The following is a 72,089-nucleotide window of genomic DNA, read 5'->3' on the forward strand; positions in this document are numbered from 1 at the left end:
TGGCATCACTGACTCGATGGACGTGAGTCTCAGTGAACTCTGGGAGTTGGTGATGGACAGGGAGGCCTGGCGTGCTGCAATTCATGGGGTTGCAAAGAGTCGGACACGACTGAGCGACTGATCTGATCTGATCTGACTGTGCTGGGTGATGCTCGTGTATGCTACACGCTCTATGAGTGGGCTCACATCAGGCAGTGAACCCCTGAGTGGGCTGGAATGCCATTCTTTTCTTCCTTGTCTGAAAAAAAAGATAAAAGAATACAAATGTGAGCCATCTTGCAGGAATACTATTGAATCTGCTCCATTTTACACATTTACAGGAGTCGAAGCTATTTAGTCTAATAGATAGAAATGGTACACAGATAACTAGGGTAGGAAGCAGAATATGGAAAGTAAGACACAACGCATGGTGAATTCTGGGGCTTTAAGAGATGGGAGCAGTGCAGCTGAGAGCAGGGGAGTGGGCACTGGGAAAGGGCCTCCCCCGAGATAAGCGTTGATGGATGAATGAACTATTTCAAGGGATATATTTTTTTTAGCTTTATTGATGTATAGCTGACAAATAAACTTGTAAGTTATTTAAAATGTTTATTGTGATGATTTGGTCTATGTATATGTTGGGAAAGGATTCTCACCATCTAGTTGATTAGCACATCTATCACCTCTCATATCTTTTTTATTTGTATTTTTAAATGAGAACATTTAAGTTCTCTTAGCAAATTTCAAACAACTGTTATTAACTATAGTTATCATGTTTTAGAACAGATCCTCAGACCTGTTTATCTTATGAAAGGTTGTACCCTTTGACCAACCTCTCTCTATTTAGACACCCCCAGCTCCTGGTAATCACCTTTTTACTCTTTGCTTTTATGAGTTCGACATTTTTGGATTCCACTTGTAAGAGAGATCAAATGGTATTTGTCTTTTGGTGTCTGGATTATTTTGCTTAGCATAATACCTCCAAGTCCATCCTTGCAAGTGGCAAGGTTTCCTTCTTTTTTGTGCCTGGATAATATTCCATTAGGTGTATGTGTGTGTGTGTGTGTGTGGTGTACGCACGCCTGCATTATCTTATTCTTTATCTACTCCTCTGTTGATGGACATCTGGGTCTTTTCCATGTGTTAACTGTTGTGAATAATGCTGCAGTGAGCACGTGAGTGCAGCTACTTCTTCAAGATAGTCAATTTATTTCCTTTGGATGTATACCCAGACGTGGAATTGCTGAGTTATATGGTGGTTCTACTTTTAATTTTTTGAGAATCTCTGTACTGTTTTCATAGTGGCTACACTCGTTTAAATTCCCACCAAGCATGCACAAGGCGTCCCTTTTTGCCACGTCCTCACCAACACTTTTCTCTTGTCTATTTTGATGAAACCATTTTAGCAGATGTGAGGTGATACCTCATTGTGGCTTTGGTTTGCATTTCCCTGATGACTAGTGATGTTCAGCTCTTTTTATGTAGCTGTTGGCCATTTGTATATCTTCTTTGGAAAATGTCTGTTCAGTTGCTCTGCTCATTTTAAAATTAGATTGTTTGGGTTTCTTTCTATTTTTATTACGTTAGCTGTACGCTTTCTTTATATATTTTGGATAGTAGTTCTTTATCAGGTATATGATTTGAAAACATTTTCTCTCATCCAGTAGGTTTTTGATGGTTTCCTTGGCTGTTCAGTAGTGTTTTATTTTTTGCAGTCTCACTTGCTTACTTTTGTCTTTGCTTTTGATGTCATACCTAAAATAACCATTGCCAAGGAACTTTCCTCTTATATATGTATTTTTTCCCAGAGTTTCATGGTTTTGGATCTTACATTCAAATCTTTAACCCATTTTTGAATTGGTTCTTCTGTATGATATGCGATAGGGTTACTCTTTTGCAGGTGGCTGTCCAGTTTTCCCAGCACCATTTATTGAAAAGACTATGCTTCACTATTGTATGTTCTTGGCTCCTTTGTCATATATTAATGGACCATATATGCATATGTGTATTTCTGGATTGTCCATTCTGTTTAGTTGTCTGTTTTTATTACTACAGCTTGGTTAATAGTTTTAAATAGGGAAGTGTGATGTCTTAAGCTTTGTTCTTTTTTCTCAAGATTACTTTGGTTGTTCAAGGTCTTTTGTGGTTCTATATGAATTTTAGGATTGTTAAAAATATTTCTGTGAAAAATGTCATTGAAATTTTGATAGATGTTGCATTGAATCTATAGATTGTTTGGGGCGCTGTGGATATTTTAACAATATCAGTTCTTCCAATCCATGGGTTTGGAATGTCTCCATTTATTTGTCTCTCCTTCAGTTTCTTTCCTCAGTGTCAAGTGGTTTTCAGTGTACAGATTATTCCTCTCTTTGGCTACAGTTACTCCTCGGTATTTTATTCTTTTTTGATGCAATTGTAAACGGGATTGTTTACTACAAGGTATTTTTTTTAATGTTTTTATTGAGATAGACTTCAAATGCTACAAAATTCATCTATTTAAGGTGTACAGTGCAATGAGTTTTAGTATGTTCATGGAGGTAAGCAATCATCACAGCGATCTAAACTTAGAACATTTTGTCACTTTGCAAAAAGAAACCCAGCATTAATAAGCAGTCGTTCCTGTTTCCCACCACTTCTCAACCCTAGACAACCGGTGATCTGCATTGTGTCTCTGTAGATTTCTGTATTCTACGTATTTGATGTTAATGGCATTATATAATACGTGGTCTTTTGTGACTGGCTTCTTTCACTTAGCATGATTTCAAGGTTCATCCATGTTGCAGCATGTATCAGTATTTTAATTTTTTATGGCTGGATAATACTCCATTGTATACCACATTTTGTTTTTCCATTCACCAGTTGTAGGACATTTGAGTTATTTCCAGATTTTGGCTACTGTGAGTAATGGTGCAATGAACATTCAGGTACAGGGTTTTGTATGAACATATTTATCTTGGATATGCACCTAGGAGAAGAATTCCTATGTCATATATTACCTCTTACATGGAACTTTTTGAGAAACTGCCAAACTGTTTTCCAAAGTGATTGCTACTTATTTCATCCCCTTCAGCAACAGTGAGGATTCCAACTTCTCTTTACACTTGTTATTGTCTGTCTTTATAATAATAGACATCCTGGTGGCTATGACATGGTATCTTTTTGGGGTTTTGATTTACATTTTCCTAAATACTGATGATGCCGAGCATCTGTTCATGTGCTTATTGTCCATTTATATGGGAGTTTAGGGGAAGAAATGTTTATTCAAATTCTTTGCCCATCTTAATTGGGTTCTGTGTCTTTTTATTATGGAGTGAATGAATGAGTTTTTGAGAGGCAGAGTTTAGTAGCAAAGCTTCTATATGGAAAAAGGTGAATACTAGTCAAGAGTGGGAAATAAAACTGATTGGCTGGAGGGTAGCATTTATGTAGGAGATGTGACTCTGGATTTAGCAGAGATGACTGCCAAACATCTCTATTTATCTATCAAATGGGGATAACAATGAGACAAGATGCAATAAAGAACCAGTGTTTACAGATAGGATAAGCTCATATAGAAACTGATGACATTGTTGTTACTGGCTGCCTAAAATGGGTTGATCATGACCTTAGGGATATTATGTATGATCTGATTTAATCCTCCCAACCACTCTATGAGTTCTCCGCTTTTCATATGGGGTAACTAAAGGTCAGAGAAGTTAAGTAACTTGCCCCAGGTTATCCAGCTAATAAACTGCAAAAATAAATGCCAAACCCAGGCCTGTCAGCTTCTGCATGCCTTGGGAACTGCAGTGCATCACTTGGGAGAACGAACTACAGAAGAAAGTTTGGGGCTTTTATTGTATAGAAGCTTGACTACTCAGAACACAAGTTTATGCTTAGTTAGAAGGCATGGGGAGCTGCCACCCATGAGTAGGGAAGACTAGAAAGACAGAGCTAGATAGTTTTGGAGTAAGGGTCCAGAAGCTGGGAGATGGGTTTGGAGGCCAGTTGAAGGATATAGAGGGCAAAACTGAAGAGGTCACAAGTCACCCTAGAAGCAGCACAGATATGCGGAACTGTGCTCAAGCCAGCTTGTGCCAATGCATGAGAGCCAGTTATTAAATTTTCAGTCATGTGTTAAACATTGCTTTTATTATAAATTAAATTACATAAACTCAAAAATTAAAAATTCATATTAAAAGCAAAGATAATATCATATGATCCAGGAATATCACTCCTGGGGTGTAAATCCAGAGAAAACATTAATTTGAAAACATACATGCACCTCAAATTTCATAGCAGCACAAATTACAATAGCCAAGACATGGAAGCAACCCTAATGCTCACTGACATATGAACGGATGAATGGATAAAGAAGATGTGGTACATACATACAGAGAAATATTACTCAGCCTTAAAAGAGAATGAAATGATGCCATTTGTAGCAACATGGATGGACCTAGAGACTATCATTCTAAGTGCAGTCAGACAAAGACAAACACCATATATTACTTACCGGATCAGATCAGTCGCTCAGTCGTGTCCCACTCTTTGTGACCCCATGAATCGCAGCACGCCAGGCCTCCCTGTCCATCACCAACTCCCGGAGTTCACTCAGACTCACGTCCATCGAGTCAGTGATGCCATCCAGCCATCTCATCTTCTGTCGTCCCCTTCTCCTCCTGCCCCCAATCCCTCCCAGCATCAGAGTCTTTTCCAATGAGTCAACTCTTCGCATGAGGTGGCCAAAGTACTGGAGTTTCAGCTTCAATATCAGCCCTTCCAATGAACACCCAGGACTGATCTCCTTTAGGATGGACTGGTTGGATCTCCTTGCAGTCCAAGGGACTCTCAAGAGTCTTCTCCAACACCACAGTTCAAAAGCATCAATTCTTCAGCACTCAGCTTTCTTCACAGTCCAACTCTCACATCCATACATGACCACAGGAAAAACCATAGCCTTGACTAGATGAATCTTTGTTGGCAAAGTAATGTCTCTGCTTTTGAATATGCTATCTAGGTTGGTCATGACTTTCCTTCCAAGGAGTAAGCGTCTTTTAATTTCATGGCTGCAGTCACCATCTGTAGTGATTTTGGAGCCCAGAAAAATAAAGTCTGACACTTTCCACTGTTTCCCCATCTATTTCCCATGAAGTGATGGGACCAGATGCCATGATCTTCGTTTTCTGAATGTTGAGCTTTAAGCCAACTTTTTCACTCTCCTCTTTCACCTTCATCAAGAGGCTTTTTAGTTCCTCTTCACTTTCTGCCATAAGGGTGGTGTCATCTGCATATCTGAGATTATTGATATTTCTCCCAGCAATCTTGATTCCAGTTTGTATTTCTTCCAGTCCAGCGTTTCTCATGATGTACTCTGCACATAAGTTAAATAAGCAGGGTGACAATATACAGCCTTGACGTACTCCTTTTCCTATTTGGAACCACTCGGTTGTTCCATGTCCAGTTCTGACTGTTGCTTCCTGACCTGCATACAAATTTCTCAAGAGGCAGGTCAGGTGGTCTGGTATTCCCATCTCTTTCAGAATTTTCCACAGTTTATTGTGATCCACACAGTCAAAGGCTTTGGCATAGTCAATAAAGCAGAAATAGATGTTTTTCTGGAACTCTCTTGCTTTTTCCATGATCCAGCGGATGTTGGCAATTTGATTTCTGGTTCCTCTGCCTTTTCTAAAACCAGCTTGAACATCAGGAAGTTCATGGTTCACATATTGCTGAAGCCTGGCTTGGAGAATTTTGAGCATTACTTTACTAGCGTGTGAGATGAGTGCAATTGTGCAATAGTTTGAGCATTCTTTGGCATTGCTTTTCTTTGGGATTGGAATGAAAACTGACCTTTTCCAGTCCTGTGACCACTGCTGAGTTTTCCAGATTTGCTGGCATATTGAGTGCAGCACTTTCACAGCATCATCTTTCAGGATTTGAAATAGCTCAACTGGAATTCCAACACCTCCACTAGCTTTGTTCATAGTGATGCTTTCTAAGGCCCACTTGACTTCACATTCCAGGATGTCTGGCTCTAGGTCAGTGATCACACCATCGTGATTATCTGGGTCGTGAAGCTCTTTTTTGTACAGTTCTTCTGTGTATTCTTGCCATCTCTTCTTAATATCTTCTGCTTCTGTTAGGTCCATACCATTTCTGTCCTTTATCGAGCCCATCTTTGCATGAAATGTTCCTTTGGTATCTCTGATTTTCTTGAAGAGATCCCTAGTCCCTCCCATTCTGTTGTTTTCCTCTATTTCTTTGCATTGATCACTGAAGAAGGCTTTCTTATCTCTTCTTGCTATTCTTTGGAACTCTGCATTCAGATGTTTATATCTTTCCTTTTCTCCTTTGCTTTTCACTTCTCTTCTTTTCACAGCTATTTGTAAGGCCTCCCAAGACAGCCATTTTGCTTTTTTGCATTTCTTTTCCATGGGGATGGTCTTGATCCCTGTCTCCTGTACAATGTCATGAACCTCATTCCATAGTTCATCGGGCACTCTATCTATCAGATCTAGGCCCTTAAATCTATTTCTCACTTCCACTGTATAATCCTAAGGGATTTGATTTAGGTCATACCTGAATGGTCTAGTGGTTTTCCCTACTTTCTTCAATAAGTCTGAATTTGGCAATAAGGAGTTCATGGTCTGAGCCACAGTCAGCTCCTGGTCTTGTTTGCTGACTGTATAGAGCTTCTCCATCTTTGGCTGCAAAGAATATTACTTATATGTGGAATCTAAAAAAAATGACACCAATAAACTTATTTACAAAACAGAAATAGATTTACAGACATAGAAAATAAATTTATGGCTACCAAGGGGGAAAGGCAGGAAGGAGTAAATTAGGGGTTTGGGATTAGCAGATATAAACTATTTGTAAAATAAATAACAAGGTCCTACCATATATCACGGGGAATTGTATTCAATATCTTGTGATAATTTATAATGGAAAAGAATCTGAAAACAGGTAGGTATGTATGTTCATGCTCATTTGCTTCAGTCATGTCTGGTTTTTTGCTACCCTATGGACCATAGTCCGCCAGGCTCTTCTGTCCGTGAGATTTTCCAGGCAAGAATACTGGAGTGGGTTGCCATGCCCTCCTCCAGGGATCTTCCTGATCTAGGGAGGGAATCCACGTCTCCTGTGTTCCAGGCCAATGTGTTACCACTGAGCCACAGGAAAGCCCCATATATGTGTATGTATATATGTGAAAAAGTGTATGTGTGTACACATATAACTGAAATTAACACAGCTTTGTAAATCAATAAAACTTCGATTAAAAATACCCATACAGATGGCACTAGTGGTAAAGAACCCACCTGCCAATGCAGGATTCATAACAGACACAGGTTTGATCCCTGGGTTGAGAAGATCCCCTAGCAGAGTCAGACACAACTGAAGCGACTTAGCGTGCGTGCACGCACACACACACAAAGTTAATCCAATACTCAAAATTCCTAGCTTCTGGGTTATTTGACTGCTTTTTGCTGATATCTATGCTCTTGAGGTTACTTCATCTGGTTTTCTATATGGTGGAAAGACCATGTGATGGGGCACTGATGTAGGTCTTATCCCAAGTTCACTGACATCATGTTGGCACCTTGAAAGTGTCCACAGTTGGGTATTTACAGCCAATTCCATGAATCCGGGGTTTTCCTTGGGGGGGTGCTGCTTGTTGTTTAAACATTTACCAGCCACCACTGGGCAGCAGAGATGTTGGGAAGAACCGGGCAGTTCCACAGATGGCGTGCAGAGGGAAAGGCCAAGGAATGGTGTGAGGGTTTCTGGTCTGAGACAGTCTCCTGCAAGTTCTGCCCGTGAGAGATGTGGGATGTGGAGCGATGGGGAGGACAGGCTGACCAGGACTGCTTTCTCCAGGAGGCGTGTCTGTTTCAGGCTTTGAGAGAGAAGGAGGGATCGGTCCAGGGATGGTGGAGCACGTGGTACACACAGGCTTAGTCTGTGGGTTCTTTGTTTAGTCACCTGACGTCTTCAGCCATGGGAGGAGGAGTGGGGCTTTCCAGGGTAGAGATTTTACCTCTGACAGAGTGCTCCGATGATCACGTTCTCTGGGAAGCTAAAAGCCTACGAATAAGTAGGTGTCTGACTTTGTAAAGCTTGCTTAACCACTCTAAGCCTCAGTTTCCTCCTCTCTTATATTAGGACGTTGAAGCATTTCCAGCTTGAGTTCTCTGAGCCTTTGCCCTTCATGCCATGTCTCCTTGCTGTCTGCTCAACTGCTGGGAAGACTTGACTGAGTTCTGGGGGTTCTGCTCCCAAGAGAGTAATTTATGAAGCAGTCACTCATCTGGGCATCATCCATCACGTGGGGGAGGAGGAACTGTGATGCCGTCAGCCTGCGTAAAGGTGCTACAGAAAGGCTTTATCAAACGAAATGGGACAGATGGATGGCGGGCTTCCCAGTGTCAGGGAAATATTGATTCAGGCAAATGTATGATCTATCGCATGAATATCTCAGAGGCTGTTGCAAATAGAGACACTGCGGTATGGAGAGTGTTTTTTACATGTTGAAGGATGGCTTTTTTGGTGCCGCTTCACTGCAATGAGAAGTGATGTGTGGAGCCCTAGCCTCACTCCCAAATGGTGCATTATGGAAACAATGATGCTCTTTCATCATGACAGGTAAGCGGAGAAATGTACAATTATGGTCCTAATAAAATCAGAGGAAGAGAGATGACAGCGGCTTCTCTAGGGACCCAGAGTTGCCTGGGACCAGGCAAGGTGCAAGGCTGCTAATCAGACTCTCCTGAAGGTGCCCTTCGGAGGGGGTGGCGAGGCAACTGCCGACTCCCTGTGCTGTTGTTTATCTTGCCTGAGAACCAGTGAGCCCACAGGCTTTATCAGGCCTTAGTCACACTAGTTATTGCAATCTGTTGGATTCATCTTAATCAAAAGTGTCCTAATTTTACATTTAAACCCACTTTCTATTTCTCTCTGTATTGGCATTTAAGCCTATAAGCAAACCTGCTTTGATGGTGCTGAAACTGAACTCAGAGAGGTCATTTGACTCATCGAGGCTATTTTCCTATTTGGCACAAAAGCCAGCACCAGAATTCAGGCTTTCCAAATAGTCCAGGACTGATTTCTGCCATTTATCAGTTTTGAAGAATACTACAGAGAAAATGCTCACCTCAGTAAACTCCCCCATAGCCCATTTGGGAATGTCAAAAACTGCATTCCATTCGAACTAGTGTTAAAGGACGAGACCCTTCTTATCAGCCTTCTTCTGTGGGCCTGGAGAAAGATACACTTGGATTCCCATTTCAACTCTGCTCTTTCCAACCCTATACGGTCCAAATACTCACTATTTCTAAGCCTCAGTTACTGTTACCATATCTTTAAATAGAGATGAACTCATCGTCAACCTGTATTAACTGAGCATCTATTATGTGCCAGGTACTAGGATAGATACTTATAATTATAGTGCTGACCTCATCAGTATTTTGGCAAAAGTTAAATGAAATGAAGGCAAGTAAAGTACTAGACATGGTGCCTGGCCATTGTTAAGCATTCAGCAGATGCTAGCAATTAAAATGAGGATAAAGTTCCCAAGTGTCCTTACTTCTTCCTTTCATGGATATTTATTGGAGGGCCTGATATAATCTAAGTGTTAAGGAGTGGAAAAAGCACCGTCTCTCTCACTGAGGAGTTCTATCTCATGGCACTGCTCATCCTGGGATTGAATCCTGTCTCTGCTATTGGTTCAATAGTGTCAAGCCTACGCGATGGCTAGTCCAGCACCTCAAACAAAATTATCACGCAATTAGTGATGCTGATTACCATTACTATATTATCATTACTGTTAGATTATTATTAAGAGTATTCAGTGCAATATGGGGCTTCCCTGGTGGCTCAGACAGTAAAGAATCCCCCTGCGATGCAGGAGAGCCGGGTTTGATCCCTAGGTCAGGTAGATCCCTTGGAGAAGGGCATGGCAACCCACTCCAGTATTCTTGTCTGGAGAAGTGCATGGATGGAGGAGCCTGGAGCTCTACAGTCCATGGGGCTGCAAAGAGTTGGACATGACTTAGTGACTACATGATCAAAAAATGTAATATGAATGTACTGGGTGCCTAGAACACCAGTAGCATTTAATTGATGATGCTGAGCGTCACTGCTGTTAGATAGATGCTTTCAGTGCAACGTGGATATCCTGTAGGGAACAAAAAGCAAAGGGGCCATACAGGTATGAGTTCTCAGAGCCAGCCTTTGACAGGTGTATAGAAATTTCTCTGAAAGGAAAGGAAGAGAGGGCCTGCCACAGCCGAGGGAACAGAACACGCAGAGCTCAAATGATCTGGAGAGGGGGCAAGTTCCGTGTGGCCAGAGGAAAGGGAGAGCTGGGGAGGGCGTGTCAAGGTGAGGCTAGAAAGATGGGGCAAAAAGACACTGTAAGACACCCAGGAGTGCGCTCTGTGGAAACTGGCAGTGGGGAGCCATTGCCGATTTATCAGGGCACGTTTTGGGATGGGAGATCAGGCAGGCTGCTTTTCCTGGCCCCTCCTGTCACCGCACCTCAGTCATCCAGCTAAATGCTCAGCCAGTAGCCCTGAAAGTGATGCCCCTCTGTCCCTGCTCTTAGGGGGCCGAGCCTGGGGTGGGATTTAAACTCATCTTGCCCCCTGCATGGCCCTGTTTCGGTGGAAGCTTGGCTGAGCATCTGAATTCACCTCCCAGAGCAAAAGGAAGACAGATTCTGAGCCAGACTGTTTGAGCTCCACTTAGCAGAACTGCATTTCCAGGTTCAGGGGCTTCAAGGCTGAGGCAATGTCCTTGTGATTGATACCTAGAGCTTGATGTGGCTGATCCTGCCCACTGATCTCCCTGGGACTCGTCGAATAAGGAAAAAGCAGATGTGAGCAAAATCTCTCCTGCAAGCCCACTGTATCAGGGAGGTCGAGCTCCCTCACTGTTCTTTCTCTGTTTCCCTTTCATTTTCGTTGTTTGTTGGTGCCTTTCCTGATAATCAGCATCAGTAATTGAATGGTAATTGTGTTCGGGCATCTAGTACATTCATATTGTCCTGAAAGTATCCATTTATCTGTTTAATAACAATCTAACAGCAATGTTAATAGGATAATGATAATCTGCATTATTAGTTGAATGCTAATTGTGTTTGAGGCACCGTGCTAGACGTGCACACAGATAAGCTTGACACCTCATATGAGCTTGCATGATTATGCCAGGAGCAGAGGAAGGTTTCAAACCCAGAATGCCCTGTGCCCTAAGACAGATCTGTTCTCTGTTCTACATGAACCATGAACTGTTTTCTACTCACCCCTTCGAGATTTTAGCAGTGCTATTCACTTGTCCACAGGTTGCCCCTGCATTTTAATTTCCTCTTGTTCAGCAGCAGGTGGTAGGACAGGGGTACAGCTGATTTCTGAACCGATTTTCCCTTCAGGGAGTGGCTTTGTTATCTCTCCCGGTGAGTTCTCTTCGTGGAAGTCACACTGTCCACCTGGCAGCAGTGCTGAGCCCAGTTCTCTCCCTTGGACTGCGGGAAGTCCACCGCCTCTGGCCGGGAGCGCCCTTGCTTGGCTGCTTCTGGGAGGATTTGAAGGGATGGCCATTTCCTGCCGCAAAGGGTCAGACTGCGTGGGTCAGAGAATCCAGGCCTTGCCCTTACTGGAGCTTCTCTTTTCTCTGTGCTTAGGAACTAACTCCCTCAGCACAATATAAACAGAGGCGATATCTACTGGTATCAGACCTTCAATTTCTTACAAAACTTCCGGAGCCTGAGGTGTTCCATGGAGACCCAGGACCTCACAAGCCCAGCTGGGTCCTTCATGGCAGAGGTCCCCAACCCCTGAGTCACAGACCAGTTTGGGTCCATGGCCCATTACAAACTAGGCCACACAGCAGGAGGTGAGGACAGGTAAATGAGCGAAGCCTTGGGAGAGTGTTCTCAAACTGCGGTGTTGGAATCCCTGGATGTCCCTAAGACTCTTTCAGGATATCTAGGAGATCAAACCACTTTTTTTTTTTTTTCTTACATGTATAAAACAAGAAATGAAACGTGATTTTATTTAAGGCAGTACTGGGCTACTTCACAAATCATTACCTCAAATATTTATACTGCTCCACACTACTAGTTTCTATCACATTCACAAAAGATTTTTTAAAAATACCAAATGCTTAAAATCTTTGATGTAGCAAAGTCTTTATTCACATTTCCATTATATTTCATGGAGTCAAAGTAACTATATCCAATTAGAAGTACTGAAAAAAAAAACAGTAGCCATAGGAAATTGCTAAGGAGTCTGCTCTAATTTCACATGAATATCACCCAAACAATCCTGGAGGATAAATTTACAAAAAGCAGAGAAAGGTGTTGATATAATGTGTCTACTTCATGAAAAGCAATTTTCTTGTGGATAAATGTTTTATGTAAAAATGAATGAACTATGGCAGAGTCTCTAGTCTTAGTTCAAAAAATTCTTAAAACAATAAAAGAGCAGTTTTAAAAACTAGATCACTGAGTTAAAAATTAAAATTCCAAATGTAAAAAAAGACACTGTTCATGCAAATACTAAAATATTATTTTCCTTTCCCACCGTGTTGACATTAGCACTGGTCATGACAAATCAGTTGGGGGTGAATCGGCTGGCAGCTTAGCAGGACTCAAGCCATGGCACCGAGCTGTGCTAGGAAGCACGTTTTTCACTACAACACATTTGCTAAAAGGAAAAGTAAAACTTTGGGTTTCCTTAAGGAACCTTCATTGGGTTCTTCAAAATATTTTGTATGGCAAAACAAGAAGTGACCATAAAGCACTCTGCCGTGTGCCAAAGTACCATGAACATTTGTGGAAGAGCAGTTGTGTGCTTTTCCAATGGAACGCCACGTTTACTGGAAAGAACGGCCGACAGGCAAAATGCCATTATTCATACCTGGGTGTTTAGCAGGTATTTTCTAAAAAAGGCATGACGTGGGCCAGTCAGTTCAAGGAGAACAACTGGCAATATTCTTGACAGAAAGAAAACTGAGCTTTCAAGTGAAAATCAGACTTTTGAAGAAATTCTAACTACCACTGTAAGTTTGATAGCTCCCCAGTTCTTAAGACTTTTCTGATGAGATTGATGGTGATATTAATCACTGTGACTTTTTTGGAATGGTATATAATGAACTGTGTCAACAATCGGAGGATCTGCATAAATCAATGAACGAAAATATTTTCCAAATGATCAACGCGTACTGCTAGAAAATCATGCATGGATGCACACCTTTATTGTTGGATTTCTCTACTACCAGCTTAAGTTTAAAGTTTTCAAGTTTGCTAAGTCACGAAGTTACTCTTTTTCATGTGTTTTCCAGCTTCTAAAATGTTGTTGCTTGTTTGTTTTTGAGCATTTAGGTTTTAAATCCCTTTGCGGTAATACAAGTGAGATTTTGGGAAAGGAGAAATGTAACTATGTGTCTAATCTGTCACAACAATTTAGAAGTATTTTTTTCCCTTTGAATGGATTAAAATCACCTGAGATGGTCTAAAATGACCAGATTTTCAGTTGTCCTTTCTACCAACCCCACTTTTAGAGCCTGCTCTGCAGATAGATGTGTGTGTGTGTATTCATATGTGCATTTGAAAGAGAGGGCAATCATGTGTGCAGACAGATTTCCAGTCCTATAATTTTTTACCATTGGTTTCACGGTCATTTCTTCAACTATAGTAAAGGTGAAAGTCGCTCAGTCGTGTCTGACTCTTTGTGACCCCGTGGGCTATACAGTCCATGGAATTCTCCAGGCCTGAATACTGGAGTGGGGAGCCTTTCTCATCTCCAGGGGATTTTCCCAGCCCAGGGACCGAACTGTCCTTTGAATGTCTGTTGTACATCATGCATGGTGACAGATGTGCAAAGAGATAACTCACTATAGTTCCTTTCCTCAGAGAGTTTCTACTCTGGAGAAAGAAAAATTTCAAACTCTTGGAATAGTACAGTGTGATACATAACTGATTTAAATTGCAAGGTGTTGGGACTGGGTGGTCTAGAACTGAACAAGGGGAGAGAGAGGAGGGCTGGGTAGGTAAGGGCTTAGAGAGGTGGTGAGGCTGCAGTGAGCCCCATGGGCAACCTTTGGAGGGGAGAAGTGGAGAGGACATTCTAGGAGGGGGAACCCTGCGTATCCCCTCCCCGGCCTGCTGACTTCTGGCTATGCTAGCCTTTCATATCGCTGGCCAGTATCTGTCCTCTTGCAGAAATGTGCTCATGTTCACCGCCTGCTGGCATCCTTCTTCTCCCATTCTTTCTTTAGTTCACTTTGAACTCAGTAAAATTTTACTTCCTTAAGAAAGCTCTCCTTGGTCCCCTCAATCCAGATTACCCACCCCTCCACCTGTGACCAAGTGTTCCATTCTCACATTATGCATCAAGCTTCTTGTTCTTGGTTCCTCCACCAATTGGTAATTGTACATGTATTTGTGTGATTATTTGTCTGACTTCCATTTTTCACACTCAACAGGAAGTTCCAGGATGGAACTTGTCAAAGTGAGATCTAAAGAAATAGTTACGTCAGAATCAACCAGGTGCTTAGGAATGTAATGCAGATTCCCGGGTCCACCCCAGTCTCACCGGATCCAAATCTCTGAGTGGAGCTTAGGAATCTGTGCTTCAGTCATTTCCTGAAGGATGCCCATTGTCCACCGCCTGCTCTGCTGCTGTCTGCAGCTATGAACTGAACTTAGGTACCGGTTATCAGGGGGAACTTCCCACAAGGACCTGAAGGATCTTGTGGGAAGATGAAATAGCATGAGGAATCTCATTCTCAGAAGGTCTGTAAATGCAGTGTGAATTTTCCATCAGATGGGTAGATTTAAGAACTTCTTCCTTAGCCCATGCCAGGAAGATCTGTGAAATGAATGTACTTCTTTATTATGCCCACAGGAGGTCAGTGAAACATTAGGCCTATCTTTTTTTTTTTTTTTTAAATAAAATTCAGAACAGAAGAATTTTGAACAGTGCTGTTTTAGAAGTAGACTGCTTCCACATCACAAAGGATAAGCCTTATTTACTAATAGGCTTCTTGGGTGAGTGTTTGAGTTTCTGTGCAGCCAAAAATCCAGCAGTGCCCTGCTCTTTATAGAGAAAGGTACATTAGCTTTCAGGTTCATAAACTTTAATCCATCAGTAGGCTTTCTAAAATAACTGTCCTTGGAGCTCTGGGAGTCATTTTAAGGCAGAGAAAATTCTCTGCTTTGAATTGCTCTAGGTCTCCTCTTGAGAAGAGTTCAAGATGTCTGGCATTTCTTGATTCAATGTCCCCCCAGTGGACCGGGGGCAGACAGATGATTAGCTGAGCGTAGAAATGGGATAATGGAGGCTCAGAGAGGCTAGACCATTGGACTGGAGGCGCACAGCAGTGCAACGGACAGCAGACTGTGGGCCCACTGCCCCGTCATCTGGGGCCGTCCTTCCGAGCCGTGATCCACATTCTAGGGTGTTCAAGCCAAGTGTTCTCTTAGCCCATTGATACCATCCTGTTTGTCTTTTATCGAGCTGCTGTCTGGAGCTCAGCAGTTGGGCTTTTCCCTAGCTCAGTTTCTTTCTCATGGTCATCAGGTGAGAGTGGACGAAGCAGGATTAGGGAAGAACCCATCGTAGTGGGCCTAGGGATCTACACCCACTTCCTGAGCACTTGTCACTGCCCCAGCATAAGACCCAGACTTGCCCTGGGGGTTGCCCACAGCGACTCCTCACTCAGGAGAGGCCTCTGAAGCTGTAGGGCTCCGATGGGTTTCCTCCCCACCCTCTTTTATTTTAGACACATACAAACAGCTTCAGGGCCAACACATCACAGATCCAGACAGGGCCAGGTCATAAGCACCTGACTCCAAGTGGAAGGTCGTGGTGATCCCCACTAACAAACTCATGAATTTATTAATTAGGTTACTTGTCAGATGATGTAAGAGGACCTCCTCCCTGCCAAGCATTTTCCCAGGTCCTCAGGGTCTCAGAGATGCATGAGGTATGGGCTCTGCTGTGAAGGAAATTGTTTCAAGGAGAGGAGGATGACTATAAAACCAGTCATGACTGAGTTACGTTCTGAAAAGTGCTACAATAGGTGTATATCTGGGAGAAAAGAGAAACATAAGCAAGAGGACTTCTCTCACCTGGAGGGGATAAACTGATAAATGACACTTTTTACACATCCTTGAGAACATCCCAGCGAAGATTTGTGGCTATTGTGGAGTGAAAGAAAAGGCGAGAAGCGAAATGGGCTCCCTCCCTTATGAGACTCCCTGTGGGACTGGGGAATATGGTGGACCAGTTCTGCTGAGTGGAATGTGTTGACAAGTTCAGTGTGAAGGGCTCCTACCCTTGGAGCCTTCCTGGACAGAGCAGAGTCTTCCAGATTGCAGAGGGGGATGATCCCGTTCCCCAGCACCCCCTTCCCAAGACTCATTGATCAGAGTAGAGGTCCTGCTTGAATCCTGAGTACCGGTTCCCCTGGACTGACAAAGAGGCCCATCTGGCCAAGCCACAGGAAGGCAAGGACTGCCCAGGACTGCTCTAGATCTGTTCTACATTCTGGGGGCTGACAACTTCTCCCATCACACAAACCTTTCTTCTTCCTCCCCTCTCTTGACTCCCTCTCATTAGATGACCAACTCATCCTTGTTGGCCTGGGATTGTCTCCTTTTTCACATGGAAAGTCCTGTGTCCCTGGAACCCCCTCAGTCCTGGGTAATCTGGGATGCTTGGTCATTCTTTTGTTTTGTCACCGATGAATGAGAAGGACCCAATTAGACAGACAGCGCCAGGCTGGCTCCGAGGCACCCTGGACTCTTGTGTCTACACCCATGCCCAATTGATCTGCTAAGTAGCAAGGATGATTTCTCTAGCAAAACCCACAGCTACTTCCAAAGCAAATGTGTTGTTCTCCTAGGGCCACCTGAATAAAGAACCGCCACCTGGAAGTGGCTTAAAGGAGCAAAATCTTATCGTCTCACGATAGTGGAGGCTGGAAGTCCAAGATCAAGGTGCCAATTGTCCTCTGAAACCAGAAGGGGAGAATCATTCCTTGCTCTTCCTAGTTTCTGGTGAAGTGAAGTGAAAGTCGTTCGGTCATGTCTGACTCTTAGTGACTTCATGGACTGTAGCCGGCCAGGCTCTTCTGTCCATGGAATTCTCCAGGCAAGAATACTGGAGTGGGTAGCTGTTCCCTTCTCCAGGGAATCTTCCCAATCCAGGGATCAAACCCAGGTCTCCTGCTTTGCAGGCGGATTCTTTACAGTCTGAGCCACCAGGGAAGCCCTAGCTTCTGGCTGTGGCCTATAATTCTTGGCTTGCAGCTGCAACATTTCAGTCTCTGCCTCTGTTGTCATGATCGCGTTCTTCCCATGTATCTCTGTCTCTCTTATCTCTGTAAGGATATCAGTCAAATTGGATAAGGGTCCACCCTGTCCAGTATGACCTCCTCTTAACTAATTATATCCACAGTGACCTTATTTCCCAACAAGGTTATGTTCCAAGGCGCTGGGGGTTAGAACTTCAGCATATCTTTTGGGGACACAAGTCAGCCCATAACAGCAAGTGGGAAAGGATGGATTGGGGCCCCTTTCTTTAAAAGGTGGCTGTGTACGCAGCAGGCATTAAGGCATTCATAGAGTTGCTTCAGATCACTAAATTGGCCTTTGGGGGAGCTCTCTTTCTATTCCTGTTTTTTGTTTTTGTTTCTGTATGTTTCTTCTTTTATCTGTTCCTCTGGTTTTTCCTTTCCCCATTCCCCAACTTCCATTAACAGAGAAGGCAATGGCACCCAACTCCAGTACTCTTGTCTGGAGAATCCCATGGACGGAGGAGCCTGGTAGGCTATAGTCCATGGGGTCGCTAAGAGTTGGATACGATTGACATGACTTAGCAGCAGCAGCAGCAGCAGCAGCAAGCTCCATTAAGCTGCTGCTCCCAGTACGCCCCCCCCGAACCGCCCCCCCAACCCTCGCCACACAGACTATACATTCTTGTAGGACAGCTCTCTGCTTTCATAGTTCCAGGACTTACCACAACCTTCATCTCAGCTTGAACCCTTTCCTTAGAGTCATTGCTTTGTACTTTCAGTCCTGGGGTCTACAGAAGGGCTGGAGGCGTGATGGTGATAAAGGCAAGGAGATTCCATACAAAAGAGTATCGCTGAACAATAAAGATGTAATCTGCCCAGAGCTTTCTTTATTCCTTTGATTTCTTCTTCATGTTGTGTTTTTCTTATACGATTTCATTTAGGAAAGGAGTTCTGCTTTAAAAAAGAGAGACAGAGAGAGAGGAAATTACATCTCTAAGACATATAGTGAGAGGAGTCTTCTGCTCGTAAGGTTGATAGTTCAAGCGGGTAGTGACTTGGAGAGGTGCTGGAGAGCTGAATAAGCATTCATTCAGTGTTAACACTCATTGGAGAAGGAAAAGGCAACCCACTCCAGTGTTCTTGCCTGGAGAATCCCAGGGATGGGGGAGCCTGGTGGGCTGCCATCTATGGGGTCGCACAGAGTTGGACACGACTGAAGTGACTTAGCAGCAGCAGCAGTGTTAACACTGGCCTGAGACACACATTAAATATGTGAAATCCCACTCTACCTTAACTTGTCCTTTTTTTTTTTTTTTTGCGTGGCTTGTGGGATCTTATTTTTCCCCACCAGGGATTGAACCTGGGGCCTCAGCAGTGAAAGTGCAGAGTCCCAGCCACTGGACCCCAGGGAGTTCCCAACATGTCCTTTTTTAAAAAGCTAAGTGGAAGTCCATCATGACAAACAAATGCAATAGTCCTCAGCGTTTGGAAGGCAGGGGGTGCATGGTGAAGCTTGGTTTCAGAATCACTATGTCCTCTCCTCACTCCTGCAGACACCAAAGTGTGTGGATGCTCTTGTCCTTTCTATAAAACAGGGTAGGACAGCCAGTCCTTTGCATTCTGATCGGATTCGGTTGGTTGAATCCGTGGATACAGAGGGCTGCCTGCATGACTGGCAGCTGCTCTGGTGGCTGGCCCCGAGTCCTGCCTCTTTTCCTTTCCCTTTGGCCACTGCTAAAGGTTGCAGGAGTGTTTTCCCTTTTGAGAACTGTCGAGTGGTAACCCAACCCCCAAGTTTTAGGTGAAGACGGGGCCCAGAGAGGAGTGGTAGTTTGCCCAAGGCCCTGCAGCGATTGTTGGCAGAGCACCAAGTGGAGGAGAGCTTTCCCAGGGTGAGAGCTGAGCTTGGGCCTCGGCCAAGAGCTGAACAGGACTCCTCTTGCTTTGACGTCCATAATCCCCATCTCTTGGCCAGGAATTTTATCCTCTTGTTGTTCCACCTGTCCAGCGACCAGCTCTTACTCATCCTTCAATATTGCATCTTCCTTTACGAAGTTGAGAATTTCTCAACCGTCCATGCCAACTTAGCTCTTCCCATGTGCCCACCCTGTGTGATCCATATCAGAGAGCTTCTTACATTCTGTCACATAGATTTGTCTGGTGTCAGTCACTGCCGCTTCTTATTAACCTATAATGTGCCTCATTCCTGAAAGATTTCAGATAACCATTTTCTCCACTATTTGGGGGTATTCAACAGGGTAAATCTAGCATCTAGCACAGTGCCAGTGCATTATAGGTGTAGAGCCATTATTTTTTAAAATAAAAGAATTATACAGCTGGGTGGAAATCAACTTATATTCTAAGCCAAGGTGCCCCAAACTTTAAGGCATGTTAAACCATTTGGAAATTGTGCTAAAATTTAGATTCTGATTCTGGAGGTGTAGGTTAGGGGCCATGATTCTACATTTAACAAGCACCCAGTGGATACTGATGTTGCTGGTACTCAGATCATACTTTTGGGTAACATAGAGAAAATTGTGGTATGCTCTGTTATCCATAATGGTAAGTGTCGGGAAGGTATGGATAGAGTAGGCATAGTCAAGGAGCTGAAGGCATATCCAGGAACGCACACAGCTGGGATTCAGAATGAGACTTGCAGTCATCCTCCAGCTAACAGTTCCTGTCTGCCTGGGGCTCAGCCAGAAATGGACACTGGCACTGTTGACTTGGGGAAAACTCAAGGCCATCAGGAAGTTCTCTCACCATTCACCATGATGGGGCCTTTGGAAGGGAAGACAGACTGGGAATCTCAGGAATACTTTCTCACCTTTGGGAAAGAACATGCATTTGTACAGAATGCTACACATACTCTGTCTCAAAGATTCTTAAGGGAGAGGTGTCATCATATGGAAGACAAAACTGAGACTCACACACATATAAAAGGCTTGCCAGGGTTATTCAGGCCACAGGGCATTGATGAAAGGGATACTGCAATTTGATTTTCATTACATCTATGCTTATATCATGCTCCCTATCCTAACTTCTTACTACTTTAGTATTGTAGCTGTTTGAATAATTATCTTCCAGGCAAACTGGGACTTAGTCTGAGTTGTTTGTCATCAAACTCTTGGCACCTAATGTGGGGGTCTTGGACCTAGGAAGCACTGCAAGAATATTGGTTAAAGAAAAGAATATTGAGTTTCACCATGGGAGGGTCTCCACTTATACACTCCATCAAGATTATGGATTGTGTTCAGCTGATGACAATAGAGCGCTAATGAGGTCAAGGCCGTGGGTTTGGTTCCCTTGTATAAGTGACACAGCTTTGCTTTGTTCCCCGCCCATGCTTCTTAACACACTCAGCAGTCTCAGTGAAAATGAGACCTATCACTAATTCAGGAACTTGGCCTCCTGAATCAGAGTCTTTGGGGCTGGCCCTAAGAATCTGCATTTTAAATAAAATCCAGTGTGATTCTTTAGGGCTCGAAGACCTTTGGTTTAGGCTGGTCAGACACGTCTCCCCAGAAAGGGTTAAAAAATCTCTGTCCCCGCCTACTCCCCTCCCCCACCTGCCCCCGTGACTCACTCCAACTTGGGCAGGATTCAGACGTGCCAGTCAGTCATGGATTTTCTTTGAAGCCCCTTCGAACTAATTCCTCTCCCTTCCCTGAAGGGCTTAGAGTGGAACAAGCACACTTGGCTCAGGAACAAACAGAAATTTCACCCCAAATCCCCATCTTCGCCCCCCTCGCCTCCTCCCCCGCCTCGAGAAACAGTTCCGGGCCCTCCCTTCCCTGTGCTGGTGGAGAAGGGGGCGGGTTTGAGCAGGAAAATGATTCATCTGCCAGGTGGGCATCAAGAGATACAAGTCCAGTCTTTCATCCCTTTAAAAGTCCTGCCTAAAAGTCCTGCCGCAGGGAGAAGGCAGTAAACCAGGACTCCCTGTACTCTGAGGCCCTTGGTCGCTCCTCATCCATCTCGAGATAAATCAGATCAATTAAGTTCTCCTAGGAACACAGCGTTTCTTTTTCTGTTCCGTGCCTTCCCAACAGCAGCTCTGCCACTGGGGGCTCGGCAGCCTCCTCCCAGCGCTACAAGGATGGGGTGTCTCTCCTCAGCTCTAGGACAGATGGTTTCTATCATCTGAAACAACAGAGTTTGAACTCAGAGGGCTGGATTCCAATCCAATTGCTACTCCTTACGTGCCCCATGATTTGGCCAAGTCACTAAACGTCTGTCTCTCTTTTCTCAGCTCTAAAAAAGAGGTGATTCTATTCCTCCTTGCCTTCACTAGGGCATTTGAGGGCAAATAAGATGACTCTTTGTTTTGAGAAGGGTAGAGCTGTGACCTGTTCTAAGCAGGAGATGACCTGAGTGATGTCCTGAAGTCCTCTCCATCAGCGTTCTATCTGTAGCCAACAGGAGGTGAGCCGCTGGGGCCTCCAGTAGTCCACAAACATCGTTGAGAGCAGAATGCTGCCATACTTGAAAAAGTCACATTTCCAGGCTCTGCCAGAGGATCAGTGGTGTGCCATGTCATCTAGTGTGGGTGGACTGGTGGTCCAGGTATCACCTCCAAGCAACCCTAGAAGCTCCATGTCATTCTAGTGCAGAAGGACCAGTGGTCCAGGTATCACCTCTGACATCCCTAGAAGGAGATGAAGAGGGCTGGCTCACTCCATGCATGAGGCTGATGGAGAACTCTACCTTCCATCACCCTTCGGAGACTTTGACTCCACAGCTGCCAATGTGTATCAAGAGATGTTGTTGTCCAATCACTAAGTCGTGTCTGACTTTTTGCGATCCCATGGACTGCAGCACACCAGGCTTCCCTGTCTTTCACTATCTCCCAGAGTTTGCTCAGACTCAGGTCCCTTGAGTCGGTGATGCCATCAGCATCAAGAGATGGGAAGTTGCCTATTCAACTTCCCCATAGTTTTTAAACATGTTAGTTTGAACGTGTTATCTTATTTGTCCCCAAAAGCCCTAGTGAAGGCAGAGAGGAATAGAATCATTTCTTCTTTAGAGCTGAGAAAATAGAGACAGACATTTAGTGACTTGGCCAAATCATGGGGCATGTAAGGAGTAGAGATTGGATGGGAAGCCAGCCCTCTGAGTTCATGTTAGTTTTCGGGGGAGCTAAACAGGCTGTTGGAGAAGGCAATGGCACCCCACTCCAGTACTCTTGCCTGGAAAATCCCATGGATGGAGGAGCCTAGTAGGCTGCAATCCATGGGGTCGCTAAGAGTCAGACGCGACTGAGCGACTTCACTTTCACTTTTCACTTTCATGCATTGGAGAAGGAAATGGCAACCCACTCCCGTGTTCTTGCCTGGAGAATCCCAGGGATGAGGGAGCCTGGTGGGCTGCCGTTTATGGGGTCGCACAGAGTCGGACACGACTGAAGTGACTGCAGCAAACAGGCTGTTCACACTATTAGGTTTTGAGGGACTCCTGGCCCAGCCCCTCATCTGAGTGTCTTCTCAGCCATGCCCGCTCTCATTGGCACATCCAGGGTCTGCTACCTCGGGTCCATGACCCAGGAATGAGCTGTCTGTTCAGTTGATTCTGAGGTTCCTGCACTGACCCCTTTGTGTTTTTATTTTCAAGAGGTTTGCTATCTTCTTTGCCAGAAAATAATTCTTTACGAACAAGAATTTTGGGAACCTTGACAGGGGCTGGCGCATCAGATAACAGCATAAAGGATCTGACCCACTGGGCCTTTTGAGAAATTCTTAACCAGGTAAACAATTACATCTCAGGCTGTAGGGTGCCAATTATACAAATGATGTCAGTCTCCCACTGAAAACCTTCCGATGGGTTCTCATTATATTTAAACTCTAAACACCTTACTCTGGTCCTCGCCTGCAGCCCTGAGCTCACCTTATATGCTCAGTGTCTCCCACACTGACCTTCTTCCTGTTCATCTGATGCAAACCAGCCCCGCTGTGGGCCCTTTGCAGTGACCATGTCTTCTACTCAGATTCTCCTTTCTTCTCACTTTGTAGGAGCTGGCTCTTTCTTGCTTTCAGATCCCTCCTTAAATGTAACCTCCTCGGAGAGGCCTTCCCTGACTACTCAATCTACTACTTGTCTTGTAACATGATCCTATTTTCATTTTCTGCAGAGCACTCAGCACTCTGATATTTTTCTCTCTATTTCTTGATTTTTGTTTCTCTTTATTAAGCTAGAAGACAAAATCTCTTGTTTGCTTTAAAATTTCCTGCTTTTAGTATAGTTCCGGGCCTGGAGCAGGCCCTTAGGAAATATATGACGACTCAGAAAGAATTGCTTTTAGAGCTGGGTGATCAGAGCCTCAGTTTCTTCATTTATTGAGTAGAGATTGTGTAACACTGACTTTGCAGAGCTGTAAGTATTTAATAGGAAAGAATACGTAAGAGGCAGACAAAGACAAATATCACCTGTACATGGGATCTTAAAAATGGTACAAACGAACTTATTTACAAACCAGAAAGACTCACAGACTAGAAAGCAGACATGGATACCGAAGGGGAAAGGAGATTGGGGAGCGATAAACTAGGAGTTTGGGATTAACAGATGCATATTAGTGTATATAAAATAGATAAACAGCAGGTCTTACTGTATAACACAGGGAACTCTATTCCATATCTGGTAATAAACCATAATGGGAAAGACCATGAAAAAGAATATATATATATATATATATATAATGTATAACTGAATCATTCTGCTGCACACCTGAAACTAACACAACATTTAAATCAACTGTACTTCAATTAAAAAAAAAAACTGCCTTGAACATAAGAGATGCTGACAAAAGCAATTATTAATTAATTAAAAGAACTCCCCTCCTCTCCTTCCTCTGGCTGTAGCTCTGCCACTTAGGAGCCCATGGCCTCGGAGGTCATTTTCGCTCTCTGGGCTTTGTGAGGGGAAAGGAATGTCACCAGGTCGTCGGCACAGACAGTCTGAATTTCCCGTTTACCAGGTGGAAGGAAGCTAGGTCTCTTTTTCCCCAGCCACAGGGCCTAAAGGGCTTCCCTAAGTTAGCATGGAGGTGCTCCTCTCCTGCCTAGATGGGCATGCCTAGCTTCGGAAGGGAAGCTAGTGAAAGGGACCATTCTTTGAATACTAAGCAGGATCTTAATTTCTCCTTGAATTGACAAGCTTTATATTATGGCTCTGCTGTTGGCAGATAGGGGAGAACCTTGATAGTGGCTGAGTTAAATATGGCTGGGATTTACGGTAGAATAAAAGGTCCCAGATTAATAGGGTTTCTTTTCTCCGAACCGTAAATTGGAAGCCCTCATGCCTGATAGGCTACTAAATCTCCAGTGCCAAGGGCTGCTGGATGGAGAGCTTTGGAAGCACCCATCTGGCAGCTGAAGCTTCAAGCAGATGATCTCAACAGAGGCTTTGCTCCGCAAGGCGTGCTGGGTTGAAGGGCAAAGAGACCTACCTTTTGCATGGTGATGATGACATCACACTGGCTTAAGAGGACTTCAGCCTTTCCCTAGTCATCTCAGTGGAGGGCCTGAGCAGAGAGCAGCAGGTGGAGGGCTGGAGGGAGCACAGGCGGGCAGCATCATGGTTCAGCGGTTCGGAGTTATTTGTGCAAATTTGATAAGCACATTCACACCCTCCCTCTCTGAAAGAATGCTGCAGAGACAGAAAATGGTCCAGGGTTTGTGACTGCTCAGGGCCATGCCTGCAAGCCCCCAAGGACATTTTCCCTGGGAAAATAGCCTGCAGCACTTTAAGAAGCAGACTCTGGGTACAGCAAATAGAGTTCTCTCACTTATTTGAAGTCTGGTGGGTGAGGGCCAGAGCACAAGGCTGAAAGGCAGGAAATCTGTTTCCTTGTCACAATAAACTTCAAGGCGGTTAGGACGTGTGATCGATGTCATCTTAGAAATGAAGAAACCAAGATCCAAGGAGATTAGGTGACTTGTCCACAGTATGCAGCTGGGAGACAAGTCACTGAACAAGAAACAGATTCCCCGGACACCTCAGCCCTTCATGCGTTCTCCTGTTCAAGCTGCCTTCAATGCCCCTGTCCATAAAGAGGAGTACAGGTGGTGATGGGAGGATGTGGACATGGTGATGATCCAGGGTTTTGTCCTGCTGCTTCCAGCTTTCTCCAGGCAGGGAAACAGACTGTGAACTATGATGGTTATGAAGACAGGCTAAGATATTCAGTGCTTTTATGGGGCTGAGAAAAGATGCCTATTCTGGGTAAATGTAGCCTTGTGCCAGGCCGAAACTTTTGTCTCAACTTATCCTTTAGGCCCCTCATAGCTCAGTTGGTAAAGAATCTGCTGGCAATGGAGGAGACCCCGGTTCGATTCCTGGGTTGGGAAGATCCACTGGAGAAGGGATAGGCTACCCACTCCAGTATTCTTGGGCTTCCCTGATGGCTCAGCCGGTAAAGAATCAGCCTGCAATGTGGGAGACCTGGGTTCGATCCCTGGGTTGGGAAGATGCCCTGGAGAAGGGAAATACTCCAGTATTCTGGCATGGAGAATTCCAAGGACTATCCATGGGGTTGCAAAGAGTCGGACATGACTGAGCGACTTTTGCTGAGAGTTGGACTATAAAGAAAGCTGAGCACTGAAGAACTGATGCTTTTGAACTGTGGTGTTGGAGAAGACTCTTGAAAGTCCCTTGGACTGTACCAGTCCATCCTAAAGGAAATCAGTCCTGAATATTCACTGGACTGATGCTGAAGCTGAAACTCCAATACTTTGGCCACCTGATGTGAAGAGCTGACTCATTGGAAAAGACCCTGATACTAGGAAAGATTGAAGGCGGGAGGAGAAGGGGATGACAGAGGATGAGCTGGTTGGATGGTATCACCGACTCGATGGACATGAGTTTGAGCAAACTCTAGGAGTAGGTGATGGACAGAGAAGCCTGGCGTGCTGTAGTCCACGGAGTAGCAAAGAGTCGGAGACGACTGAGCAACTGAACTGATACTTTAGGCTGTTGTTTTTTTCTCATTTTTGCAGAGAATAATGTACACACCCACACACAGCTGCTCTGCTGATGGGAATTCAAATCGCAGCTTCATAAGGAGGCTTTCTATCATAAAGACTTCCCATTTACCTCTCTCCTCCTCCTTCTGCTCTTTGAAGCAATTCCTTCAAGGAATTATCTGCTAAAAACACCTGGACAACTTACCCCACTGCCTTTCTGGGACTTTTGACAGAACTCCTGCCACAACTTCACCCTACCTGGACCATTCAATCTAGAAAGTACATAGAAACAAGCAGCGGAGGTTGGAAAAGCTCTGCTGAGGTTGACAGTCAGGTGGGATCCACTCCAGGCATCATTTCTTCTCGTGTCATCTACCATCTTCCTGGTGGCTTCCACTGTTTTCCTGGCCAGTCTTGGAGTGCTTCCAACCCATCTGAGCCAGTAGTCATTAAGCTGCTTTGGCTAGAGCTTCCATGGACACATATCAGAATATTAATGTACAATCCATTTTTTCTTTTTTCTTTTTTAATGTCAACAACTCAACTTACTTTCGGCTTTTACTTTGTTGAATTAAAAGTCAATTTCTCTTATGAACAGGAAGGTGACCTTCTCTTGGATAATATACAAACATTTTCCCACTAGTAACTGTGCTTCTGAAGACCAAACTCTCCCTGCCATAAAGTAAAAGGAACACCTATTGTGTGTGCATGCACATGTGTGTGTGTGTGCTTGTGTGCACAGGCATGCATGTTAATTATTTAGGATTCATTAAAATTGCACTAAGGGGTCTAATGAAAAAGAAAAATAAAATAAAGCTTTTGGGTTGAGGGCAATGCGAGTATGTTCTGCAGATGAGAAGAGGCTGAGATAAAAGGAAAAAGGAGGAGAATCTGGTTCTGGGATCTTGTTGGAGTAAAACAGCCAAGTTGGGGCTCCAGACAATTGGGCAGAGAGCACTACTATGGGGGCACTAATTGAGTTTCTAAGAGGTAGGATAAAGTAAGATCTTTGCCAGGTGAAAAGTGACAGTATTAGCTGCTCAGTCATGTCTGACTCTTTGCAACCCCATAGCCTGCCAGGCTCCTCTGTCCATGGAATTCTCCAGGCAAGAATACTGGAATAGATAGACATTTCCTTCTCAAGGGGATCTTTCCAACCCAGGGATCAAACCCAGGTCTCCTGAATTGCAGGCAGACTCTTTACTGTCTGAGCCACCAGGGAAGTCCTGGTGAAAAAGTACCTGATATTCAGTTCACATGAAGGGACCATCTTGTGTGCCCTAGAGTCCTCGTCAGCCAAAACTCCAAGGACTTGCCAGTCTTTTCTCCATCATCATATAGGTGCTCCGTGAAGCTGTCTCTCTGCAGAGGCCCCAGGTCAACTGTAATGGTGGAAGGGATTTTGAGCATACAGCATGGAGGGCAAGATGGGGAGGAGCTGGTATACTTGTCTGAGTAAACAAGGGCCCAGGGACTTAAAACACCTGAGGCTTGATTTCTCAAATAGGTAACCTCCTCAAAGTTGATAGGATTATTTTTTGGTGAGATTAAATCCAGTCCTAAAGACATGAGGAGCACTTGTAATTGTGAAGAACATAACTGCAGGCTGTTTTATGAAATAAAGAATCCCTTGGTCATGAGCCAAGTTTGCCCCATGATGGAACTTAGATAAAATCCTGTAAAAATCCAAACCATTTTGGAAAGTGGATTTTCCTAAGCCTAACTAGAAATGCAGCTACTCTTTAGGTTCTCCCTTAGAGGAGAAGCAATACCCCCTTGGACAGGAGACAGAAGGGTATCACAGGAAACCCTTCCATCTTCTCTACTCACATTCAAGTTGAAATGTATTTGTGACATTTGCTGGGACAAGACTTCTTAGAAGTAAAACTCATCGGATATTGTAGATAGAAAGCATCTCAGAAATCACACCTATTTTAGCAATATCCTCCCCTTGATGGATGGCCACTTGAGGACAAGGCCCACCAGGTCTCATTTGACTTCAGTTCCCTACACCAAGAACATCATTTGTCAAATAGCAGATGCTCAATAAATATTGATGGAATTACTGACTGATTGAGTAAATGAATGCATCTCTCTCAGTAACACAGATTCTCTTCTTGATCAAAATCCTAACTGGGCACCTCTGAACTGTCTTCTAAACTAAGCTGTGACTTTTGGGTTTCTGTGTTCAACTTTTCTTTGTCCAATTTTAGCAGGAATTCTGTTATATCAGTTTAACCAAAATCCTCTACCTTTAATATCTGATTAAGTTCTTCATTCACTACTATTTCCCAGGTGATGTCTGATCACCCTGGAATCACCTTGGCATGCCTTCAGCAAGAATCCCATTAGGTTAATTTAGCTAGAATCCTCTCTTAGCCCTGATGTTTCCTCTTCAGTTCAGTCGCTCAGTCGTGTCTGACTCTTTGTGACCCCATGAATCACAGCACGCCAGGCCTACCTGTCCATCACCAACTCTCGGAGTCCACCCAAACTCATGTGCATCGAGTCAGTGATGCCATCCAGCCATCTCATCCTCTGTCGTCCCCTTCTCCTCCTGCCCCCAATCCCTCCCAGCATCAGGGTCTTTCCCAATGAGTCAACTCTTCGCATCAGGTGGCCAAAGTACTGGAGTTTCAGAGTCAGCATCAGTCCTTCCAATGAACACCCAGGACTGATCTCCTTTAGGATGGACTATTTGGACCTCCTTGCAGTCCAAGGGACTCTCAAGAGTCTTCTCCAATACCACAGTTCAAAAGCATCAATTCTTCAGTGCTCAGCTTTCTTCACAGTCCAACTCTCACATTCATACATGACCACTGGAAAAACCATAGCCTTGACTAGACGGACCTTTGTTGGCAAAGTAATGTCTCTGCTTTTGAATATGCTATCTAGGTTGGTCATAACTTTCCTTCCAAGGAGTAAGCATCTTTTAATTTCATGGCTGCAATCACCATCTGCAATGATTTTGGAGCCTCCCCCCCCCCCCGCCAAATAAAGTCAGCCACTATTTCCACTGTTTTCCCCTCTATTTCCCATGAAGTGATGGGACCAGATGCCATGATCTTAGTTTTCTGAATGTTGAGCTTTAAGCCAACTTTTTCACTCTTCTCTTTCACTTTCATCAAGAGGCTTTTTAGTTCCTCTTTACTTTCTGCCATAAGGTGGTGTCATCTGCATATCTGAGGTTATTGATATTTCTCCCGGCAATCTTGATTCCAGCTTGTGCTTCTTCCAGCCCAATGTTTCTCATGATGTACTCTCCATAGAAGTTAAATAAGCAGGGTGACAATACATAGCCTTGACGTACTCCTTTTCCTATTTGGAACCAGTCTGTTGTTCCATGTCCAGTTCTAACTGTTGCTTCCTGATCTGCATACAGGTTTCTCAAGATGCAGGTCACGTGGTCTGGTTTTCCCATCTCTTTCAGAATTGTCCACAGTTTATTGTGATCCACACAGTCAAAGGCTTTGGCATAGTCAACAAAGCAGAAATAGATGTTTTTCTGGAACTCTCTTGCTTTTTCCATGCTCCAGCGATGTTGGCAATTTGATCTCTGGTTCCTCTGCCTTTTCTAAAACCAGCTTGAACATCAGGAATTTCACAGTTCACGTATTGCTGAAGGCTGGCTTGGAGAATTTTGAGCATTACTTTACTAACGTGTGAGTTGAGTGCAATTGTGTGATAGTTTGAGCATTCTTTGGCATTGCCTTTCATTGGGATTGGAATGAAAACTGCCCTTTTCCAGTCCTGTGGCCAGCCACTGCTGAGTTTTCCAAATTTGTTGGCATATTGAGTGCAACACTTTCACAGCATCATCTTTCAGGATTTGAAATAGCTCAACTGGAATTCCATCACCTCCACTAGCTTTGTTCGTAGTGATGCTTTCCAAGGCCCACTTGACTTCACATTCCAGGATATCTGGCTGTAAGTGAGTGATCACACCATCATGATAATTTGGGTCATGAAGATCTTTTTTGTACAGTTCTTCTGTGTATTCTTGCCACCTCTTCTTAATATCTTCTGCTTCTGTTAGGTCCATACCATTTCTGACCTTTATCGAGCCCTTCTTTGCATGAAATGTTCCTTTGGTATCTCTAATTTTCTTGAAGAGATCTCTAGTCTTTCCCATTCTGATGTTGATGTTTCCTCTTAGGAAGTTTTAATCCTCTGACTCCCTCTCTGCTCCTTGGCTGTAAATTTACACTTTTCCTTGTACTTGGAGTTGAATCTCATCTCTCTTCCCTACTGTAAAACCCCTTTGTAATAACGATCCATCCCTTGAATAACGTCTGCCTTATCATCTTTTGTTGAGTGCCATGAGTAACTTTTATTTAGCATCAGCAGCTATCTGGATATCTCCAGGGATAGGGACAGGCTGCTTACTAGCTCAGAAGGCAATTTAGTGTTTTTGTAGATCTTTCTGATTATTAGGAAGTTATTTAAATTGAGTCAAAGATGGATTTCCTGCAAATTTTCTACATGTGCCCTGGTTCTGCTCTCTGAAGGCAGCAAAAAAGCCTCTTCCTTTATTCTCTTGCTATAGATTTTTCTTGTCCTATTTCTCATGTGCTCTTTCTTCAGTAACCAGTGACCTCATGCTTTTCCCTGCTGGTCTGGAACATATCCAGTGAAGTGTTTAACTCAGGAATGCCTTGCCAGGGCATTGCTCTATGATTTAGGTCTCTCCTTCTCTCTTGGCCCTGTTCATGTTGAATGAACTTGTCACAGGTGTCATCCTTTTTCAGCTAGCTGCTATTGCAGAAAACTAGCTAAAGGATATTTCTGGTGGCTATATTATCAGTGATGTTTATTTTCTCCTTTACATTTTCTTGTAATAATGGGAAATGTTTACAATGAGAGTGCTTTCCTTTAATAATCAGGAAAAAAATTTTCTATTATGGAAGAAAGATACTATAAACTAGCTTATAATAGAGTGTTGAACAGCATTGGCCTAGAGCAACTTTATCAAATATCTACTGTTGGGGAAGAAAAAAATTCCGCTACTCGTCTAGGCTCATTTGCCTGGCCTAATAACTAAATTGAGATAAGACAGATTAACAGGAGAAAAACAAATTTAATTATGCATATACAGGAGCCCCAAAAGAATATATGAGACCCATAGAAAGTCAGGCAGTTGAGACTTACATGCGATCTTGAGCTAAGGAGAAGGGAGGAGGGGGTCTAGGGCTTCAAAGGGAAGGAAGACAGTTTACAGGAAGCTGGGAAAAGCAAGTAGTGGGCACACAAGTGTTTGTCCTGCCACATAGAGACAATGGGACACAGGAATTCAGTCTCTAGGCCCTGCCTACCTTCCCCCCACCACAATTTACCACACCTAGTCCATATTCTTTGGTGATAGCTCTTAAGGAGAAAGGTAAAAAGTTCTTCCTGAGTCTTTTGGGCCTTGATGGTCTTCAGCTCAAATTAATCCACATGCCAAAAGGACACATTTGGGGGAGAATCTTTCTCGAACCCTCCAGTCCTGCCTTTAAAATTTAGTCAAGAAATTTTATAGCCCAGAAAGTTGAGTTAGTAGATTGCTCTATCTTACGGAACCAGTCCCTTAGTCTGAAAATAGATGAGTTTGGTTAAACAATTGTGTCTCATTTTAAGAGGCTTCAGTCAGGTGGGTTCCAAAAGTGAGGCCTATGTTGCAAATATGTCCATGGAGACAAAATAAAACAGAAGTTAATGATTGGAGCTGCCTCAGTCATTGGAGATTTCTAGATGTCCAGCTCAAGACATCTTCAGATGGTATGAGGGCAGGCAATGTCAGTTTGATATATTTATTGGTTTGCAATTTGAATGTCTCTGGTGACCTTTCTGAGTAGCCACACAGCCACAGGCACAAAAATTGTCCACACATGAACTGTTCCAGTGACTTCTCTACAGTTGATATCAAGTTGTCCAGGCTTATTTGTGCAATGGGCTTTATTGGCTCCAGAAAGTCAACCTTAGTTCCTTAAACCTGTCTGGTCATATACTAGTCTATATACATTCCTCTCAAATGTAACATTTCATTCAAAGCCTTGGTAATATAACCAAGATTTCTAACTGTGTCCTGTTACAAGGAGAACGGGTTCTTAGTGAACTTGTGCAAATAATTGTTATGGAAATAAGAATACTCCCTGACAATTTCTGAATTCTGGAGGGATCAGGCAGGGAAAAATGTGTTTCATTTTTGTTCACAAAGATTAGATCAGATCAGTTGCTCAGTCGTGTCCGACTCTTTGTGACCCCATGAATCGCAGCACGCCAGGCCTCCCTGTCCATCACCAACTCCCAGAGTTCACTCAGACTCACATCCATCGAGTCAGTGATGCCATCCAGCCATCTCATCCTCTGTCATCCCCTTCTCCTCTTGCCCCCAATCCCTCCCAGCATCAGAGTTTTCTCCAATGAGTCAACTCTTCACATGAGGTGGCCAAAGTACTGGAGTTTCAGCTTTAGCATCATTCCCTCCAAAGAAGTCCCAGGGCTGATCTCCTTTAGAATGGACTGGTTGGATCTCTTTGCAGTCCAAGGGACTCTCAAGAGTCTTCTCCAACACCACAGTTCAAAAGCATCAATTCTTCGGTGCTCAGCTTTCTTCACAGTCCAACTCTCACATCCATACATGACCACAGGAAAAACCATAGCCTTGACTAGACGAACCTTTGTTAGCAAAGTAATGTCTCTGCTTTTGCATATGCTATCTAGGTTGGTCATAGCTTTCCTTCCAAGGAGTAAGCGTCTTTTAATTTCATGGTGCAGTCACCATCTGCAGTGATTTTGGAGCCCAGAAAAATAAAGTCTGACACTGTTTCCACTGTTTCCCCATCAATTTCCCATGAAGTGATGGGACCGGATGCCATGATCTTCGTTTTCTGAATGTTGAGACTTAAGCCAACCTTTTCACTCTCCACTGTCACGTTCACAAAGATACTTTTTACCAAATTGCTCTAAGTCATAGGTAGTATCCCCTGGAGGAGGATTGCAACCCATTCCAGTATTCTTGCCTGGGGAATCCCATAGACAGAAGAGCCTGGCAGGCTGCAGTCCATGGGGTCACAAAGAGTTGGACAGGACTGAGTGACTAAACAAGAACAACATAGGTAGCATAGAGAAAAGAGAAAAAAGTTTGCTCCACTCTGGGAAAAATAAAACATAAAAGAACCAGCAATGTTTCAAAAAAAAAAGTCATAAAAAATTATTATCATCCTCTATCAATTCATTCAGCCCAATGAACTTAATATTTGTTATACTAAAATCTAGTTTTCCCACTAGTCCTGAAAATTTTTACTCAGTTTAGTTAAGTGATATTAAAATTAAAATCATCAGAAAGTTGTATTCTAGAATACTTATAAAAGTCTTTTCCATGAATCCCTCTGAAGATGAAGTTTTGCAAGAACACTTTAGCAAAAGCATCAGAGTAAAACAATCACAGAGTAAATGATGAAATACTTTAAAATGTCCACTTTTAAAGATCTGACAAGCATTTATTATAATGCAATTGATGAGGAAACTTACTTATTTCTATGACATAAAACATTTTAGGATAATAACTCTAATTATAACTAACAGCATACCAGGACATATAAGAATTTTAAATATTTCATACAATTTTTGGAGCACTCACATTAATAACTCTGTGTGGGGTCGCACAGAGTCGGACACGACTGAAGCAACTTAGTAGTAGTAGTAGTATATAAATATAATCTAAGGTTTAGCATCACTTATTTGGTAATGCTTCATGAACTTATTAAACAAACCTAAGTATTTTAACATCTTTCTTTTTATAAGGAGAGAGAATAAAACTTTTAAGATGTTCCAGAGGCCCTCTGGAAAATCTCACAGTTACTTCTGGGTCAAAAAAATCTTCATTTAAAATTTGATTTGGGGAAGTTTGTTAAAAATATCAAAAGTTTTGAACACAACTAAATAGAATCACAGATCATTATGAAACAATACTTAATTATGCATTTAAGCAAAATGACAAGAAGATTTCAAAGGCAAACATAAAAATTTGGACAGTTCTGATGAAAACCACGCTCCTTTAATACTGAGAAGACTTCATTTAGTTAAGTAATCAAAAGACCAGGTGATAATTTGTCAAAATAGGCTCTAGTCTGGCGAGAGTCACGAGCTCACCAGTCTGAGAGGCTGACTAAAACTTCAGGCTCAGAGGGTCTGAACCTCTGTTCTACCCTATGGTTTTCCGTCTTAGGGGAAATGACAGAAGAGACAGAGACGAGGAAAACAGCGGTCATCTCTGGGAGGGAAAGGATGAGTAAAGGAGCAAGAGTACTCACCGCAGATCTTTACCAGAGCTGCTGTACCTAAGAAACTAGCTTCGCAGATGTTTTTTCCTGCTAATTTAAATGTGGAAAAGTAAAAGGAGACTCTCACCAATCTCGCTTCCCCTGGACCTTGCAGGCTAGAAGACTGACATGGTGAGAATTTCCCCCTTTTGCTGGCTTGTTGTCAGCGGTCCCAAATTTTCTCAGCTGCAGCAGCCTCAGACTGAGCAGTGTCCAGCAAGAAAAGTCAGTCCCATCTGGGTCACCAACTGTTGAGAAAGAAAAAAATTTCCTCTGCTGTTCTAGGTTCATTTGCCCGTTCTAATAATTAAATTGAGATAAGACAGAGTAACAGGAGAGAAACGAATTTAATTATGTCTGTACAGGAACCCCATAAGAATATGAGGCCCACAGGCAGTTAGGTAATTGTGTTAATATGCCATTCTGAACTAAGAAGGAGGTAGGGGACTGGGGCTACAAAAGCGAGGAAGAAAACTTACAGGAAGATGGGAAAAGCAAGTGTTTGGTAAACAAATATTTGCCCTGCCACACAGAGACAGTGGGACACAGAGAGGAATTTAGTCTCTAGACCCTGCCTACTTCCCCTCATCTCAATTTATCAGAACTTGTCCATATTCTTTGAAGCTAGTTTTGATGATATCTTTCTTTCTGGGCCAGATGCTCGATCTAACATCTTTTGGGGAGTAAAGGGAGAGGTAAAAATCTCTTCTTATATCTTTTGGACTTTGATTGATTTCACCTCAAATTAACCCACATGCCAAAGTGGCACATTTTAGGAAGACTCATTTTGAATCCTTTCATTACTAAGTAACAGGAACTGACAGGTAATACAAAGATAAAGAAAAATAACCTTTTCATAGTTAATTTGCTCAAACAATTATTCCCCCATTGGGAAAAAAAATGCTCAAGTTGCTATGGGAGCACCAAGGACGTGCACTGAAAGTGAACCGGGAGAGCAGCACGGAACTTATAAAAGGTGTCCAACAGGAAACAAGAAGCGGGGACCAGACTGAAAGACGAGTGTGTGTATGTGCTAAGTCACTGCAGTAGTGTCCAACTTTTTGAGCCGCTATGGACCATGATCTTTCAGGCTCCTTTGTTCATGGGATTCTCCAGGCAAGCATAAGGGTGTGGGTTGCCATGCCCTCCTCCAGGGGATCTTCCAGACCTAGGGATCGAACTGGCATCTCTTATGTCTCCTGCATTGGCAAGCATGTTCTTTACCACTAGCCAAGTGGGAAGCCTGGAAGTTGCACTGATAGGCAAGAGATCGTGGCCCCTTTAAGTAAGTTCCAAAGGTTTGGTGAGTTGGGAAGGCAGGGTGTGAGGAAGAGACGGGGAGGGGCAGAGGCAAGCGATCAAAGTCATGGAGGACATGCTGCTGGAGTTTTAGACTATTCTGTGTGCATGCATGCGTCTGTAAGGGGATGGGCAAGGAGGCAGGAGCCTTTAAGCAAGGAAAACTAATAACGTTGTCTAGAGAAATGACTGCTAATGGTAGAGTTCCTGGCAATGTGATGGTTAGGAGGAAAGATTTCAGGGTGAAGACAGGGGAAATAGGAGTGTATATGTGCTTTCATTTTTCAAGGAATATTATACTTGTAATTACTCAGGGTCCTTCTGCTCTGCCACAGGAAATGGGAAAAATCATTGCTCAAGGCATAAGAACATGTGTTCTAGGACCAGTCTTCCTAAATTCTAATCTCAGTTCTGTTAACTCTTAGCTGTGTGATCATGGCTTGTCTGTGTCTCATTTTCCTCATCTGTAAGTGAAAACAATAATAGTACCCGCCTTATTCAGTTGTTGGGAAGATTAAATAAATTAGTACATGTATAACTCTTAGTTCAGTTCAGTTCAGTTCAGTAGCTCAGTCATGTCCAACTCTTTGCGATCCCATGAACCGCAGCACGCCAGGCCTCCCTGTCCATCACAACTCATGGAGTTTACCCAAACTCATGTCCATTGAGTTGGTGAACAACTATCTCATCCTCTGTCATCCCCTTTTCCTCCTGCCCTCAATCTTTCCCAGCATCAAGGTCTTTCCAAATGAGTCAGCTCTTTGCATCAGACGGCCGAAAGAGTTTCAGCTTCAACACCAGTCCCTCCAATGAACACCCAGGACAGGTCTCCTTTAGGATGGACTGGTTGGATCTCCTTGCAGTCTAAGGGACTCTCAAGAGTCTTCTCCAACACCACAGTTCAGAAGCATCAATTTTTTGGTGCTCAGCTTTCTTTATAGTCCAACTCTCACATCCATACATGATTACTGGAAAAACCATAGCATTGACTAGACAGATAATGTCTCTGCTTTTTAATATGCTATCTGCTGCTGCTGCTGCTAAGTCGCTTCAGTCGTGTCCGACTCTGTGTGACCCCATAGACGGCAGCCTCCCAGGCTCCTCCGTCCATGGGATTTTCCAGGCAAGAGTACTAGGTTGGTCATAACTTCCCTTCCAAGGAGTAAGTGTTTTTTAATTTCATGGCTGCAATCACCATCTTCAGTAATTTTGGAGCCCCCCAAAATAAAGCCAGCCACTGTTTCCACTGTTTCCCCATCTGTTTGCCATGAAGTGATGGGACCAGATGCCATGGTCTTAGTTTTCTGAATGTTGAGCTTTAGGCCAAATTTTTCATTCTGCTCTTTCACTTTCATCAAGAGGCTCTTTAGTTCTTAAGAAGTATTATTATTAGGTGTGGCTTATTTCTAAAGGGTGCCAGAAGACGCTGCCCCCAAATATACCTCTTTGGCATATGGGTTATTTTGAGTTAAAGAGAAATTGAAAACCAGCAGGAAGAGCTCTAAAAGAAGGGTGCAAATTTTCTTTTCACAAAGGAAATTTTCATTTGCGGAGATGTCTATCTTGCCCATGGTCTTCCCAGGTGGCTCAGAGGTTAAAGAATATGCCTGCCAATGCAGGACACACAAGAGACACGGGTTCAATCCCTGGGTTGGGAAGATCCCCTGGAGGAGGAAATGGCAACCCACTCCAGTATTCTTGCCTGGAGAATCCCATGGACAGAGGAGCCTGGTGGGCTCCAGGTCATAGGGTCACGAAGAATCGGACACAACTCAGTGAGTATAAACACACAGGTGTGTGTTTTTGCCCATTCCAGGAAGAGGAGGACTCCTAACAATTCTTATTGCCAATGTAGATCTGCATAACAAAATTCACTAAACATCATTTTACTAAAACACAAGTTTATTGTCATTTTCCTAGCCACCTTTCCATGACCTGTCTTCTCATTCCCCTCTTCCCCCCAAGAGCCCCAAACCCTTTTTCCTTTGTTTGGCCTGAGATGATATATAAGCCCAAATACAAACCACTCCGAGTTACTCACTGCCCATATTAATGAACTTCTGCTTATTTCTGTCTTGTTAATCTGGCTTTGGCCAGTCTCCTTTACGGGATTCCTGCTGGAGAAACTAAGATGGGTAAAGAAAAACCAGATTTTCCTCCTCTACACTTTTCATCATTGTTTTATCTAAGAGGGAGGAGGAAGTGTCAAATGGGGTCTGAAGCAGCATGCCCCATCACTGACCTTGTGACCTGCACAGTTTAACCTACCAGTGCTAGTTTTCCTATTGGAAATGCAAATAATGATAATTCCCACCTCATGGGGTCTTGCGGGGATCAAATGAGATAATGGATGCAGAACCACTTTATAAATTGCACGTTGTTGAATAGCAGCCACTAGATTAATATTCTCTCACCATGAATATAAAGAGGGCAGCGATGGGTCTCCCTGTTTAACAGAGAAACTGAAGGCCAAAGGGGTTCAGTAATTCACCACAATTCTTCTGCAAGTCCGGGTTGGATCTGGCCTGGTACAGGCCTCTGCTCTCAGCAATTTTCCTACACTGTCTGGTCAAGTGTGCTCTGCTGGCCACCTCCAGACCCAGAGTCCACGTGATAAAAGCAAAATCTTGGGCCAGCTCTGACAAAGTCCTGACGTGGCCCCCTCCTGCCACTTCACTGGGTTCTAATTGTCTCTTTCTTCAGAAAGAGGAATAATTAAATAGAAGTTTTCTTTTAATAGGCCTCAGGTCAGGCTCAGCATTCTGCATCCTTGGTCAATTTCCCCATGTTTCTTAGCTCATCTGGGGGACAGGAAACTGTCCAGAAGCGGCTCATTTGCATCAAAAACACTGCAATTTGTAAGTAAATGGCATTGCTTTTAAATGCAAAGGAGCATCCTGAGTTGACAGAGAAGACTGTCTTTGATCCTTCAAATAACTGCAACCCCTAATGTTCTGGAAATAATCTTTCCTTCTCTCCAATTACACCCATCCCTGGAGAAGTCTCCCTTATCCCTCTTCAAAATACAGCCATTAAAGTTTCGCCAATCAAGGGCAACTCTCCTTTCCCATAGGGGGACTTATTTGAGGAACAATCCTCAATTGGGCAGACACACTGAGATGCTACTAAATACCAAGCATTGGGAAACAAGATGAATAGGACACTGTTGCAGCTGTTAGGAAGTTTACAATCTTGGATGGAAGATAAGGCTGATGAATGTGTAATAGAAGCTAGAATATGCTGCTTGAAGAGAGATGCAAAATGCTTCATGAGATAGTGTGAACCTGCTTGGGAGATAGGAAAGACAGGGAGAGGAGGTGGTTATTCGTCTGGAGCTCAAAAGCTGATATGATCTCTCCAGCAAATCAATTCTCCACCATCGCCACTCTCCTTACTCACCTCACAGCAGACTAGTTGCTTTGCTCAATGTTGGTTTCCCATATTTGACAGTCTTTCATGTTAAAAACAAGACAAGAGACCCCACGATGAAGTCACTTGTCACCAAACATCATCAAACCAAGACCTAATGCTTAATTTAATGACAGTTTCAGCCTCTCCTAGGCTTCCCTGACAGCTCAGTTGGTAAAGAATCTTCCTGCAATGCATGAGACCCTGGTTCGATTCCTGGGTTGGCATGATCTGCTGGAGAAGGGATAGGCTACCCACTCCAGGATTCTTGGACTTCCCTTGTGGCTCAGCTGGTAAAGAATCCACCTGCAGTGCAGGAGACCTGGGTTCAATCCCTGGGTTGGGAAGATCCCTGGAGAAGGGAAAGGCTACCCACTCCGGTATTCTAGCCTGGAGAATCCCATGGACTATCTATAGGGTCACAAAGAGTCGGACGTGATTTCACTTTACTTCAGCCTCTCCCAGGTATGAAATCTTAAACCAGTCAACCTGGAATTACCCGGTCAGACACTAACGAAGTCATCTAACTGCTAGATCCTTATTGTTGCCGATAGGAAGACGACCTTGTCACAAGCCACCCACTTTTAGCAGGGATAAATTCCTTGTCCTGATCCCTCCTACATATGAGTCTTCTACTTTGTGCAACTCCTCAGAGCTCCTTTTTAGTTGCTAGATGGCCAATTCCTGAATTGTTCAACAAAACCAATAAGATCTTTAACATTTTGCCAACTATTAATACAAACTGGCACTTGCCAGCTACTTCTACCAGGATTAAACCCTGAGCTGCTGCAGCTGCTGACCTTCAACACACCCTGAAGGGAGCACAAGGCGGCAATCAGGAATGAGGCTCTTTGTGCTGTGGGAAAACCGGCAGAACAGGTCTCCAGATAGTTAGATATTTCCAGGAGATTTTATGAACCCACTTCTTTGTATGTCCTCGTAACTAGGGAAGCACTAAAATCATGAACGGTGACATCTGCTCTTCTGACTAGCAGTAAGCCACTGCCAAGTATGTGCTTGACTGCATGCACCCCCTCCTCCCTTCTCTAAAGTCATACATAATGCTGACTTTCCCCGCATTGCTTTGGAGAAGTTTCTCTGAGCCATCTGAAATGCTACCTGCCTGGCTACAGTCCTCATTTAGCCCCAAATAAAACAACTTAGAACTTTCACATTGTGACTACTTTCTTTTTAGACAGTTAACTCAATTGATTTCTTTTTTTAAAACAGTCTTTAGTTAAAACATCTCTCCCTCCAGGAGTCCACCAGGAATAAACTTCACCATTGTTCAAAAACAAACTTCAACTGACTTCATCTGAAGATCTAATAGGCTTGCTTTATTCAATGACTCATGAATTGGGCAGCTTGCTCTCTGGCCAGTAGAAGGGCACTCTGAGGGGTTGTACAAAATGGAAGGTTTGTATAGAAAGAAGAGTGGGGTAAGAGAGCTATTAGAAAAAGAAGAGAAAGGATTACTCCTAGGCCAGGATATCTTCTTTTTTGGGAGAGGGAAAGGCAAGGGATGCATGCAGATTGCCTCTGGGGGATGGAGAGAGTCCACAAGACAGATTACCTTACTGCTGCTGACCGGAAAATTCCAGACTGGTTGATTAAAGTTACATTTCTGGCAAAAGTCTAAATTGTAAGTAGGTTATGTATTAAATCTAAATGCGATTTTATTTAGTAAAGTATCATGGGTTTTAGCACAAGTGGCACCATTTTGGGCCTGTGCTTGTTCTCTTTGATGCCACCTAAAGTGAATCGGTGTAGCCTATTAACTAGCTCCCCAGTTTCTTTTTAGCCTTTGTTCTGTATTCTCTGTGCCCGAATTCCTTCTTACTTGGGGCAGACTTCTGAATGCTGAAGATAGTTCAATGGGACATAGAGTTGGGAGTGGGTTAGAATCCAGCCTCTAACCATACACAGCTGGATAACCCTGGGGAGAGTTATATAACCCTGAACCTCACACTCCTCATCTATGAACTGACAGTAATAGTATCACTGTGCTGAGTTACTGTGGAGGGATAGTAAGTGAACATAAAGCGGTTAGAAACTACTCCCTAAAAAAGTTTGTTTTCCTTATGGCTAGGTCTTGCTTTTGTATCCATTCAGCCAGGTCTCTGTCTTTTGGTCGGAGCATTTGATCCATTTATATTTAAGGTAATTATTGATATGTATGTTTCTTTTATAACTTTCTTAATTGTTTTTGGTTTATTTTTGTAGGTGTTTTAAGTTCTTTTGCTGCTGATGCTGCTAAGTCGCTTCAGTTGTGTCCGACTCTGTGCGACCCCATAGACAGCGGCCCACCAGGCTCCCCCGTCCCTGAGATTCTCCAGGCAAGAACACTGGAGTGTCTGAAATGTCTCTCACTTCTGTTTACTCTTTTTAAAGCTCCTCACCTCTACTCTGGTCTTTCATTTGTCATCTGAATGCCTGTAAGATCTCTGCAGCTAGGCTCCCTGACTTTAGTCTCTTTCCTGATCAACTTGTCAATCCTAAATCATTAAAACTTTAAAAAAAATATTAAGCAGAGTACATTCTGGCTTTCTGTCTGAAGAAACAGATCTTCATAATAACCTGAAAGCCCAGATCAAGTTTCACATTTTTGTACTCCTGAGTTACTTGATGGGATAAAGTGGAACAGGAAGAAGTAGATCTTGGGCCCTAGCTCATCATCCACACCCTTTTGTCTTCCCATCCCTGACTCTGCTCATAACAGAAGAATTATGTGAGAGTATGTTGCACATACATGTGAGAATTCTGAGTTGGCACGTGTAAGATTTATCCACATCCCATGCAAGCAGCCAAGCTTTGGCCACTTTCCAGCCGTGGGTGAATAGGACAAAACCACAGTCTTACCTTAGGAGGAAGAATCAAAGACGGTAATTGTTTGTGCCACGGAAGTGGGCTTGCAGCCTGTGCTCAGGGATTCCCAGGGTTCCCAGAGAACACTCTAGAGGGAAGGACACGGGCGAGGATGCTCTGTCCTCCTGGTTCCAGGTACTATCACCCTCTGGGTAGGGCATGACTGGAGATATGGGTCAAAGTGCATCCTACTACAGTGGGAGGCCTAGGGCAGGGGTCCCTCTTCCTGAGACTGAGAGCGATTCTATAAACCATAATCATGATCAACGTTGACTGAGCAACACTGATGTGCCAGGCATCATTGCAAATTTTTTACTGATGAAGAAACTCAGCAAACCTATTAATCTGCCAAAATCATACTGTTTAGTTCAGTTCAGTTCAGTTGCTCAGTTGTGTCCGACTTTGCGACCTCATGAATCACAGCATGCCCGGCCTCCCTGTCCATCACCAACTCCCGGAGTTCACTCAAATTCATGTCCATCGAGCCAGTGATGCCATCCAACTATCTCATCCTCTGTCGTTCCCTTCTCCTCCTGCCCCCAATCCCTCCCAGGATCAGGTCTCTTTTCCAATGAGTCAACTCTTCACATGAGGTGGCCAAAGTAATGGAGTTTCAGCTTTAGCATCATTCCTTCCAAAGAAATCCCAGGACTGATCTCCTTTAGGATGGACTATTTGGACCTCCTTGCAGTCCAAGGGACTCTCAGGGGTCTTCTCCAACACCACAGTTCAAAAGCATCAATTCTTCAGCACTCAGCTTTCTTCACAGTCCAACTCTCACATCCATACATGACCACAGGAAAAACCATAGCCTTGACTAGATGAACCTTTGTTGGCAAAGTAATGTCTCTGCTTTTGAATATGCTATCTAGGTTGGTCATAACTTTCCTTCCAAGGAGTAAGCGTCTTTTAATTTCATGGCTGCAGTCACCATCTGCAGTGATTTTGGAGCCCCCCAAAATAAAGTCTGACACTGTTTCCACTGTTTCCCCATCTATTTCCCATGAAGTGATGGGACCAGATGCCATGATCTTAGTTTTTTGAATGCTGAGCTTTAAGCCAACTTTTTCACTCTTCTCTTTCACTTTCATCAAGAGGCTTTTTAGTTCCTCTTCACTTTCTGCCATAAGGGTGGTGTCATCTGCATATCTGAGGTTATTGATATTTCTCCTGGCAGTCTTGATTCCAGCTTGTGCTTCTTCCAGTCCAGCGTTTCTCATGATTTCTGCGTTTGGGCTTCCCTGGTGTCTCAGACGGTAAAGTGTCTGCCTGCAATGTGGGAGACCTAGGTTCGATCCCTGGGTTGGGAAGATCCTCTGGAGAAGGAAATGGCAACCCACTCCAGTATTCTGGCCTGGAAAATCTCATGGATGGAGCCTGGTAGGCTACAGTCCATGGGGTCACAAAGAGTCAGACACGAATGAGCGACCTCACTTCACTCTGCATTTAAGTTAATTGAAGAAAGTAGGGAAAACCACTAGACCATTCAGGTATGACCTAAATCAAATCCCTTATGATTATACAGTGGAAGTGAGAAATAGATTTAAGGCACTAGATCTGATAGACAGAGGGCCTGAAGAACTATGGATGGAGGTTCGTGACATTGTACAGGAGACAGGGATCAAGACCATTCCCATGGAAAAGAAATGCAAAAAAGCAAAATGGCTGTTGGAGGAGGCCTTACAAATAGCTGTGAAAAGAAGAGAAGTGAAAAGCAAAGGAGAAAAAGAAAGATATAAGCGTCTGAATGCAGAGTTCCAAAGAATAGCAAGAAGAGATAAGAAAGCCTTCTTCAGTGATCAATGCAAAGAAATAGAGGAAAACAACAGAATGGGAAAGACTAGAGATCTCTTCAAGAAAACTAGAGATACCAAGGGAACATTTCATGCAAAGATGAGCTCGATAAAGGACAGAAATGGTATGGACCTAACAGAAGCAGAAGATATTAAGAAGAGGTGGCAAGAATACACAGAAGAACTGTTCAAAAAAGAGCTTCACAACCCAGATAATCACGATGGTGTGATCACTGACCTAGAGCCAGACACCGTGGAGTGTGAAGTCAAGTGGGCCTTAGAAAGCATCACTATGAACAAAGCTAGTGGAGGTGATGGAATTCCAGTTGAGCTATTTCAAATCCTGAAAGATGATGCCGTGAAAGTGCTGCACTCAATATGCCAGCAAATTTGGAAAACTCAGCAGTGGCCACAGGACTGGAAAAGGTCAGTTTTCATTCCAATCCCAAAGAAAGGCAATGCCAAAGAATGCTCAAAGTACCGCACAGTTGCACTCATCTCACACGCTAGTAAAGTAATGCTCAAAATTCTCCAAGCCAGGCTTCAGCAATACTTGTACCGTGAGCTTCTAGCTGTTCAAGCTGGTTTTAGAAAAGGCAGAGGAATCAGAGATCAAATTGCCAATATCTGCTGGATCATGGAAAAAGCAAGAGAATTCCAGAAAAACATCTATTTGTGCTTTATTGACTATGCCAAAGCCTTTGACTGTGTGGATCACAATAAACTGTGGAAAATTCTGAAAGAGATGGGAATACCAGACCACCTGATCTGCCTCTTGAGAAATTTGTATGCAGGTCAGGAAGCAACAGTCAGAACTGGACATGGAACAACAGACTGGTTCCAAATAGGAAAAAGAGTACATCAAGGCTATGTATTGTCACCCTGCTTATTTAACTTATACTCAGAGTACATCTGGAGAAGGCAATGGCACCCCACTCCAGCACTCTTGCCTGGAAAATCCCATGGACAGAGGAGCCTGGTGGGCCACAGTCCATGGGGTTGCTAAGAGTCGGACAAGACTTAGCGACTTCACTTTCACTTTTCACTTTTCTGCATTGGAGAAGGAAATGGCAACCCACTCCAGTGTTCTTGCCTGGAGAATCCCAGGGACGGGGGAGACTCGTGGGCTGCCGTCTATGGGGTCCTACAGAGTCAGACACGACTGAAGTGACTTAGCAGCAGCAGCAACAGCAGAGCACATCATGAGAATCATACTGCTACTGAACACAAATTCATGTGCCTGATGCACAGAGACCAAACCAAGGTGACAGAGTTTGGAGCAGAGAAAGGTTTATTGCAGGGCTTAGCAAGAAGAATGGGAGACTTGTGGCCAAAGAGCCCTGAACTCCCCAAAGTTTTTGGCAAAGTGTTTTAAAAGGTGGGCATTTCAGCGAGGTGAGGGAGGAGCTTCCTAGGATCTGTGACCAGCTTGTGCACAATTCTCCGACTAGGGTAAGGTAACAAGGGGGTTAATATCATCAGTCCTTAGGTACCAGTAGGTCCGGGGTCTACACGCTCAAGATGATCAAGGAGTTATTTTCCATTTGGTGATAGCTTTTAGCATCTAAAAAACTCAGGAAATATGCATGGGATACTATCATCTGGGTACTTCAGGGAGGAGCTACAGCAGAAGATATGGGGGAGGGGTCTGTCCTGGGAAGACCCCAAAGAGTCCTGATCAATGACAATACAGCTCCTGGAAGGCAGAGTCAGGAATTGCATCCCAGCAAATCGATCCCAGCACGACTACACGTACCGTGCTACACTACCACTAGAATCAGCTGAAAACCCCAGGTCTGATTGAGGCTGTCTCCTGTTCACCAAATGCAGTGTGGGATCCAGTAAAGGCAGCATAGGGAAAGAACCCCAAGGTTTGCAGCCAGAAGATTTTGGTTTTAATGTTAGCTCCACCATCTGCTAGCTCTGTCTATTAATCAAGAAACTTTGCCTTTCCATAAAATTAAGAGAGTAATAATATGTTCCCCATTGGGGATTAAATGAGTAGTGAATATGAAAAGCTTTAAAGCTCTGTTATTATTAAGCCTGTTATTATTAAGATGATATTCTAGTTACTATGGATACATAATAAATTATCCTAAAACTTAGTAGTATAAAAGAACCATTTGTTATGCTCCTGGATTCTATGGGTCAGGGATTTCAATGGGGTATTTTCTATGCTCTGCAATGTCTGGGGTCTCAGCTGGAAGACGCTAGTCTGGGAGCTGGAATCACTGCAGCCTTGTCCCTCTTACAAACGTACTGGTTGACGCTGGCTGTTTGCTGAGATCTGCACCAGGGCTGCAGGCTGAAACCCACATGTGAGGCCTCTGAATGTACCTGGCTCCCCTCAGGCTGTGTGGCTAGATTCCGTGGGTGAGGAAATAGAGAGATAGAAAGATGATGATAGAGACAGAGATAGATACAGAGAGAGAAAGAGAGACAGAGAAAAGGGCAAACAATGATGAGCAAATCTCTGCCCCTTCAGGTTTATATCTTTCTGAAGTGACATTATCTCTCTACACTTTTCACATTAGCTGGGGAACCAATTGCAAGGTCTCCTTGCTATGCCAGTAAGCATCACAAATCAGGATGGATCCTTGTCTGCTTGCCTGAAACATCCCTCATCTTTCTGGCACATGCTGGATGAAAATTTTGTTAAAGAGCAGGTAATTGGCTGTGCAGCTTTTCTTTTGAATGGAGGAATTTATGGTGTATCGAGTAGCAACATGCCCTCCAACATCATATTATGCTAATTCTTCTCCATCATACAAAGGTGATTTGACACAGCTTAATATGATATGACTATGAAATATCAAAGAAAAAGATGGGATTGGATTTAACTGCCCAGCCTCCTGTTCCTGGAAGGGAAGACGTTCCCAAATGGATTGTCCTAAAAGCCCTGAGAGCCCAGGGCATCACTACTGCTGACTAAGAGCTTTTTATGCACAGCACCTCATTTACTCCTCACACCATAATCTTGAGGGATAAGCTTGAGTAGCACTCACATTTTACTAATGAGCCAGTGAGGACTCAGAGAGTCCAAGTTGCTTTCCTAAAATCACTTGGCTGTTAAGATGGGGAGCTGGGAGTCTGGAGAAACAAGAGGGATGTCCAGTGCATGAGCTCGGAAGCCTGGATTGCCTGATACTGAGCTAGCTGGGATCAAGGGCTTCCTCCTCCACAGAGGGAGGGGCAATGCCAAAACTTAGCTTCCTGGTGGTCCTGAGCACCACAAGCATCTAAGACAGCAGCAGCCGGCTGTGTTTCTCAGCATCCCCCAAGAGCCAGCACCTAAGCTTAGACGCTACATGTTTGAGCTCCAAATGTGCATCTCCCCTTACAAAGCTGGTCCCACCCTCATCCCACAAAACAGTGAGCAGACGGAGGCTTCTTCTGGGGGCCAGCTGTACTCTGGCAACTTCTTGGGCCTCAATATGTAGAGAGAAGGCCCCCCGTGAGCATCTATCAAGGTCCCACCCAAGAGGGCCTTCACCCTGATGGGGCTTGCTGGTGTTGCTGGAGCCCTCGTCTTACACAGACAATTCCAGATGGTCTATTTGTCATCCTCCACTTCCTGTGTTGTTCAAGGCCATTGCATTTCATGTGGACCTGTTCACATTTATTCAACTTTATATTAGTTCATTACCCACATCATCTCATAGAATCCAGATGGGTCTGGGAACGTGGCATGAGATACAAGGAAATTTATTCTTTTAGATCTGCATTCTAAGGAAATGCTTGGAGTTAAATAGAAATAAAATTAGCTTCTTTTTTTGACATGAAGCAGTTCCCTATTGACAATTGTTTTTCTAAATTTGGGTACAATTATTTTCATGAGGTCAGGGTAGATATTGCTTTGGATTTGAAGAATCTAGAACAGTATTTGAATAATTATCCCCAAAGTGAGCCTCTGTAGACAACCCCCAGTTGAACGTTCTCCTAAGATCAAGTCCTAATGGGGAAAAAATAGTTCACTTAGCTACTTGGAAATGATGCCAAATGATTCGGTTCGGGCAAAAGGAATCATTTTGAAATGACACAGTCTGACATGATGTAGATCCAGAAGTAGAAATCAGGAGCTATGAGACTGCTTGAAAAGTGAATGGACTGACTCAGAACAAAGTAAATCCTCTTTCTCAGAGGTGTTCAGATGGGTGGCGATTTAGTGAAGCTACTTTATAATGGCCAAAAGAATTAGACGGGGGTCATAATAATAATTATAGTGATAATAATGGCAAATTTTATTTTTTGAAACTTATCTAGGCCTAGTGAAGTGAAAGTCGTTCAGTTGTGTCTGACTCCTTGCGATCCCATGAACTATACTTTTCATGGAATTCTTTAGGCCAGAGTACTGGAGTGGGTAGCCTTTCCCTTCTCCAGGCCTAGGAAGGAGCTAAATACTTTACACACACTCTATTACGTGATCCTCATAACAACTTCATGAAGCAGGTGTTATTACTCACATTTTGAGGATGAGAACACTGAAATACAGAGGTTAAATAATATATTCAAGCTTAGACATCACAGAAACAGGTTTAAATCCAAGTCTTTTTGATTCTAAAGGCACTCATTCTTAACAATTAGTCCTGGAAGTCAAAGACATTCCTTGCAAGAATTCTCTGACCTCTGCTAAACTCTTGACTTCCTGACTTAATAGGCAGGGAAGAAGTCCCCCTTCCAGGGAAGTTCAGAGCCCTTGCACTGCGTGTGGTTACATTGGAGGTTATTTTCCTACAGCGTTTTCCTCTGACTGGTCCCCACCTCTCTACCGGCAGATATAGGTGAGCAAAGGCAATGCCTCCTCACAGACAGTTGTCAGGGAACATTTAACAGGAGGATTCCTGCATGCTGTTTTTTATTTCTCAAGGATTCTCTGTTCCTTATCAGTTCCTATTCCGAGAACGAGTAGAGCTGCATGCAGTTCTCAGGACTGAGGTCATAGGATGAGACATGCAGTGACTCTTTTCAGCGTCAGTGACCTTGTATTTATTAGACTATCCATATTGTGGCTATTGATAAAATTTCATCCTGTGTAATAGCTGAGTAATCATCTTACTAAAGATATATAAGCCTGCATTTCTGCTAATAAAGCACCCTTGCTCCATCAGAGCTTGGGTCCCTGTGTCTTTCTTTCTCTCTCTCTCTCTTTCACTTTCTTATCTTTGACTCTGAACCACCAGGTTCCAATCCCTTAAAGGACCACAACAGACAGTGAGCAGGGGGGTACCTGCGGAGAGTAGTGGCCTATTATGAAGCCGAGGGATGCAGGACGGGGCTACTCCAGGCCCTGAGTGCAAGGCTCTTTTGAAGTAGGGAGTGAAGCTTCTTTGGGGAAGAGTTTCCTAGTGGGTGTCCATGGCACCAGCGGATCATAGGAGTTCCAAGACCCCGATTCCCTCAGTACTAGGAAGGTAGGTTTGAGGATGGCCAGAGCCTGGAGCCAGAGCCCCAGATGACTTTGGGCCACAAACAACCTCTCTGAGGTCCCTTGTGTTGTATAGACACCATTTTGTACCTGTACCTTGATATGAAAAAGTGAGAAAACTGTATTTAGAGCATATCACAGGTGGCAGGTTAGTTAGGAGAAAATCACTGGGTTTTTAATGGATGGGGAGACTGAGGCACAAAAGTTTTATTCTGGAGGCTGTTCATGAATTCCTAGATTCAGTGTGAATGACAGTAGGAAGAAGGGGAAAAAATAAAACGAAAAGAAGAAAAAAAACAAAAAACAAAGAGAAATAGAGTATCTCTACTGTTAAAGGGGAGGGAGTGGTGTAAATATTGTGGGGCCTTTAGAACCTTGCTGGTCAAACAGGACCTTAACCTGTGACTCCTTAGCAAGGGGAGATGAATTATTGAAACTCTGAAGTTTAACATGCTATTCTTACAAATAAGCACTGTTAGCTACAACCCCCCAAATGCCACTGGATGTCAGGAGAAGATTCATCATGACACTTAAGTTTGCAGAGAATCCCATTTTGAAACTGCAGCCATAACCCATTATCCATGTTGTGCTGAACTCATATTTAATTCTGACAAAGGACAAATATGAGGTGGTGAGAACTTGATGTTTTTTCCGCTGCCGCTAGAAAAGAGAAGTGTTGGGCCATATTGTTTTTGACATGGAGCCTCAATTAGGCCTTAAAGAATAGGTAGTACATGCTTGATGAAATTGGAGACGCGACGGTGATCCGAGGAGAATTCAGCTGCTTGGTTTGAGGTTTGAGTTTGATGTTCCCCCACCAGGGACCCACCAGTCACAATAATTACAGTGCTGTCTTCTCATAATATGATTTATTTAGATGTTGCTTTATGAATTAATTCCCTCTAATTGCTGCTCCTCTCACTGTAAATCAAGGTTTCTTGCTTTCTGTAGTACGACGAACATTATCCTACAGTGCGGTAATTAGTCCAATTAGGAAGCAAGGCAGATGTGGAAAACCAATTAGTTTCAGGAATATCTCCGTGCCTGTGTATCCCAAGCACTGTTCAATTGAAATTTAATAGCAACTTAATAAAACATTGTTTTATTCATAAACCATCTCCTCCTTCCAAGCTCCCATTTGTTTGTTTATCTGTTCATTTCTAATGGAGCCAGTGCCAACTTGCTTCATGCTTGGCGAGTCTCTTTCCATGCAGACGAGATTATTATTTTCTTCCTGCGGTTGGAGTTTGAAAGGATCCTTGTTTGGAAAGGGAGGCAGAGCCTGGTGGTTTGGGGAGGGGTGAGATTATGGCAAAGTCATCCTCTTTATCATAAATGTAACCATCATTTGATCCAAGGACTTAAACCAGGAGACATCAATACCCCATTCTACATACACACATGTACACACACAACTTACGCACACATACACACAGATACACACATATATAGATACACAAAGACAGAGAAGCATACACATGTATACACGTGCACACATACACATATGCAGGCGTGATACACGTGTACCCAGACATATGAGCACACATACACACAAACATATACATACATCACATATAGAAGATACACATGCGTGTACACATTTATATGCACACATATACACACAGAGAAACATGCATGTGTATACGCACAGGTACACACATCCAAACATACATGTGTAGACATGCACGTGTATACAGTCATGCATGCACATACACGTGCTCCTGGCCACCACCCCTCAAAAGGAACCTTGTTCTTAGACCCCTTTCTGAATCTAGCAATCTCGCTGGGGCTTTTGTTGCCTTAGTCTGGGTGTGACTCAGGAGATGTCCTATCCCCTGAAGTTTATTCCATTGGGAAATTGGAATAAAATGAGTTATTAATCCCCTGGGTCCAAAAGTTCCTCAGTTCCTCAAAGTTTCTAAGTACTAACCCTCAAATAACAACAAAACAAAATAGTTTATCATGCAAACAATTTGTGCTCTAAACCAGGACAAATTATCGTGGATGACATCACCTAGTTACACGTGTAGACAAACCATTTCACCAAGTGAAAAGAGGAGGAGGCTTATACCACCACCCCTTGGTTTGGCGTAGGGTCTACAGAGTAAAGGAATGCGCACACAGTAAGGGAAAACTCATGTTTCTTTAGTTAGTGAAGGACTGGTCAGCTTTCCCTATATCTGCAGCTCTCTGGAAAGTGGAAGGCAGGAGATGCCACATTGCATTTTGTCTGGGGAGTGTGGTACCTAGAATCTCAGTGAGAAAGGGACCCTCAGGAGATCAAAGACCCTTCTACAGTATTTGATGGAAGAATCTGAAAGCCGGAGAAAAGATCTGGCTTCTCTCCCCAAAGTGGCAGACCTAAAATTAGCTCGAGTCTCTGGACTCATCAAGCCACCATGTTCTTTGCACAGCATTCTCCTTGCCTCCCTCAGGGAAACACATTTCCAGTTTCCAGAACATCTATGTACAAGAGTTATTAAAAAAATCTATCACAAAACAATCACAATAACTGAAAAATCCCTATTCACTGTTCCATCTGATAGGTAAATTACCGAACTTTTGATTTATGTAACTCATTATCGCTGCATGGTGGCTGCAGTGATACGCTCCATTTGTCTCCTTGATCATTACGTGGTTGCTTCTCTCTACGTCCTGAAAGCAAGACCTTAATCATAACCAGCAAGGGTAATACAATTAGCAAGATGTGGCATTAACGTGTGCAGTTAGCTGTGTGTGGGTGTGTGTTTTGGGAAGACACGAGTGGTGAGGATTTCAGGGCGAGCAGAAACTAAGCCCATCTTTTGAACCAGTGACCCCCTTCTTTCCTGATCCAGGAGAGGGATGGGGCCTGTGAAAGTTCTATATAGATGCTTAGACAATCCAGTCCGGGGCCCTTGGCTACGAGCTGTAGTGTGAGGGGCAAGGGAAAAGGGAATGTCAGGGTGGAAAGGAACAGAAAGAATGGTGATAAACCTGTGCTGGATCTCAGAAGACGGTTGCCCTTGTGACCTGAGAGATGAAGTTGTTCATTCCCGCTCAGGGACAGTCATTATTGCTCTTCTGATTGCATCTCTGCCTCGGGGGACATTGTGGCTGCGCTCGGGTTACAAACACCCAGCCACTCCAGTCTGGGCGATGCACCAACCTAAGCTGATGGAGGGGTGTTAAAATCGAACCCAGAGGAGAAGAAATGGCCTTCTTTGTTTTCCCAGCCTTTCACCTGTACAGGCGCTTTGGGGGATGGGTAGGGTAAAAAAGGCAACTGCAATCAAACCAGTGTTTTGTAAAAACGAGACTCCATTTCTGACAATTCGATACAATTTAATTCAACAAATGCTTGTTAAAGAATACCTGATTATCATAACTATCATTAATAATGTATCATAATTATCATTAATAATGTATATAATCACATTATTATTTACATAATGCAAATAATTAAATTATTATAATATAATAATTACATTATTATAACAGTCCTGAATATTCATTGGAAGGACTGATGCTGAAGCTGAAACTCCAATTCTTTGGCCACCTGATTCGAAGAACTGACTCATTGGAAAAGACCCTGATACTGGGAAAGATTGAAGGCAGGAGAAGGGGATGACAGAGGATGAGATGGTTGGATGACATCACCGATGTGATGGACATGAGTTTGAGCAAGCTCTAGGAGTTGGTGTCCTGACAGTTTCCCTTTCAGGACAAGGAAAACCTGACATGCTGCAGTCCATGGGGTCACAAAGAGTTGGACACAACTGAGCGACTGAACTGAACTGAATATAAATAAGCATCTACTATACTGGAGTGTATAGATTATTTAAAAAAGAATCATATAGGATTTCTGGCCTCAGAGTTTGCAGTCTATTCAGTCATGAGCAGATGGTCCAGATGCTGCTAAGACAAAGCAAGAATGAGTGATGCCGGAGGCAGCCAGGTGGTGAGGGGTCTGAGAGAAAGGGGGTGAGGACCAGGGAAAGCTTTGTGAGGAGCGTGATATGTGCGCTCTGTCTTGAGGAATGGTGGGTTTGGGGCAAGCAGAGGAGGGCGTCGCAGGCAGGAGGGAACAGAAGGCGGCCACATGGTTGCAGGAGAGTTGCGGTCACTGTCATGCGTAGTGGGCATCTGATTCGTCTAGAACCAGGATGGTGGTGGACTTTAAAGGCAGGATCTGCTCTTGAGTTTGGTTAGCACGGGGCAACAACGGAAGCCTCAGCCAGCGTGTCTATCATATTCTTGGGACTTTTTCTAACAGAAACCATCTCAGTGATCCATTCTATCTGCTCGGCTAAAGGGTTGTGTCGGAAAATGAAACGCGTGAACCCTTGCAAGCGACATTTAATACTGTGCCCTTCTCAGCTCTTATTAGATGAGGTTTCGAGCATATACTCCTTGTGGGCTTGTTTACAGTGACAATATTGCATTATTGGTGAGTCCAAAGATTTGTAAACTACTGCTGTAAGGTAAGTTTTGTAATCACAGAGCAGCATAATTTTTCTGTGTTAATAATGCAAGTGTGTGTGTGTGGTGGGGGGAAGGTGCTGGATAATAAAAAATAGCAATTTTTAGGTTTTTCCAGGGACTTCTCGGGGCCACACTTCCCCAGGACTTTTTATTTGGAGAGACCTGGAAACCAAGACAAAGGCTCAGAGATCTTCTCAGCCCTCCCTGGGGCCCACACCCACACTGATGGTGAGAGGTTCTGCCTTCAGGGTATCTGCTTCCCCAAGCAATCGATGCAACAACAGAGTGAGAAATGAGGAACAGCAACCGCTTAGCATCCATTCTTCCTTGTAATTAACATCACGTGGCTGCGTGAACAGCCCGGAGCTGTCTGGTGGAGAAATGCTCATTCAGGGAAACCAAGCAACACACAAACAAACACGAAAAGGCGTGCTGGCCCATAATTCTTGCAAAATGCAAAAAAAGGAAAGGGCCTACTTCAAAGCTGTCTATAACTGAATTACCAGTTTATGTTTATGTTTAGTATTTTCTTTCCTTTTCCTCTGAAAAATCAGCTCATATATTTTCTTGCAACCACGACAAGCACACTCTTAATTGTTCCATTAAAAGAGGTGTTGAAATGTTACTAATTGTCAAATGCAATTAAGCGTAGCAACATGTCACAGGTAAATTAACAGGAAGCCAGGTGCTGTGTGGGGAGTGAGGGTGGGTGGGGGGAGTGAAAGGACATTCCTGCTGATGGGAATAATGGTTATCCTTTCCTGTAGGTGACTCCTGCTTGCCCAACCACGAAACTCGATGCATCACACTGGCCTCTGATTACAGCTTTTAAGGGTTTCTGACTCATCGGTGTCCATTTACTGGGAGTAGTTTTTAGCTGTTCTGTCTCTAAAAGCTTGATCATGATGTTAGGAGCAGAGTGCTGTAACTGGAAAAGGAAAAGTCAGTTATTACCTTTGAGTCACCCAGAGAAAGGGAACAGTATTTGCAGGATATCCCCAAGCCCACACCTGAAATTGCAGAGAGGCATCCACAGAGAGAGAGGTGCTTTACACACGTGGTCCTGTTGCCCCTGGAGATCAAGGATGCAGGAGAGAAAGGGGTGGTGCAAGAGGATGGTCACACCCCAGGTCTCAGGCCAGGCCCTGGGACAGGGCACCCGTTCACGGCTTCTCACAAGGAAGAATTCAAGAACAAACCATGGCAAAGTGAAAGGTTTGTTCAGGGAGATCCACACTCCAGTGAGGGCCATCTCAGAAAGTGAGAGGCTCCAGGGTACTGAGACACCAATTTTCATTGTTGTCATCATTCATTCGCTAAATTGTGGCTGCCTCTTTGCGACCCCGTGGACTGTAGCATGCGAGGCTCCCCTGTCCTTCACTGTCTCACCGAGTTTGCCCAGATTCATGTCCATTGAGTTGGTGATGCCATCTAACCATCTCATCCTCTGTCGTCCCCTTCTCCTCCTCCCCTGAATCTTTTCTAGCACCAGGGTCTTTTTCAATGAGTTGGCTGTTTGCATCAGGTGGCCAAAGGACTTCAGCTTCAGCATCAGTTCTTCCAATGAATATTCAGGACTGATTTCCTTTAGGATGGACTGGTTGGATCTCCTTGCAGTCCAAGAGGCTCTCGAGTCTTCTCCAACACCACAGTTCAAAAGCATCAATTCTTAGGTGCTCAGTCTTCTTTATGGTCCAACTCACATCCATACATGACTACTGGAAAAACCATATCTTCAGCTATGCAGATCTTTGTTGGCAAAGTAATGTCTCTGTTTTTTAATATTCTATCTAGGTTTGTCATAGCTTTCCTTGCAAGGAGTAAATGTCTTTTAATTTCATGGCTCCAGTCACCATCTGTAGTAATTTTGGAGCCCCAGAAAATAAAATCTGTCACTATTTCCTCTTCTATTTGCCATGAAGTGATGGAACTGGATACCATGATCTTAGCATTTTAAATATTCAGTTTCAAGCCAGCTTTTTCACTCTCCTCTTTCACCCTCATCAAGAGGCTCTTTAGTTACTCTTCACTTTCTGTCATTAGAGTGGTATCATATGTATATCTAAGGTTATTGATATTTCTCCCAGAAATCTTGATTCCAGCTTGTGATTCATCCAGCCTGGCATTTCTCATGATATACTTTGCCTTGAAGTTCGATTAGCAGGATGACAATATACAGCCTTGTCATACTCCTTTCCCAATTTAGAACCAGTCAGTTGTCCCATGTCCGATTTTAACTATTGATTCTTGAGCTGCATATAGGTTGCTCATGAGACAGGTAAGGTAGTCTGGTATTCCATCTCTTTAAGAATTTTCAAGTTTTTTGAGATCCACATAGTCAAAGGCTTTAGTGTAATCAATGAAGCAGAGGTGGCTATTTTTCTTACATTCTCTTGCTTCTTGTATGAGCCAACAAATGTTGACAATTTGGTCTCTTGTTCCTCTGCCTTTCTTAAAGCCAGCTGGTACATATTGAAGTTCTTAGTTCATGTACTGCTAAAGCCTAGCTTGAAAGACTGAACATAACTTTGTGAAATGAGCTCAATTGTACAGCAGTATGAACATCCTTTGGCACTGCCCTTCTTTAGGATTGGAATGAAAACTGTCCTTTTCCAGTCCCATAGCCACTGCTGAGTTTTCCAAATTTGCTGGCATATTGAGTTCAGTGCTTTAACAGCATCATCTTTTAGGATTTTAAATAGCTCAGCTGGAATTCCACCACCTCCACTAGCTTTGTTCATAGTAATGCTTCCTAAGGCCTGCTTGACTTCACACTCCAGGATGTCTGGCTCTAGGTGAGTGATCACACAGTCTTGATTATTCGGGTCATTAAGACTTTTTTTGTACAGTTCTGTGTACTCTTGCCATCTCTTCTTCATCTCTTCTGCTTCTGTTAGGTCCTTACTGCTTCTGTCCTTTATTGTGCCCTCCCCCCATGATGAAAAGGGCATTTTGTGTGTGTGTTTGTTTTAGTATGTGTTGCAGGTCTTCATAGAACCAGTCAGCTGCAGCTTCTTCTGTCATTTTTGAGATTGCTTCTAAGTACTGCCTTTCAGACTCTTTTATTGGCTATGAGGGCTCTTGCAATTCTTCTAAGGGATTCTTGCCCACAGTAGTAGGTATAATGGTCATCTGAATCAAAATTGCCCATTCCCATCCATTTCAGCTCACTGATTCCTAAGACATAGATGCTCACTCTGGCCATCTCCTGCTTGTGCTAAGTTGCTTCAGTCATGTCCAGCTCTTTGTGACCACCTGGACTGTAGCCCACCAAGCTCCTCTGTCTGTGGGATTCTCCAGGCAAGCATACTAGAGTGGGTTGCCATGTCCTTCCTCAGGGGATCTTCCTGACCCAGGGATTCAGCCCTGGTCTTTTACGTCTCCTGCAATGGCAGGTGGGTTCTTTACTGCTCGCACCACCTGGGAAGCCTCCTGCTTGACAATTTCCAGTTTACCTTGACTCATGAGTCTAACTCGGAGAAGGCGATGGCACCCACTCCAGTGCTCGTGCCTGGAGAGTCCCATGGACGGAGGAGCCTGGTGGGCTGCAGTCCATGGGGTCGCCAAGAGTCGGGCACGGCTGAGCGACTTCACTTTCACTCTGCACTTTCATGCATTGGAGAAGGAAATGGCAACCCCCTCCAGTGTTCTTGCCTGGAGAATCCCAGGGACGGGGGAGCCTGGTGGGCTGCCGTCTATGGGGTCGCACAGAGTCGGACACGACTGATGCGAGTTAGCAGCAGCAGCAGCAGCAGCATGAATCTGACATTCCAGATTCCTATGTAATATTGCTTTTTTTTTTTTTTTTTACCACATTGGACTTTACTTTCACTACTAGATTTTATAGAGTGGGTAATAATTTCATAGACTAATGAGTGGGAGGATTATTCCAGCTATTTTGGGGAAGGGCGGGGGATTTCCAGGAATCAGGCCGCCACCCACTTTTTGACCTTTTACGGTTGGCCTCAGGACTTGTCTCGGTACCTGCGGACGTGTCACTTCGCATGCTAATGTAGTGCAAGGAGCATATACGAGAGGCAAGGTCTACTGGGAGTCAGCTGTCTGCCGCCTTGGACCTAGTTGGTTCTGACCAGTTTATGTCGTGTCTTCGGTGGCTGTCATTCTTTTAAACGTTGTGCCCTGCCCCCTTCGCCTCAGTACGTTTTGCAATCCTTCATTTGATTTTGCATTTTGCTCCCTTCCTGGAGCGTTTCCCTTGTTCTATGTGTGGTGGAGCTTATAGATGGATAGCTCAGGACACCAAGACCACTGCTTTCGTTGTCAGCTCCTTTGTCGAGCTCAGCCACACACGTTTTCAACTAGATTATAAGCTCTCTGGTGACAGGGACTGGGTCCCATTCTTTTACTGTACCTCCAACATCTAGGGCTATGCTTTGCATATATTGAGAACTCAATATGCATTTAATGAACACACGTAAAGAATTCAGCAAGTTGGGAGAGGGAATTTCTCTGGAGGAAGAGGGTGTATCTGGTTGGGAATTTGTGCTCAGGGAGGATTTTGAAGGCTAGTCAGACACTTAAGAGATCCAGTTCCAAGATGAGGTCAGAGCTGGAGGCAGAAAATCGATATCACTTGTAAAGAAGGGAGAGCTGACCTGTGGGCTGAGATCTGTTCCTGACAGAGGAGTGAGAGGCCCAAGACTCGGCCTGGGCGGGTGCTCCTGGTGACAGTGGGAGGGGCTCTGGGGGGAGACAGAGGGCTCAGGCCCCTCTGTTACCCTCCGTCCTGGTGCCAAGCCCTGAGGGGGCTGGGAGGCAGCAGGAGACATTGTCTTCCCAGTGGGTAGGCCCTTTCTGGGCAGGGATACGGCCACGGGAAGACAGTATCTTCACTGCATGTTAGTGCAGACCCCACGGGTCAAGGGCTCAGTCCCCAAAGACTGCCCCCACTCCAGATGAGCCATAGATGGGGTGCCCAGGTGAACCACATGTGTGCCCAGCTGACTGCAAATTAGAAGAGTCCTACCACTCTTGCCCCCTCTTACACCACCCTTATGGCAGAAAGCGAAGAAGTACTAAAGAGACTCTTGGTGAAAGTGAAAGAGGAGAGTGAAAAAATTGGCTTAAAACCCAGCATTCAAAACACTAAGATCATGGCATCTGGTCCCATCACTTCATGGCAAACAGATGGAGAAACAGTGGAAATAGTAACAGACTTTATTTGGGGCTCCAAAATTACTGCAGATGGTGACTGAAGCCATGAAATTAAAAGATGCTTACTCCTTGGAAGAAAAGTTATGACCAACCTAGACAGCATATTAAAAAGCAGAGACATTACTTTGCCAACAAAGGTCCATCTAGTCAAGGCTATGGTTTTTCCAGTCATCATGTATAGACGTGAGAGTTGGACTGTAAAGAAAGCTGAGCACTGAAGAATTGATGCTTTTGAACTGTGGTGTTGGAGAAGACTCTTGAGAGTCCCTTAGACTACAAGGAGGTCCAAATAGTCCATCCTAAAGGAGATCAGTCCTGAATATTCATTGGAAGGACTGATGCTTAAGCTAAAACTCGAATACTTTGGCCACCTGTTGTGAAGAGCTGACTCATTGGAAAAGACCCTGAGAGACTGAACTGAACTGAACTGAACTGAATCCAAAACTTCCCACCAACTCATCCTCTGTCGTCCCCTTCTCCTCCTGCCCCCAATCCCTCCCACCATCAGAGTCTTTTCCAACGAGTCAACTCTTCGCATGAGGTGGCCAAAGTACTGGAGTTTCAGCTTTAGCATCATTCCTTCCAAAGAAATCCCAGGTCTGATCTCCTTCAGAATGGACTGGTTGGATCTCCTTGCAGTCCAAGGGACTCTCAAGAGTCTTCTCCAACACCACAGTTCAAAAGCATCAATTCTTCGGTGCTCAGCTTTCTTCATAGTCCAACTCTTGCATCCATACACGACCACTGGAAAAACCATAAGTAAAAATCACTATGGTGCTAGCCCTATTAAATAAATGATGTATGTAACATGAAGACATTATAAATACTTGGTAACCGCCAAGAGTTGTAGCTGGTGTGGCTTCTGTGGTTGTCATTGTTATGATTATTACTAGTTTCCTTTTCTAAAAAACGGGGATAGCATAATGCCCACCTACTGAGGGTTGAGATGGATGGCTGGCATCTTCAACAGAATGGACATGAGTTTGAGCAAACTCCGGGAGTTGGTGATGGACAGAGAAGCCTAGCGTGCTGCAGTCCATGGGGTTGCAAAGAGTGAGACATGACTGAGCGACTGAACAATGAACAAGAACGACTGAGGGCCGAGAGGCTGCCTGGCCATAAGCTTACACCATGCCTACTACAGAGCAAGGTCTCAAAAGCATTTTCACTGTAGACGTCATCCTCATGGGACAAGAGCCCACTTTTCTAGGCACTGTGTCTTTTTATCCCACTGAATGTGATCTGATGCAGCAAAACTGTATCTATATTTAATAAAATGCAAATTTTCTTGTCAGGGAAGTTTTAACCAGCAAATTCACCTATTTTATGCAGGAGTTCATATGTTAGTTACTAAAACCTGAAATGGTATTTTTAGTTATTAAAACATAGGAGAATGCACACCTTATAGAATTATTCAGCTGGGGGATCTGTGTTCCGAATTACGTAGTAAAGAAGTGTTCAGGTTCAATGTGGGTGATTAACCATTTGATACCTTGTCAGGCTTTGACAACTTCTCCCTCTGTTTTTTTCTATGCTACTCACTATGTCTTATGTAATTAAGAAAGGGTGCTGAGTTCTTGTCATCCACCATTAAGAACTAGTCACAGATAGTTTCATAACATCTGCTTCTTGCAACCTTCTAATTATCCATAAAAATCTGGCAGAGGTACCTGACAGTTTATCCAGAATGCAGAATGTGAATACAAAGTAGGAGGCTTTGCTTCTCAGTGTAGAGTGAGGGTGTAAAACAGGTCCTCTCTAACCTCTTAGTTTGCATGCAGCTATGTTCCCTACTCAAATCATATCTGGGAGCAAGTCTTCTCAATGAAAGACTCAATTTGGAAGGGCATCTTTGGACAAAATGAAAGTGGGTCAGGAGTATGTTAGTAGTGCTGTGTCAGAATCCGCTATTGGTGGTCGCCCCAATATTCTCCTTGCAGCCCAGCCGTATGTGGTGACTTCTGCTACTTCGCTGCCCTTATCTGCCAGCTTGGAGCTGTCTACACCCTCATGGAAAGCACTGAGGGGCTCCTGACTGGACCAGACACTTGCCTCCAGCAAGGTCAACCCCTAGCCTCTTGTGCACGTTTCTAGGGGTGAGTGTCTCTTTCCCACCAACTTGTCTGGCTTTCCAACTCATAGTCTCACTTTGGCTCCTGAACTCCTGCATTGTGTGTGCTTGGTCTGCTGAACCACGACTTTGTTCTGATGATTGGTCCCTGATTGGTCTGATGATTGGTGTGTCTTCCCTCTGCCGAGATACCCCTCCACCATCCATCTGGATCCGACTTGCCCGTTGGGTTTCAGGCTCCTACTTTTTCTGTCTTTAATTTCCTCTGGCTATGACCTCGCTGCTTCTCTTCAGCTCTCCTGGTCCTGCTGTCTTTCATTTACTCTCTCTGTGACTTACAACCAGTGGGATTAAAAAAAAAATATATTCCTATTCTTATTTATCATTCACTGAGTGTTTTTTGTACCTACAATGACCTTGAGGGATAAAGAACATGATTTACTTTGTAATTTTTTTTTGTCAGTTGAAGCACAAATAGGTCTACTATTTTATTAAGGTCACAGACGCTGGTGTGAAAGTGTTTGTTGCTCAGTCGTGTCCAACTCTGTGCAACCCCATGGACTGTAGCCCACCAGGTTCCTCTGTCCATGGGATACTCCAGGCAAGAATACTGGAGTACGGTAGCCATTCCCTTGTCCAGGGGATCTTCCTGACCCAGGGATTGAACCCGGGTCTCCTGCATTGCAGGTGGGTTCTTTACCATCTGAGCCACCAGGGAAGCCCAGACTCTGGATTTGAACCCATATCTGTCCTGCTTCAGCTTGAGTTCTTTCCACCCGGTCATTGACTTCATGAGCCAACATAGTACTGCTCAGAATGGTCATTTATCTGTGGTATTATTTTCTCCAGTAAACAGTGAGAACATAGCTCAATATTATAGGTATACATTTATAAATACATGTGATATTAAATATTTCATTTTTGAATTTTATCAGCTCTATGGTATCCATATTACAAAAAAACTGTATTGAGACATTGAGGTTCACGGTGTTGATAAGTCTACATGGTAAGTCAGCAACGGTTCTTAACACAGCAGTAGAGTAGCTTGTTGAAAGTAACACTTGACTACAAGGCAGGATGACTAGGTCAGTTCAAGCCCTGGCCAAGAGTCTTGATCTTCGGTAAATTACCCGAATTCTCTCTTCCTCCATCTTCAAAACTGCTCACTAAGTTTAGCTCTGAGTTTTCTGGCAGCCAAAGTATACTCATGGCTCCTAGTTCCAGGTCACTGGTCACAGGCCAAGATCCTTGAAATCGTTTCCTTGTGGTTCCTGAGTCTCAAAGATTTTATTTATAACAATGTACCTTATATATTAGGCATTGTATGCTAAGTTGTTCCAGTCGTGTCTGACTCTTTGCAACCCTATGGACTGTAGCCCACCAGGCTCCTCTGTCCATGGGATTCTCCAGGCAACGATACTGGAGTGGGTTGCCATGCCCTCCTCCAAGGGATCTTACCCACCCATGTCCTCCTTCAATGGCAGGCAGGTTCTTTACCACTAGCGCCACCTGAGAAGCCCATATATTAGACACTGGAGGTACGATTGCTATTCTGAACTGCTGTGAGTTCTTCAAATTGGGATCACATGGGCCATTCTTAGGCCCAGAAAAGACACCAACTTCCTGATCACATGTCAGAGCCTGGAGTGCCATGACAAGCCCGAACCACCCTCTTGCCCTCTGTGCCTCTCACATCTCCCCAGAATGGCTAAGGTGCCAGTGACTTGAAAGAAAGACCAGAGGAAAAGGAGCAGAGGAAAGACCAGAGGAAAAGGAGCAGAGGAAAGACCAGAGGTCCTAGCCCTATGCTGCACGGAGGGCAGGCACGGTGTGGGGGGAACTGGCTTTGGCTCTCAAGCCCTCCGGTTCTTTGCTACTCAAAGTGTAGTCCTGGTGCCACAGCAGCATCCCGGGAGCTTGTTAAAAATGCAGACTCTCAGGCCCTACCCCACATCTGCTGAATCATTTTGACAAGATTCCCAGTGACTTGTGTACACACTCAAGTTAAAGAAGCACTGCTGGTTTATTAATCCATAGAAACATTGGAAATTAACCCCCAAGACGCAGGACTTGTTTAATAGAGCCCTCTTGGAGGGGCCCAGGAAAGTTGCTGCCATTATTGTCATGGGCTTGACTGAAGAAGGAAGGACTGTGGACCAAATAGCAGTAGATAAACTGACTTAGCTGAAAGCCAGGTTGTCAGGAGGGCAAAGGGGAGTGCAGGAGGCTTTTGAGGTGAGGCCATTAACATTTGGATTATAACACAATGTGCCATAACGGTGTAGCAATGAAATGTAATTGATATGGTTATGTTATAAAAAGGGACATTTTCTTTGTTCCAGGCTCTCTTTCTTAGAAAGCAAATGATCTGGGGTAAGGTAAGGAGACAAAAGGAACTCCTTTTGTAAACATTTCCATTTCTCTTTTAGCCTGTCCTTTGTCCAGCTGCAGGTGAGACCCTTCCCAGTGCTGGCACCTACCAGGTAGGCAGTCTCCAGCCAGGACCCTCATCCTCTGAGGTCAGCTGGGCCCTCTGGGGGGCTCTCAGGTGGTTCAGTGGGTAAAGAATCTGCCTACAATGCAGGAGACCCAGGAGATGCAGGTTCAGTCTCTGGGTGGGGAAGATCCCCTGGAGAAAGACATGGCGACCTAGAAGGGTACGGTGACCTGAGAGCCAGGCGCCTGGCAGGTCCGGTCTGAATGGTGTAACAGCCCCACTTCTGTCTCTGAAAACCCTTGGGGAAGGAGCCCAGCTGCCTGGCGGGGTGGGGGTGGGACATGGCACACTTTCTGTTAGAGCTGTATTCTCTCTACTGCAATCTCCACAGCCTGGCTTCTGCTCGAAGCCTCTCCTTAAACCTCAGCTTCAGGGTACTGAGTTCAGAGCCATTGCAGTCCCCTCGCTGATGATCTGTTTGCTATTTCCTGATTTCGTTCTTGATTCATCTCTTGAATGCTCCACTTTCTTGGGAGTTAAAACCGCTCTTTTCTTTATTAGCTCTTCACCAGCTTCTTCTTCGCTTGTACCTTGCACCTGCCCTTGGGAAAAGAGTGAAAATTTGAAAGGCCACTTAACGTGGAAAAACGGCTACTTCTGATTTATGCCACGCCTATTTTGCAAAAGAGAAAAATGCTCAAGGTCCCTATGGTATGACACATGCACTGAATATGAAGCTAAAAATGGAAAACTCCCTGAAAATGAAGGTGCTGGAGGAAGAGAGAAATGTTCTAGAAGCTGAGGTGGATCGTAGTTGAGACTAAATTGCACAGAAAACTCAACACTGGGTTGCTGGCAGCTAAAGATGCGCCGGTTACTTATTCCTGGTTGGTGAACACTGGGTAAGCGTCTCAAAGGTACTTGTCTTGATATCATTATTGTCTTGTTATGACAATAATAAACACTGTTTTTGATTCTTTAGATTCTACTGGGTACTTGCTGAAGGCTTTGCATGTGTTATCCTATCTCATCTTCACTCCAGCTCTAAGATATGGGAGAGAGTAAAAGAATCCTGTATGTGGACTTTAGGGCCAGGGAGTCTGGCTTGGAGCTCATCTCTGCTGCTCACCAACTGGTAGCCTTGGGCAAGTCCCTTACCCTCTCTCTGTTTCAGTTTTATGATGATAAAAACTGAAATATCAATCGTAACTTATAAGATGCTTGGAAACGTTAAATGATTTAATACACACCAAGCATGCAATGCCCGGCCCTTAGGAAGTACTTGACATTATTACTATTACTTCCACTTGACAGATAGGGAAACTGGGTCTTAGAGAGGTTAAGTAACTGGCCCGAAGTTCCCTGGCCAGCTCAAATTGGCACTGGATCTAATCTGACCCCTCTTAACTACTTCACATACTGGCAAACTGCTGCCTGCTGTCAGGCAATGCTGCTGCTGCTGCTGCTAAGTCGCTTCAGTCGTGTCCGACGCTATGCGACCCCTAGACGGCAGCCCACCAGGCTCCCCCGTCCCTGGGATTCTCCAGGCAAGAACACTGGAGTGGGTTGCCGTTTCCTTCTCCAATGCGTGAAAGTGAAGTCACTCAGTCGTGTCTGACTCTTAGCGACCCCATGGACTGCAGCCTACCAGGCTCCTCCATCCGTGGGATTTTCCAGGCAAGAGAACTGGAGTGGGGTGCCATTACCTTCTCCGGCCAGGCAATACACTTGTGTGCAAATAAGAAATCGTATTAGCTTGAGCAGTCAATGTTCGATTATCTTTGGTGAGAGTTTCTCATCCATCGATTATCTTTTGGGGAACTTCTCCCAGCTGTTCAGCATGATGAGGCCTCTGGGATGATATCTCCTTTAAACATGACTTTTAAAATAATGAAGTTTAAATAATGAGGGAGTTGTAGTGCACATCATAGTGTATGTTTGTTTATAGATTCCAGTTACTTATATTTATTCCTAGCCAAATTCTTTCCTGATACAGTTGAACATAGCAGAAGTGTAGGTGGGTGTCTACCCAACTGCTACTGTATTTAAAGTCCACTTCAGTGCCACATACCCTGGGGAGCTGCTTGCCTTGTTATTTCCCATGATCCCAGAGGGTGCACAAGTCTCCCTAGACCTAGTGATGCTTGAGAGCCAGTATGAGTGTAATTCCCCTGTTCTCCACCGGGTGTCCCACCCAGCCCTGCTATCTGAAATGCATGAAGGAGAAATGGCCTGCTTCACCCGTCGAGATGGGAAAAAGGAACTGAAGAGGGATGGAGGGCTTCCCAGGCGATGCAGCGGAGGAGGGTCCACCTTCCAGTGCAAAAGCTTCAGGAATCATGGGTTCGATCCCTGGATCGGGAAAATCCCCTGGAGGAGGATGTGTCGGTCCACTCCAGTATTCTTGCCTGGAAAATTCCGTGGACAGAGAGAGGAGCCTGGAGGGCTACAGTCCATGGGGTCTCAAGGAGTTGGACATGACTGAGTGACTGACCACAGAGGCGTTGCGGGGAGGAGGGGGGAGACTGTGACAGGTCTTCTAGAAACTGCTTCTTGCCTCCAGACAAAGGGAATCTTTTGCATTATTTTTCTTTGATGCCTAAGTGTGTCTCTCCAGAAAGCCTTGTCAGTTCCCTGCAGTCTAGGTAGCTTTTAGTTCCACTAATGAACTGATGTCTGGCCAGCCCTTCCCATTTCTGAGCTTGAGTTTGAGGCTGCTGGCTGCACTGTTTTCGTTTTGCCTGCAAGTCACTGACAGGCTCTCATCCTTTTGTGGGCTCTTTCCTTCAGGGTCTGATTTTAAAAAAAGAGAGAGATAAGGGAGGTAGGGACCTGATTGGCCCCTCTGGTCTGATCCCTCACTATTTCCTTAATCAGGGGAGGTCAAAGATGGGAATTAGTGTGTGACTGCAGCACGGACTAGCCCTCTTGTAAACAGTAATTTAATTTGTCCATGGTAGCAGTATTACTTTGACAGAAAGTTCCTCCTTACTTTCAAATAAAATTGTCATTCGCCTCTACGGGTGGTAGGAAACGGGGAGGAAGAAGGGAATTTGGATTCACTGACTTTTAGGAACTGGGGACATTTAAAATTTCAGAATAAATCTCGTATCTTTTGCGGGTGGTTGGCTCCTTGCCCGCTATCCTCCTCCCTTCCTTCTTCCTTTCTTTTGGGGGACCACACACAGGGTCAGGGTTAGGGTCAGCGTGAGAGCTCTGAAGCCAGGTGACTTCTCCCTCTGACACTGCCGTCTGCAGTGGGGTCATCTGCAGACCTCCAGCCACTGTCGTAGGTCACCCCGCAGACCCTGGACATTTACCATAGACCCGAGGCGTCCAAAGGGATGCAGGTCTCTGAGCCGTCTGGCAAACAGAGGCCCAGATTGTGGCTTATTCTGAGATTGAAGCTTCACCTGGACAACTCATCTGGCCCTGGCTTTAGGATATTTCAACGTGGGGAATTTCTTCCATAAAGGACCTTGATAAAGACCAGACTACCATCCTAGGGGAGCGTGTAGCTTCCATCTCATTATATGCATGGCTTTTACTATTTGGAGAGCCCTCTGCCAATACACATTTTCTCGTGAACTGGGAAACCGGAGCCCGGGTGCGATGTATTATTGATAGGTTTGTAATTTACTCCTCTCAGGTTGTATCTACAGTGTATACCATTAGCACGAAATAGGAAATTACCCATGTTGTCTATATTTGTCTGTTCAGGTTTGGCTCAATGATACTTGCCTTTCGCCTCAATAAAAGATCATGAATAAAGCAAGCAGGGCAATATTATTTGTTGTTGTTGCAAGGGAATTTTGATTGAATCATTTTCTCTGTGCTGTATTGTGGCGAGCCATGCTTTGCAGTGAAGATACGGGACATAAAGTAGTGGGGGGTGGAAGAGGAAGATGGATGGGGTGGTTCATGCCGGCTCACAGCACACACTGGCTTCCCTGGCAGGCTGCTCCGGGCTGGCTCAGCCTCCTGAACGGGAATCCGCCATCTAGCCGGTGCTGCACGGATTGGGGGGGGGGGGGCAGTTCAGACCCTGCATGGCTGCAGCGAAGATGGCGTTGAGTGGGGCTTGGGTTGCGGGAACCCAACAGTGCATCACACAGAGCTACAGCACTGAGTCCTGGGTGGTGTTTGACAGTTGACCCTCTGGGCGTGCATGTGCGCGCGCGCACACACACACACACACTATCTACAGTTGACCCTATGAGCGCGTGTGCACACACCCACACACCCCCCATCTTGCTTCCTTTAAAAAGCATTCCAGGTGGTAGGGCTCAAACCAAGCTGCAAATGAAAATGCCCCATCACTCCGGCTTTGTGCTCTTTTTCTTTCAGAGCCTTGAATGGAAGATATTTGCTGGTTCATTAGCCCTGAGTCCTCTGACCCCATCCCCACCCCCGGTCACTGCGTAATTTTACGGGTAAACACGTTTTCAAAAACTGCCTGTGGCTTGGCCTCCTGGCCCTTTGGTTGTCTGTGGGCCTCAGAATGAAGGGGTGAGGGGGACAGGGAAGAGGTTTTGAATCTGTTTGAATTTGAAGCAGGAAAATGTTTTGGAGAAATGCTTATTCCTCTTGGCTCCTGCCCCCAGTCTGGGAGCTCTTTATTCCTGAGGAGCAGAGTCCCAGCGATCGGTGGGGTAGGGGAAGAGTCTCCTCCCCTCAGAGGTCACTGACTGGGGGAGGGGCTTGGATACCCAAGTGACAAGCACCCATCTGCAAACTCGGAGTCTCCTTGATAGCAGCCTCCTGAGAAAACACCACTCAGCCAGGCCAGGGGACATCTATTGACTTTTACCATCTGGAGCACATTCTGGAGTGAAAACCGGGTTTTCTGAAGTCTTGTCAGAACCAGGCTTTGTTCAGACTTTGCTGCTTTAGCAGATTGGTTGCCTGGAGAAGCCCCCATTTACTTGTGTATGAATACTAAGTCACTTCGGTCATGTCCAACTCTTTGTGACCCCATGGATTGTAGCCTGCCAGGCTCCTCAGTCCATGGGATTCTCCAGGCTTTTGCCTGGAGTGGGTTGCCATGCCCTCCTGCAGGGGATCTTCCTGACCCAGGGATCGAACCTGCGTCTCTTACTCCTCCTGCGTGGGCAGGTGAGTTGTTTACCACTAATGCCGCCTGGGAAGCCCCCATTTACCTGAGGAAGGGGTGAGTCACAGAAAGCCGTGGGCATCTCCTCAGTAACTGGGTGGGGCTTCCTTTGGATTAAGGGACCCACCCTCCTCCCCACAAACCTTTTTTCTCCTTAAAGGAGAGATGTGGATAGAGAAAATAAATTTACACAGGATGGTAAACCCGATGAAATCAATGCTAAATCTATCAAAGCAAATCATAGACCCTGGCAGCTGAGAAGTATTATTTGTTTTTCCTCCCTCCCAGATTTCCACCAAGCCTGGTGTTTTAATCATGTGTCTTGGGGAGAAGAGACCCATATAAAGGCAATTACAATTGGTAAATGATTAATGTTGGTCCTGACATTTTTATGTGTCAAATGTGTTTAAGTGCATTAACCTTTACAGAATTTACATCTGTACTCTATGAGATATATCTTGTATAGTGTCTCAGATATCTTCAATCTGCCTTCACTTAAATCTTATTTACATTTATTTTATTACAATATAAATGGGTTTTAAAAATCTTAAGAGTTTTTTTACCCCATTCTGCAGGCCCTGCTGGCACTGCGGGGAGGCTGAAGGCAGTAGGGTTCCTTGCTGACTGCAAATAGAGTTCCAGCCACCTGTCTGGAGAACCCAAGGAGGTTGGAGGGGGGAGTTGTGTTAGTTGTTCAAGCCCACAACTCTGTTTTAGCCCAAAAGGGAAGTGACTTAGAAGGCCAGGGGATCCGCATGCAATAGCGTGAGCCACAGAGACAGGCAACGTTTACTTTTTGTGAGTTACAGAAAACACCCATGTCCATTTAGAAGTAACAGGCAGATCCCGTCTGTGGTGCTTTCCCCGTCCACCGCTGGCCCAGGCCCCTGTGCAGACGGGCACACGCACAAGGTGTCTGCAGCTCGCACGCCTCTCACTGAGCCTTTCCTTTTCCAAGTCAGGCCTACTTTTGCGGGCGGCTCCGGTGTCAGTTCCACGCCTCCTGAACTTCACTCCACTGAAATCTGGTTGGGTACGAGACAGACTCCGGTGGAATGAAGGACAAGAGAAGCACATGGACTATCTGAGGTCTTGATCTCAGAGGGTGGGCCACGAGGCAACCCCAGCCTCTGCCCACAGGGCTGTTGCTTGGCCGGAAGCCTGCAGGATCTTTGAATCACAGACTTGGGAGGTGGGGGAGACCCGAGTACTCACACCCTCCGCAGGATCACTTCCTCCAGGAGCTGAGAGAACCAGCTCACCCAGAACTGCTCCCCCCCAGGCCTGCCGCACCGAGGGTGCTGAGGGATGGGGATGGTGCTGCAGGAGCTGGGGCCCTTGCTGTTGGTCTCCCTCGAAGCAGCTATTCCACTCAAGTCCCGTGGACATGTCTCTGCGTCTACCTGGCGGGGATGCTGGCCGGCCTCCCCATGTCTGTGTTCCCCTGCATGTGCCATAGCCGAGCTTGGTCCTGGCTGCAGAAGGTGGTTGTTCTGAACCTACTGTGCTCTTGCTTACCCAGGTGGTAGAGGCAGGGGTGGAGGTGTTCCTCTCCAGAATGCACTGTCCAAAGAGCACGAACAGCCCATTGCAGGCCCATTTGTGGGTGTGAAAAAGGGAGAAGAGCAGCCAGCTGCGGCTAGGCACATTCACAGGGGCTGGGATGGTCACAGGAGGGCGAGTGTCCTTGGTCTCGCTCCTATAAACTCAGCTAGGTTGGCCACTTTTGGGTGACCTCACATCCTTTCTCAAACCTGCCTGGAAATGGCACCTCTAACATCTTCTTCTCGGGGCTCGAGGATGCGGGAATGTGGGAACGAAGGCCATCACCTGCTCTCAGGGACTGAACTGCACCAAGGGAATGGCAACCCTGGGAGCTCTCCATCCTCCTAAAGAAATGCCATCCGCCCATTGCCCTGTAGTTCCTGCTCCACCCCTTCCCTTGCTGCGTCCAGACATGCCCCGGGCTCCGTGTAAGCCCGTAAAAGGCTGTTCTCAGCACCGACTTGCAGACTGGGTGAGTTAGGGCAGATCCACCCTGTTGTTTGGAATACTTTCTTCCTGGGGCTTGTTCTGACCCGAAGCAGGGAGGTAGCGGCTTAGAATGTGGCTCCCCTCCCCCTCCTTTCAAGCCCCTGGGCACCGGGCATCTCAAAGAGGCTCTTCAACCAGGGCCCGGGGTTCCAGCTACCACTGAGGCAGGGCCACGCTTTCCTTGGTCAGGGGGACCCTGGGGTGGGCTGGGAGCGCAGATCTGAGTACTGGGAGGAGGGAGGCTGACCCATCCTCCCCCAGCCACCTTCTTTTTTAACACTCAGGGTTCTCAATGATGAGAGAGAAGAGTGCCCTACTTGTGAGTGATCTAGTTGATAGTCCCTCTGCACTGCCTTTGAAACATTTCCTAGTCAAAGGAGAAAGGGGACCGACCTGTTTGGCCCTGCTAAATGATGGCAGATGACGGGAGGAAATAGTTCTGGGATGGAAGGATTCTTTGCTTTCTGTCTGGATTTCAGCCCAACTCAGAGAGCACAAGGGATGAGTCCACTCCCTCAGATCCTCCTTACCCCACTCTTACCCCTCCTAACATGCACGGTCCATCAGGTCTTCAAATCCTCAATCGGAGTGTGCAGAGAGCATCACCCTCATACGGGCTCCTTAACCTCCATGGTGGCTACTCCATCGACGACAGTCTGTAAAAGCACTTCAACTGTGAAAGGCTGTGCAAATAGGAGGTAGCACTGATATCAGAGAGCCCAGAAAAGGCAGGCCCTTCCCTTATCACCCTCTTCTTGCTCTACAGACCTGTAGCTATGAGACAGAGATGGGAAAAGATAAACTAGAATCTGTATCCAGAGCCTTGACCCATTCTGGATCCCATCCCTCAGCCAAGATTCTTCTGCCCAGTACGGCATCACCAACTTGATGTCCCAGTGACCTCTGCCTTGGTCATTTGCAGTGTGGGGATTGCTCAGAGGAGCAAACCACACATGTATTTGGTTATAGAGTACATTCATCCACTGACTCCCCTCCTGCGCTGTCGAACTGCCTTCAGGACTGTGCCTTAAATAACTTCCTAATGAAACCAACTTGGACCCAAGAAATGAAGAATCTCCTGTTAGCGCTGTACCCTCCAGCCCAGGCTGCAAAGCCAGCCAGCCCCCTGTTCCTTTAATTGGGTAAATTTCCATGAAACCAGACAGAACTGCAATCATGGAACTTAACTGATTAGCACCCAGCTCAGCACACCTATTCCCATTATCAGGGAGACTTACTGAGATCCCTGGAAATCAGGGATCAAGAAAACCCTGAACTGACTGGGGATTTGGTAGAAACGCAGCAGGCTCAGTCCCTTTAGCCCTGGAGAAAGTTGATGCTCAACTTCTAGTGACTGTGGCATTTTCCACAGCTCACTTTATTCTCTTTTGCCCAATGATTCTCCTGATGGAGCCTCTGGGTTTTAGTTTTCCAAAGTCCCCCCCTAGATGCGGAGAATTCAGACTCACCTGAACGTCTGAGTGTC

At 44.7% G+C, this 72,089-nt stretch overlaps 1 long non-coding RNA gene across 2 annotated transcripts; it reads right to left on the reverse strand.

Annotated features, from left to right (window-relative positions):
- Positions 1-12,126: 12,126 nt before the first annotated feature.
- On the reverse strand, positions 12,127-34,783 carry LOC139176451 (uncharacterized). 2 transcript variants are annotated; one of them, XR_011560952.1, is made up of 4 exons: positions 34,511-34,783; positions 24,701-24,900; positions 17,982-18,213; positions 12,127-17,343 (listed from the first exon to the last, which is right to left on the reverse strand). It is a non-coding gene; the product is annotated as an uncharacterized lncRNA (long non-coding RNA). The 2 variants fall into 2 exon arrangements; XR_011560951.1 differs by having other exon boundaries at positions 17,982-18,210; positions 34,511-34,782.
- Positions 34,784-72,089: the final 37,306 nt, after the last annotated feature.

Source organism: Bos indicus, chromosome 16 (genome assembly GCF_029378745.1).
Source record: "Bos indicus isolate NIAB-ARS_2022 breed Sahiwal x Tharparkar chromosome 16, NIAB-ARS_B.indTharparkar_mat_pri_1.0, whole genome shotgun sequence".
Classification (NCBI taxonomy): domain Eukaryota; kingdom Metazoa; phylum Chordata; class Mammalia; order Artiodactyla; family Bovidae; genus Bos; species Bos indicus.